The sequence below is a fragment of the Lithobates pipiens genome, unplaced genomic scaffold, assembly GCF_037356315.1.
Source record: "Lithobates pipiens isolate NorthernLeopardFrog02 unplaced genomic scaffold, aLitPip1_a1.2 Scaffold_44, whole genome shotgun sequence".
Lineage (NCBI taxonomy): Eukaryota > Metazoa > Chordata > Amphibia > Anura > Ranidae > Lithobates > Lithobates pipiens.
In genome coordinates this window covers 5,217,195-5,286,109 of record NW_027507870.1, presented here as the reverse complement: position 1 = coordinate 5,286,109, position 68,915 = coordinate 5,217,195, and the positions used below count along the sequence as shown (strand labels likewise).

The 68,915-nt window shown below is 45.7% G+C and overlaps 1 protein-coding gene across 2 annotated transcripts; it reads left to right on the top strand.

Annotated features, from left to right (window-relative positions):
• Positions 1 to 17,334: 17,334 nt before the first annotated feature.
• Positions 17,335 to 51,924, top strand: LOC143956907 (uncharacterized). 2 transcript variants are annotated; one of them, XM_077467077.1, is made up of 7 exons: positions 17,335 to 17,456; positions 25,554 to 25,661; positions 29,508 to 29,801; positions 33,554 to 33,664; positions 36,803 to 36,951; positions 41,877 to 41,977; positions 48,989 to 51,924. In XM_077467077.1, the coding sequence occupies exons 1-7, from the start codon at positions 17,411 to 17,413 to the stop codon at positions 49,092 to 49,094; spliced, it is 915 nt and encodes a 304-aa protein (XP_077323203.1). In that variant the 5' UTR covers positions 17,335 to 17,410; the 3' UTR covers positions 49,095 to 51,924. The 2 variants fall into 2 exon arrangements, with proteins under 2 accessions (XP_077323203.1, XP_077323204.1); XM_077467078.1 differs by lacking the exon at positions 25,554 to 25,661.
• Positions 51,925 to 68,915: the final 16,991 nt, after the last annotated feature.

Here is a 68,915-nt window from a genome sequence, read left to right as displayed (position 1 = left end):
CAGTGTCTACAGTGGGGTTGGAAATACTCCGGAATGTAGCCTACTACACACTGGGGTTGTTTTACTAAAGGCAAATAGACTGTGCACTTTGCAAAGTGCAGTTGCGCTCTGCAAGTGCAGCTGCTCCAGAGCTTAGTAAATGAGGTAAAGCTTCGCTCTGCAAAAAAGTACCCAATCACGTGCAAGGAAAAGAAAAAAAAACCTGAATTTTTGCTTGCGTGCGATTGGATGATGGAAATCCGCAGAGCTTTTGCTCATTTACTAAGCTCTGGAGCAACTGCTCTTGCAGAGTGCAACTGCACTTTGGAAAGTGCACAGTCTATTTGCCATTAGTAAAGCAACCCCAGTGTGCTACTTTCTAAGCCCTTGTACACACGGTCGGACATTCCGATGGAGAATAGCCGATTGGACCGTGTTGTCGGATAATCTGACAGTGTGTGGGCTCCATCGGACTGTTTCCGTCGGAATATGCGACCGACAAAGTTTTAGAGCTGGGCTATAAAATTTTCCCACAACATGATCCGATGGGACTTTGTCCGATCATTTGTAGAGAATTTCCGATCGGACAAAGTGCCACGCATGCTCAGATCAAATTCCTAGACCAAAGCTATTGGCTACTAGCCTAAACGTAGTCCCGTCGTAACGAAATAACGTCATCACGTTACGAACAATCGGATTTTCCGACTACTTTGTCCGACCGTGTGTATGCAACACAAGTTTCGGACAAAATCCGTCGGACAAAATCCAACGGATTTTGTTGTTGGAATGTCCGACCGTGTGTACAAGGGCTAAAGGACTGAGAGTTCCTAGTCCTTACAGGGCTTTCACATCTTTTATTATCGGAGACTGTCAGCACTGGTCAGGAGAAGGACAGTTCTGGAGAGTGTACAAAGGATGGAATTCTCCCTGTTTTGTTGCAAGTCAAGTTGGGCATCCCACCATTCCTATTCCCCCTCCACATTATTACCCCTAATAAAACAAAAAACACAAAGCTTAAAGACTGGCCCTTGTGTCTGGAGAAAGTATGGGAAATGCTTGTGATTATGGAAAAAAAAACAAGAAATGCTTGTTGCCTTGCTGTAAAGGAGTGGGAACCCAATCATCTGCAGCCCCTGCAGGGGTAGTGCTACATAGTATTAAAGTGGTTGTAAACCCTTACAACACACTTTGACCTACAGGTAAGCCTAGATTAAGGCTTACCTGTAGGTCTAAGAAATATCTCCTAAACCTATACGGTTTAGGAGATATTTACAAAAAGACAGCCACCGCTGTCTATTGGGCAGGCCGCAGATCGCGGCGATATGCCGCGAGTGTCGGCTCCCGTGTGCATGCGCGGTAGTGACAGCATCGCTGCTCCGGCGAATCACAGCGCCGGAGCAGTGAGACCCGGAAGTCACTCCGGGATCCATGGCAGCGGCAGATATGAAGACGGAGGACCAATTCGGGGGCTTCGTTCTCAGGTAAGTTATTCATAATGAGCTAGTATGCTATGCATACTAGCTCATTATGCCTTTGCCTTGCAGGTTGATTTTTTTTTCCAGATGGGTTTACAACCACTTTAAAGTGGTTGTAAACCCTTACAACACACTTTGACCCACAGGTAAGCCTAGATTAAGGCTTACCTGTAGGTCCAAGAAATATCTTCTAAACCTACACGGTTTAGGAGATATTTGCCGAAAGACAGGCACTGCTGTCTATGGCGCATGCGCTGTAGACAGCGGCGCGCAGGCGCACTGAGCGCGGCACCGTCAACTACGAAGATGCCGCGCGTGTCGGCTCCCGTGCGCATGCCCGCGAGTGACGTCATCGCGGCATCGTCGAATGACAGCGGCGGAGCAGCGAGACCCCATCGAGAAGATGGATGCGCTGGACTACAGGGGACAGCGGTGACATTGCTGGCTCCTGTGTCAGGTAAGTGACACATAATGGACTACTATACGATGCAATGCGATGCGATGCATAGTAGTCCATTATGCTTTACCTTTGCAGGGAATGAAAGAGGAAGTAAACCCATCATGGTTTAGTTCCTCTTTAATAGTGATAGGTTAGACTTGAAAGGAGCTCCTCGGAGGAGGGTGCAGGGTAGGGGAGAGCAGATGTGAGGAAGGGAAGGGAGGGGATAAAAAGAGAGACAAAGGAAGGGAGATGAGTGGATGGTGAGAAGTAAAGAGTTAAGGAGAGGAAGGGAGAGGAAGTTAGAAGAGAAAAAGGAAGAAGAGTGGAAAGATGTGAGGATGAGAAGAAAAAAGAGAGATGAGCTGAAAGAGGAGACCTGACACGTACCTTGGAGGTGAGCCTGAGGTGCAGCGGGAGACCTCTCCTGAGACTCCGGTTCCGGGATCACTGGGGCGGGAACAGTAACCCTCGGAGCACAGTGGGGAATGACAGCCTGCAGGGCTTGCTTGGCTGAAGATGATGTCCGCTTGGCAGAGACAGGAATAGGCTTGGTTGCTGTGGATGCAGGAACGCTGAGAAGCAGAAGCCAGATGGGCACAAGCGCAGGACAGCAGGCAGGAGCAGGGTCAGACAAGCCAGGTCACAACAGCGGATCAATCAGACAGAAGCGGCAGGCAGAGAATGGCCAAAGTTCAGGCAGGATCGACAACAGGAGGTCAGACAAACAGGTACACAGGGCAGGTCAAAGGCAAGCCAAGGGGTCTGGAGACAGCAGCGAGGTCAGGAGATCCGGGTAAACACTGGAGCAGATGCGGGTTCAGGATCGAGTTACGGGATGAGCTGCAGATCAGACAGGAAGAATACATTCTGAAGAAGCCCCTTTTAAAGATAACTGGGCGCCAAAGCTGTGTTATGCCCCATACATACACGGTCGGACATTCCGACCACAAAATCTCGTCTTGCATGCACACGGTCGCACAAAGTTGTCGGAAAATCCGATCGTTCGGAACGAGGTGACGTACAAAACGTATGTCAGGACTACGTAGAGGCCAGTAGCCAATAGCTTTCGTCTCCAAATTTTTTCTGAGCATGCATGCCACTTTGTGCGTCGGAATTCTCTACACATGATCGGGGAAAAAGTCCGATCGGATTTAGTTGTGGGAAAATTTTAGATCCAGCTCTCAAACTTTTTCCGTCGGAAATTCCGACAGAAAAAGTCCGCTGCAGCCCACACACGATCGGATTTTATGACAACATAATCCGATCTGACTTTTTCGGAACTGTGTATGGGGCATTACTGTGCGCACGTGCACGATCTCCGTGATCTGCGCACGCGCATGCACATTGGTGCACGTCTATTCACCGCCCGATGCCTGTGAACTGGAACACATGTCAATGGACCCGTGCGCCCGTGGCCAGTTGCAGCGCCATGCGCAGTGTGTACAAGGCAAGAACAGTGGAAGAGTGAGGGGGGGAAAGGAGAGAGGGTTGGGGGGGAAAAGTACAAAAAAGGGGAGGAGTGTATTGGAAGTGATGGCGAGAGAAAGTAAGGAGAAGGGAGAGGAAGGAAGGAAATAGAGGACGGAGGAGGGAAGGGAGATGGATAAGAGCAAAGAGGGTGGTTAGGATAGACGAGGGGTGGTGATTAAACAAAAAGGTACAGAGTCAGAAATGGGGGTTATGGATAAAAGGGTAGAAGTGAGAGGAAAGGGCCAAAAAAAGTAGGGAAGGGGAAAGTAGGGTTAGGGATAAGAAGTGAAGGTTACGGGATGGCAAAGTAGGGGAGGCTAGAGGAAGGGGGAGGAAAAGAGGAGAGGGATGGGGAACAGTGGGGAGAGAGGAACGGAGGGGAGGAGTGAGCAGTGGACAGTAGAGAAGAAGAGTGGAGGTAGATGTTGTATTTGCCTACGGATAATATTCCGCTATTCCAAATAGCGGATTTAATGCCGTCGGTAAATAATTCAGCTTCTTTTCACACTCTGATATATTCACAAAGTCATTAAACAAATTGCAGCTGGCTGATTTTGTAAAGCTGAACTATATATATATATATACACATCTTCACCAAGTCTTCTTCAAGAAGCAGGATTTATGACCACTTTGTTTGGCCGCGCCAGAGAGACGTAACTCCGGTGCATGCACACAGGAGTCCAATCACCCCAGCATTAGTGGAAGCCACAATTACACACAGACCTGTGCATGTGCAAATAAAACAAAATGCAAACAGGCAAATAATAATTATTTATTACGTTTTTTTTTTTTTTATTACAGAAGAAACACAGTCCTATATTTTCCCTAGTTTTCTGTTCACTATTTTATTTTTAAATTCTAGGCAAAGTTACACTTTAATCATGTCGTGGATATTCCACTACACTCTTGTGCTAATTAGCGCCCTTCCACCATAATGATATAATGTTGCCTTTTGATCCTTCCATTACCCTTGCATCCTCAAGAAAAACAGACATGACCATTATTCCTTACGTTCCCAGCTCCATCAGCATCTCTGACTTTGAGCAGTTGACTCGTTCATTTATTCAAAGACAACAAAAGAAATTACAAAGAGGGGGGGGGGGGGGTTGGCTCCAACAGCCAATCGCCTCCTACACAGATTGTGACCTCACAGCAAATGACCACATAAGAATGTAACAACACACAGGATGTGAATGACCAAATAAGGATGTAGCACAGGATAAATGAATACATACAATAACCAATGAACGATGACTACAATTCCTCTGATAGAAATCCTTATGCCGCGTACACACGACCGGACTTTACAGCTGACTAGGTCCGACGGTCTTCCCAACGGACTTTCGGCGGAGTTCCGACAGACTTCCGAATGAACAAACTTAGCCATACACGAACGGATTAAGTCCGTTCGAAAGTCTGTTAGTTTTGAACGTGATGACATAAGATGGGACTGAAAAAAGAAGTCCAATAGCCAGTAGCCAATAGCTTCCCTTGCGTCGTATTTGGTCCGTCAGACCAGCATACAGACTTTCGTCAGAGTTCCGACGGACTTTTGAACGAAAGGACTTGGCCACACACGAACGGGCTAAGTCCATTCAAAAGTCCGCTCTTTTTGAACGTGATGACGTAAAACGGGACTGAAAAAGGAAGTCCAATAGCCAGTAGCCAATAGCTTCCCTTGCGTCGTATTTGGTCCATCGGACCAGCATACAGACGAACGGTTTTCCCGATAAACTTTGAGTCCGTTGGACCTAGTCTTTATAATACAGTTCTTTGTGGATGGGAGGCTATCTTCAGGTGCACACTCATGGAGCCACAAATATGTTGATCAGGCACACAGGGGCGACACGAGCGAACACTCGTTAAACCGATAATGTATTTGCAGAGCAAACACACCCCCCACCAGACGATCGTTCTGTGCATCGCGCAGGGGCCCTTAGCTGGCGGACATGTCTCCACTCCACAAACACTTCTCTACATCTCCAAGGAGCTTTTCCACTACATAATGGATCTGAACCAGCATCAATCTGCCCCAGCCAGCTCTTTAGAGAAGCCTGCGGGATTGATAACATTGTGACACTCTTATGACAATAAATATTAAAATACATCTTTCCACAACAATTATCACGTTAAAAAAAAAAAAAATGACAACAGCCAATGTCTAGTTCTGTGTGCCTCCATCTTGCTGTCTGATGCCATGGCAGCAATAGTAGTGCAATGTGAGGGACAGTGAAAAGAAGTATATCCACCCCGCCATATACAAGTGTGTCTATTTGCATTCAGTGGTGCTAAGCTGTAGTCAGTTTAGCTGAACTAATAGTTTCTCCTAAGCTCTGGTTGCTGTTAGCTTCTGTCTGCAGCCAGTAGCAGGGTTATTGCTAGTGGTGCAGGCTGGGAGAGGGTATAAATATTAGGGGAGTGGCCTTGGGAAGTCAGTTCTCCCCTGGGCCTCCTGCCTAGGGGATGGGTGTGATTGGCTGTCAAATCCCCTTAGTCTTGCTACCTGTGAAGGTGACCATATGGTTATGAAAAGTCCTGGTTTTGAGGCCTAGCTTGTGTAACCTGGGGGATTGAGGAGCCAGGGAGAAGGGGGGAATGTGGGGCTGTGACCCTTAAATGGGACATCAGGACTAAGTGAAGTTAACCATTTAAATACCGGGCCTATTCTGGCACTTCAACGTCTAAAATCATAATTTTTTTGCTCAGAACTCAGAATTACTCAGAACCCCCAAACATTATATATGTTTCTTTAGCAGACACCCTAGGGAATAAAATGGCGGTCATTGCAATCTTGCACATTATTTGCACAATCATTTTCCAAACACCTTTAAAAAAAAAAAAAATGGTTTCATAAATTTAAAAATAACAAAACAGTAAAGTTAGCCCAATGTTTTTGTATAATGTGAAAGATGATGTTACGCCGAGTAAATAGATACCTAACATGTCATGCTTTAATATTGCGAAAACTCATGGAATGGCACCAAACTTCGGTACTTAAAAATCTCCATGGGCAAAGCTTTGAAATTTTTTACAGATTACCAGTTTAGAGTTACAGAGGAGGTCTACTGCAAGAATTGTTGCACACGCTCTAACGCACGCGGCGATACCTCACATGTGTGGTTTGAATGGCGTTTACATATGTGGGCGGGACTTATATGTGCGTTGGCTTCTGAATGTGTGCTACCGGGGACAGGGGCGTTTTACTTTTATTTTTTATTTTTTTTTTACTTAATTTTATTTATTTTTTGCACTTTTTTACATTTTTTTTTGAACACTTTTATTCCTATTACAAGTAATGTAAACATCCCTTGCATTAGGAATGATGTGTGACAGGTCCTCTTTGTGGAGAGATGCGGGGTCAATAAGACCCTACATCTCTCCTCCAGGCTGGAAAGCAGGAGATCAAGAAAAAAAATTCACCGATCTCATGCTGACAGCCGCGATCGCGACTTTGTTTACTTCCGGGAACCCTGGCGTGACATCATAACCTCGCTCCCGGGCCTCCAACGGTCATGGAGATGACTGGTGACCATCTGGTCACCGGAAATCTCTATGGTCATCATTCGGCGCAGGCCGATTCTTTCTCCGGGCCCTTGATGGCACGGGAGAGCCCGGAGAAGCACCAGATGGTGGCGGGAGGGGGTGGGACATCCCCTCCCGTCGCCTATAAGAATGATCAAGTGGTGGAACTGCCACTATGAGCGTTCTTATCGTGCACAGATTCGCCGGCTGGAAAGAACGATATCTGGTTGATGCCTGCAGCTGCAGGCATCATTCAGATATCCCCACTCAATGTCAAGGACGTCACATGACGCCCTAAGGTATTGAAGTGGTTTTAAGTGTCTAACCATACATACAATCTCAATTTTTCACTAATATTACATGTAGCACTACACCCGAAGGAGCTGCTGGTTAGATTTGGGCTTACCGTTACTTCTGTTCTCCTTGTTTCACGTCTAGGGGGTGTCCCGTGGTAAATGGCCCAGTAACTCGAGAGACTGACAACAGATCCACTTGAATGGATTTTATTTGCAAAACTTAGACAATGAACAGTCTGTTAAATTGGGATCAGAGGGTTGGAAAGGAAAGTTCAGGTACTCTTAGTGTCAAAGTCAAAATGTTGAAGAACTTGCTTACATTGACTGCATCCAGAGAATAGCCATTCGCAACTGGATGATCCCTCAGGTTGGACAGTCCCTCTCTCACAAGGCCTAGCAGCCAACAAGGTGCTTACTCAGGAACAAGTCTCTGCCACAGATGTTGTTGTAGAACACGTAGGGAAACTAAACTTGAAGAACACTTGTAGGATACATGGATCTTTCAGCCAGCTTGGCAATGTCCACAAGACCGGATTCTCTTGGGTACTTCAGCCCTTCCAGGCTCTTACTAAGAAATCAACCCGTATGTGGTCTTCTTCTGAAGAGTCCTCCCCTGAAATGCTTGAAGTCACTGGGTTTCTCCCAAACTGCCGAGACGGCACCCAACCACCTCAGAATCTTCCTTTAGTTTCCTTGCCTCGGGCTAGCCAGCCCCGAGACATCAAAATCGGGTTAATCCGCACTTCAGGCCATAGCCTTCCTGGGGGCTGGTCAGGAAGACCAGGACCATGAAGTCAGTACATCATTCTGGACCGGAACCCCGAACCACGTGACGTCCTAAATACCCTCTCCCAGAAAGCACAGTGAGAGCGCCACTCCCACTGGGCGGGCTCCGAGGGAGAGTAACTTAAGTACACAACCAGACCATAGTTCTACATAGATAAAGTGCGAGTTCTTTTGGAGAGATGGCAGAGAGGGTTCCACTCTTGGTTTGGGAGGTGTAATATTATTAAAATGAATATCCTGACGCAATTTCTGTATTTATTTCAAGCACTATCCATTGCTATACCTAAATATTATTTCAAACAGATACACTCCCTTCTTGCTAGATTTATTTGGGCAAATAAACACCCAAGGATTAGCAGAACCCTGTTGACTATACCCAAACAAAAAGGTGGACTAGCTGTACCAGACTTGTACAAATATTACCAAGTGGATTTCTTAAGCCGCCTGATTGATTGGAGTAGACAGGGGGATGGGAAGATACGGTCCAGTCTGGAGCAGCCTCAGAGCAGTGCTTTACTGCAACCAGCCGCTTGGCGTTATAAAGACCTTCAGACTACTACGAAGGCCCATCCCTTGATAGGACCCACCCTAAAGATGGGCTTTGAGCTCTTCTCTAAGGGTAAACTATCGGCAATAACCTCACCATTGTTTCCAATACTGGGGAATCCCCCGATTGACCCGGGTCTGAGGACGGGAAAATTCATGGTACTGATAGACCAAGGGATCTTCCAGGCCTCTAATTTTTTTAACAGGGGGAACATGGCCCACAATATTTTCATTGACAAAGGGACCTTTACCATATCATTTGGATTTTTGGTGGGCGGTACAACTGAGACACTTCTTAAATACTTTAATCCCACCAAGTAGGTATGAGCGCACTTTAACAATCTCTGAGGGATATTGCGGTGTACTGTATCAAACTCTCTCTAAAACGTACACATCAGGGCACATTATGGGGCACATCAGGGCACATTATGGGGCACATAGAACATTAGTTCATATAGCACATAAGGGCACGGGGCACATAAGGTCATTGGGAACATCAGGGCATGGGGCACCTCAGGGCATGGGGCAGATCAGGCCACATGGCACATTAGGGCACGGGGGACATGGCACATCAGGGCACATTGTGGCATATCAGGGCACATTATGAGGCACATAGCATATAAGGGCATGGGGCACATAAGGGCATGGGGCACATCAGGCCACATAGCACATCAGGGCACATTATGGGGCACATAGCACATTAGGTCACATAGCACATAAGGGCATGGGGCACATAAGATCATTGGGAACATCAGGGCATGGGGCACCTCAGGGCATGGGCACATCAGGCCACATGGCACATCAGGGCACGGGGCACATGGCACATCGGGGCACATTATGGCACATCAGGGCACATTATGAGGCACATAAGGACATGGGGCACATAAGGGCATGGGGCACATCAGGCCACATAGCACATCAGGGCACATGGCACATCAGGGCAGGGGGCACATCAGGGCTCGGGCACATCAGGGCATGGGGCACATAGCACATCAGGGCATGGGGCACATTAGGGCACATGACACATCAGGGCATGGGGCACATTATGGCACATCAGGGCACATCAGGGCACATTATGGGGCACATAGCACATCAGGGCACATAGCACATAAGGGCACAGGGCACATCAGGTCACATGGCACATCAGGGCACAGGGCCAGTATGCAGAGTAGCACAGGAAGCGTTTGTAGTAAGTTTTCTCTCATGTCATGCAGCGCTGCTCGCTCCCCGGCGTCCCCTCCTTTCTTCTCGTCTATCCCAGGTGATGTCACAAGCCAATGGGGATAGACAAGAAGAGAGGAGGGGCCGTCAGGGAGCGAGCATCGCTGAGTGACATGAAAGAGAACCTATTACAGACAGACGCTTCCTGCGCTACTCTGCATACATCTCATTCGGCTCGGGCGGCTCTAGTCCTGAAAAGGGAACGGCATTCCTGCTGTGAAAAAAGTGCAGGGACGCCGTTCCCACACGTTCCCGCAGGACTCCAGCCCTGCCCTTATAGATGTGAATCACAGTGACTGAAAATAAAAGATGCGGCTAGTAGATTCTTGGTAAGGGAGGAGTAGGCTGGACGGGGGAAGAGGAGGAGGAGGAGGAGGAGGAGGAAGAGGTGAGGTTTTAAAAAAAAAATATTTGCTTGTTTTTGGGTTTTTGTTTGTTTTTGTTTGTAAATATAGAGGTAAGAGAGAGCTATACACTTCAGGAATATATAGATAGAATCCCCCAGGATGGAGTCTGAGATATACTTTGATTAAGGGTGGGAAATGACTTCTGCCTTGATGTAATGGGGGGATTATAATTATAATAAGATTTGGTTGATTTTGTTGTATTTAGAGTGCATGGTCGTGGTTTTGGAAGAAAACGAATTTATATGAAGTTGTTTTTCCTCCATTTAGGAAGGAAGCCTTTTTGGAAGTGTGTAGGCAGGGGGTCACTTCCCCATTTAATGGTCATACATAACGGAAAAAATCACTGTACATAAGTAAAAATAAAATAAATCTGTTTGTGATACCAACACAGATAGATACTTAGGAAAAAACAGAAAGTTCAGCACTATATTAATGACATATGATATTACTATGTGTATGAATATGTCTATCACCTTTACACACGTTTGTTCTATTGTTTTTGAATTATTTTTCTGATATACAGTTTTGTATGAGCATTGGAAACTATTTCTATTTTTTTCATTTTCTTTTATTTATTATAGTGCTGCACTTTTTTGTTTTTTTTCTTAATTGTATGAGCCACCTTGCAGACAGGAAGAGCAGTGGCAGCCCATCCATTAGGGATGCACGGGCTCCGCCCCCCTATTCATGCATCCGGACCCCTGATCTACATACAGAGGGGCTGAATTCCGATGTGGGGGTGTGGTTTTTTTGAAGCACGTGATTAAAACCAGAGGCTCTAATAGGCTTCAAAAAAAGGGGAGGGCTCGGGGCACAGTGCTGTCCCACCCAGTTGTGTGGCAATAGCGAATGTATATTCGCTATTTTCAGACTAAATCTCCTCCCCGCCAATCAGGAAGCGTGTCGTTGGATGCCTAGCGCCTAGGAGGAGGAGAGAGGAAATGCACACCAGAAGCCGCTGGAGGACAGGATATCGGAGCCGCTTGCTCATAGCCTACGGCCCGCCGTCTGGCATGCTGGAGCACACTGGAGCCACAGCCCACCACGCTGGAACACACTGGAACCGCAGCCCGCCATGCTGGAGCACACTGGAGCCGCAGCCCATCACGCTGGAACACACTAGAGCCGCAGCCGGGAACCCAGGCGTGACATCATAACGTTGCGCCCGGGCCTCCATCGGTCAAAGAGATGACTGGTGACCATCTGGTCACCGGAAATCTCTGTGTTCATCATTTGGCGCTGCACGATTCTTTCTCCGGGCTCCCGGATGGCAGCGGGAGGGGGTGGCACATCCCCTCCCGTCGCCAATAAGAACGATCAAGTGGTGGAACTGCTGCCATGATCCTTCTTATCGTGCACAGAATCGCCGGCTGGAAAGAACTTACATTGACTGCATCCAGAGAATAGCCATTCGCAACTGGATGATCACCCTGCAGGCATCATTCAGATATCCCCACTCAATGTCAAGGACGTCACATGACGCCCTAAGATATTGAAGTGGTTTTAAGTATCTAACCATACATACAATCTCAATTTTCCACTAATATTACATAAAGTGCGAGTTCTTTTGGAGAGATGGCAGAGAGGGTTCCACTCCTGGTTTGGGAGGTGTAATATTATTAAAATGAATATCCTGACGAAATTTCTGTATTTATTTCAAGCACTATCCATTGCTATACCTAAATATTATTTCAAACAGATACACTCCCTTCTTGCTAGATTTATTTGGGCAAATAAACACCCAGGGATTAGCAGAACCCTGTTGACTATACCCAAACAAAAAGGTGGACTAGCTGTACCAGACTTGTACAAATATTACCAAGTGGATTTCTTAAGCCGCCTGATTGATTGGAGTAGACAGGGGGATGGGAAGATACGGCCCGGCCTGGAGCAGCCTCAGAGCAGTGCTTTACTGCAACCAGCCGCTTGGTGTTATAAAGACCTTCCGACTACTACAAAGGCCCATCCCTTGATAGGACCCACCCTAAAGATGGGCTTTGAGCTCTTCTCTAAGGGTAAACTATCGGCAATAACCTCACCATTGTTTCCAATACTGGGGAATCCCCCGATTGACCCGGGTCTGAGGAAGGGAAAATTCATGGTACTGATAGACCAAGGGATCTTCCAGGACTCTCATTTTTTTAACAGGGGGAACATGGCCCACGATATTTTCATTGACAAAGGGACCTTTACCATATCACTTGGATTTTTGGTGGGCGGTACAACTGAGACACTTCTTAAATACTTTAATCCCACCAAGTAGGTATGAGCGCACTTTAACAATCTCTGAGGGATATTGTAACGGAAGCGGTGTACTGTATCAAATGCTCTCTAAAACGTACACATCAGGGCACATTATGGGGCACATAGAACATTAGGTCAAATAGCACATAAGGGCACGGGGCACATAAAGTCATTGGGCACATCAGGGCATGGGGCACCTCAGGGCATGGGGCACATCAGGCCACATGGCACATCGGGGCACATTATGGCACATCAGGGCACATTATGAGGCACATAGCACATAAGGGCACGGGGCATATAAGGGCATGGGGCACATCAGGCCACATAGCACATCAGGGCACATGGCACATCAGGGCAGGGGGCACATAGCACATCAGGGCTCGGGCACATCAGGGCACGGGGCACATCGCACATCAGGGCATGGGGCACATTAGGGCACATGACACATCAGGGCATGGGGCACATGGGGGCACATCAGGGCACATTATGGGGCACATAGCACATTAGGTCACATAGCACATAAGGGCACGGGGCACATAAGGTCATTGGGAACATCAGGGCATGGGGCACATCAGGCCACATGGCACATCAGGGCACGGGGCACATGGCACATCGGGGCACATTATGGCACATCAGGGCACATTATGAGGCACGTAAGGGCATGGGGCACATAAGGGCATGGGGCACATCAGGCCACATAGCACATCAGGGCACATGGCACATGGCACATCAGAGCAGGGGGCACATAGCACATCAGGGCACATCAGGGCACATCAGAGCTCGGGCACATCAGGGCACGGGGCACATAGCACATCAGGGCATGTGGCACATTAGGGCACATGACACATCAGGGCATGGGACACATTATGGCACGTCGGGGCACATTATGGCATATCAGGGCACATTATGGGGCACATAGCACATCAGGGCACATAGCACATAAGGGCACAGGGCACATCAGGCCACATGGCACATCAGGGCACAGGGCCAGTATGCAGAGAAGCACAGGAAGCGTTTGTAGTAAGTTTTCTCTCATGTCATGCAGCGCTACTCGCTCCCCGGCGTCCCCTCCTTTCTTCTCGTCTATCCCAGATGATGTCACAAGCCAATGGGGAGCGAGCAGCACTGAGTGACATGAAAGAAAACCTATTACAGACAGATGCTTCCTGCGCCTCTCTGCATACTCATTCGGCTCGGGCGGCTCTGGTCCTGCAAAGGGAACGGCGTTCCTGCTGTGAAAAAAGTGCAGGGACGCCGTTCCCAAACGTTCCCGCAGGACTCGAGCCCTGCCCTTATAGAAGTGAATCCCAATGACTGAAAATAAAAGATACGGCTAGTAGATTCTTGGTAAGGGAGGAGTAGGCTGGACGGAGGAGGAGGATTTTTTTTTTGTTTTTGTTTATAAATATAGAGGTAAGAGAGAGCTATACACTTCAGGAATATATAGATAGAATCCCCCAGGATGGAGTCTGAGATATACTTTGATTAAGGGTGGGAAATGACTTCTGCCTTGATGTAATGGGGGGATTATAATTATAATAAGATTTGGTTGATTTTGTTGTATTTAGAGTGCATGGTCGTGGTTTTGGAAGAAAATGAATTTATATGAAGTTGTTTTTCCTCCATTTAGGAAGGAAGCCTTTTTGGAAGTGTGTAGGCAGGGGGTCACTTCCCCATTTAATGGTCATACATAACGGAAAAAATCACTGTACATAAGTAAAAATAAAATAAATCTGTTTGTGATACCAACACAGACAGATACTTAGGAAAAAACAGAAAGTGCAGCACTATATTAATGACATCTGATATTATTATGTGTATGAATATGTCTATCACCTTTACACACGTTTGTTCTATTGTTTTTGAATTATTTTTCTGATATACAGTTTTGTATGAGCATTGGAAACTTTTCTATTTTTTTTTTCATTTTCTTTTATTTATTATAGTGCTGCACTTTTTTGTTTTTTTCTTAATTGTATGAGCCACCTTGCAGACAGGAAGAGCAGTGGCAGCCCATCCATTAGGGGTGCCCGGGCTCCGCCCCCCTATCCATGCGTCCGGACCCCTGATCTACATACAGAGGCAACAGACTATGAATTCGGATGTGGGGGTGTGTTTTTTTGAAGCACGTGATTAAAACCAGAGGCTCTAATAGGCGTCAAAAAAGGGAGGGCTCGGGACGCACAGCACTGTGCCCCGATCCCACCCAGTTGTGTGGCGATAGGGAATGTATATTCTCTATTTTCAGACTAAATCTCCTCCCCGCCAATCAGGAAGTGGGTTGTTGGACGCCTAGCGCCTAGGAGGAGGAGAGAGGAAATGCACGCCAGAAGTCGCTGGAGGACAGGACATCGGGGCCGCTGCTCATAGCCTGCGGCCCGCCGTCTGGCATGCTGGAGCACACTGGAGCCACAGCCCACCACGCTGGAACACACTGGAGCCACAGCCCGCCATGCTGGAGCACACTGGAGCTGCAGCCCGCCATGCTGGAGCACACTCGAGTTGCAGCCCGCCATGCTGGAGCACACTGGAACCAATTCCCGCCATACTGGGGCCACAGCCCACCGCGCTGAAGCACACTGGAGCCACAGCCCACCATGCTGGAGCACACTGGAGCCACAGCCCACCATGCTGGAGCACACTGAAGCCGCAGCCCACCATACTGGAGCACACTGGAGCCGCAGCCCACCATGCTGGAGCACATTGGAGCCACAGCCCACCATGCTGGAGCACACTGGAGATGATGCCTGCCATGCTGGAGCACACTGGAGCCGATGCCTGCCATGCTGGAGCACACTAGAACCAATGCCCGCCATACTGGAGCCACAGCCCACCACGCTGGAGCACACTGGAGCCGCAGCCCACTGCGCTGGAGCACACTGGAGCCACAGCCCACCACACTGGAACACACTGGAGCCACAGCCCACCATGCTGGAGCACACTGGAGCCAGCCACAGCCCACCACACTGGAGCACACTGGAGCCGCAGCCCACCGCGCTGGAGCACACTGGAGCCACAGCCCACCATGCTGGAGCACACTGGAGCCACAGCCCACCACGCTGGAGCACACTGGAGCCACAGCCCACCGCGCTGGAGCACACTGGAGCCACAGCCCATCATGCTGGAGCACACTGGAGCCGCTGCCCACCATGCTGGAGCACACTGAAGCCGCAGCCCACCATACTGGAGCACACTGGAGCCGCAGCCCACCATGCTGGAGCACATTGGAGCCACAGCCCACCATACTGGAGCACACTGGAGATGATGCCTTCCATGCTGGAGCACACTGGAGCCGATGCCTGCCATGCTGGAGCACACTGGAGCCGCAGCCCACCACGCTGGAGCACACTGAAGCCGCAGCCCACCATGCTGGAGCACACTGGAGCTGCAGCCCGCCATGCTGGACCTCACTGGAACCAATGCCCGCCATACTGGAGCCACAGCCCACCACGCTGGAGCACACTGGAGCCGCAGCCCACTGCGCTGGAGCACACTGGAGCCGCAGCCCACCACACTGGAACACACTGGAGCCACAGCCCACCATGCTGGAGCACACTGGATCCACAGCCCACCACACTGGAGCACACTGGAGCCGCAGCCCACCGCGCTGGAGCACACTGGAGCCACAGCCCACCATGCTGGAGCACACTGGAGCCGCTGCCCACCATGCTGGAGTACACTGGAGCCGCAGCCCACCACGCTGGAGCACACTGGAGCCACAGCCCACCATGCTGGAGCACACTGAAGCCGCAGCCCACCATACTGGAGCACACTGGAGCCGCAGCCCACCAAGCTGGAGCACACTGGAGCCACAGCCTGCCATGCTGGAGCACACTGGAGCCGCAGCCCACCACGCTGGAGCACACTGGAGCCGCAGCCCGCCACGCTGGATCCCACTGGAGCCGCAGCCCGCCATGCTGGAGCACACTGGAGCCACAGCCCACCACGCTGGAGCACGCTGGAGCTGCAGCCCACCACGCTAGAGCACACTGGAGCAACAGCCCACCACGCTGGAGCACACTGGAGCCGCTGCCCACCATGCTGGAGCACACTGGAGCCGCAGCCAACCACGCTTGAGCACACTGGAGCCACAGCCCACCATGCTAGAGCACACTGAAGCCACAGCCCACCATACTGGAGCACACTGGAGCCGCAGCCCATCTCGCTGGAGCACACTGGAGCCACAGCCCACCATGCTGGAGCACACTGGTGTCGCAGCCCGCCACGCTGGAGCCCACTGGAGCCGCAGCCCGTCATGCTGGAGCACACTGGAGCCGCTGCCCGCAGCCCCTTGGGGGGGAGGGTGAGGGTAATGCTACACCACTGTTATACACCAAGGACCAGGCCTTGAGATTGTTAGCATGTCACACTACTTATGGGATTATTCCAGACCAAAAGGAGGACAAATCCATTCATACATTGATGGTTGGAATGGAGGCCCCAATGCTAAAGTCCGGCATTTTTATTCTATGGGTCTTTTTGACCTGTTTTTTTAATTTATGCATTTCATTTCTTAGTAAGCATGGCACTCATCACTTTTTTTGTATCTTTTTTGATCAGTGATTTTCAACCAGGGTTCCTCCAGAGGTTGTAGGGGTTTCTTCAGCATTGGGCAATTTCTGCCCCTCAGATAAGTTCCCACTCACACCAGTGATATTTTTAGCTATCTGTAAGAAGGTAATTCTTCCCAATGACCACAAGTGTAAGGACCATTCTTCCCACTGACCATCACACTAATGTATCATGAGTTGTAGATTTCACATTTTTAGCAGAGAGTTCCCTGAGACCGGATAACTATTTCAAGGGTTCCTCTGTGTTGAAAAGGTTGAGAAAGGCTGTTTTTGATCATCATGTAAAGTGTTGCCACGTTCTTTAGTTTCTATTGGACGTTACAGTCTTGTTCTTACTGTGCTCCTACACGGGGCTGACCACAGTTTGCAGACAGATAGGAGCTCTCAGCTCTCATTACCTCTTCCCTCTGGCTGGAGAGACCACAGAACATCATATGAGAGCAGAGACAACATGGAGGAGGACACTGAGACGGCCCAAAGGAGCGCCCAGAAAGCAGGTAACCCGGGGAGGGATGTGGGAATTTAAAGTGGACAACCTCTTTGGAAACTATCTTTTGGTTTGCAGCTTCTAATCGGTTTTTCCTTTTTTTAATTTAAGTTAAATTTAGCAAAAGATTGAATTTGTGTGAATTTTGTGTAATACGTTATCTGCTATGAAAATTAATATGTATATTTGACGGCATTTCAAAAGTGCCATCAAAACGAGGCAAGGATCTGGTGCAACCCAGAGCAAGCAACGGCAGATCAGCTTCTGGAAGGTTCATGTATCTGAAGTAATTAACGGACATAGACCCATTCTCCACTCCTTGTATTGAGCTATCACCAGAATTGCCCAGATGGTACAGATTATCAGAACGCTTCTCTGTGAGTGACATCATCTACAATGTCAATGCCACCCCCCTGATCACTTTCATCCCTTGGACTAGTTGGGTAAAATGTTAGTCCAATTTTTTGTAAAGAGTTAGGTTCAGCCATGTCCCCAGTCAGGTCTCACACAGCACCGATCCTTCTGGGGGGGGATTAGGCACAGGGTCGGTGCTGCCACTAGGCAAACTAGGCAGCCCCCTAGGGTGCAGTGCTGCCTAGGGGCGACTGGCCACTGATTTCCCTCCGCGTCTGCAGGCTGCAGCATGTAACTAACTCAGGCAGCTGCTCCGTCTGGCCGGTAGTGTAATTAGAGACGCAGCGCAGCACTGGAGCCAGCGCTAGAGGAAGCCGAACCTGTATAGCTCCGCCTCCTGTCACATGGGCAGGATAAAGTGGGTGGAGTCAAGGGTGGGGCCAACGGGGGCGGCAAAATGAGGTTTCGCCTAGGGTGTCAAAAATCCTTGCACCAGCCCTGATTTGGCACTATGTGTATTGAGGTTGAAGTGAGTCTGTAACTATATGTATCTATATACAGAATATTGGAATACCTCAAGAGGGTGGGATTTTAAAGGCAATGTCATTGGAAGTTATATAAAAACAATATATTTATTGATGCAAAACAAACCATTTTTTTTTCAAAATACATACAAAAATGATACATACATATTTAACACAATGCACCATACATTATGTACAAAAAATAGAACAACAAAGAGCGGCTTTTATCCAACGCTTTTCGATTGACACAAAAAATTATCTTCTTCAGGGAAGCCACTCTCTGGAAATACAAAATATCCAATCAAAAAAATATATATAAATGGAAGAAAGATCAAACCAAAACATACATAATGTCCATGCTTTACCACTCACAGCACCACCTTCTGGCTCCAGTTATACTTGTCTCTCAACCCAAGCGGACAGCCTTACATGGATCATTTGAATAATACATCGCAAAAAAGCCCACGAGTCAGATGAGACTCTTTGATAGATGTATACAACGCTCCAAAATTGATGTCACCAAACCCAGATATGTAATTGTATAACAGGGCAAAGAGGGCCCAGAGAATCTAAAAAAAAAAAAAAATCACAAATGAAAATTCAATTCAATTGATATGATATATGGGAAGGCCTGTGGCCTGTGGCCAATTATAGCGCAAGGGGTTTAGTACATGCCCCACACTATATAAGGCCTCCAGAGCGGCGGCCTTGTATAGTGTGTTCTGGCGTGCAGGGAAAGAGCAAGATAGGCAGGGACAGTGTGTTCTTTTCTCAGCCATCTGCAGGAGTTAGTGGGTGTTGTGTGCCTCCAGCACAGTATACACCTGTATCTAATCTTTATTGCTGTTTTTCTCTAATTAAGGCATCTGCAGGAGTTAGTGGGTGTTGTGTGCCTCCAGCACAGTATACACCTGTATCTACCCTTTATTGCTGGTGTTCTGTAATGCAGGCATCTGCAGGAGTTAAAGTGGGTGTTGTGTGCCTCCAGCACAGTATACACCTGAAGATACCCCTTACTAACGCTGGTGTTGTCTGTTGCATATCTTGCATGTTAGCCTTTAAAATTAGCACTTTTGATTTTGAACGTTCGAGTCCCATAGACTTTAATAGGGTTCTAAAGTTCGTACGAATTTTAGGTCCGTTCGAAGGTTCTGGTGTGAACCGAACCGGGGAGGTGTTCGGCTCATCCCTACTGCAGAGGTTGAAGGGGTGGGGGGGGTCAGCCTGTCAGTGCTCAGACCATACGCTGCACACTGCATCAAATTGGTCTGCATGGCTGTCGTCCCAGAAGGAAGCCTCTTCTAAAGATGATGCACAAGAAAGACTGCAAACAGTTTGCTGAAGACAAGCAGACTAAGGACATGGATTACTGGAACCATGTCCTGTGGTCTGATGAGACCAAGATAAACGTATTTGGTGTCAGATGGTGACAAGCGTGTGTGGGGGCAACCAGGGGAGGAGGACAAAGACAAGTGTGTCTTGTCTACAGTCAGGCATGGTGGTGGGAGTGTCATGGTCTGGGGCTGCCTGAGTGCTGCCGGCATTGGGGGCTACAGATCATTGAGGGAACCATGAATGCCAACATGTACTGTGACATACTGAAGCAGAGCATGATCCTCTCCCTTCAGAGACTGGACCGCAGGGCAGTATTCCAACATGATAACCACCCCAAACACACCTCCAACACCACCACTGCCTTGCTAAAGAAGCTGAGGGTAAAGTTAATGGACTGGCCAAGCATGTCTCCAGACCTAAACCCTATGGAGCATCTGTGGGACATCCCCAAACGGAAGGTGGAGGAGCGCAAGGTCTCCAACATCCACCAGCTCCATGATGTCGTCATGGAGGAGGGGAAGAGGACTCCAGTGACAACCTGTGAAGCTCTGGTGACCTCCATGCCCAAGAGGGTGAAGGCAGTGCTGGAAAATAATGGTGGCCACACAAAATATTGACACTTTGGGCCCAATTTGGACATTTTCACTTAGGGGTGTACTGACTTTTGTTGCCAGCGGTTTAGACATTAATGGCTGTGTGTTGAGTTATTTTGAGGGGACGACAAATTTACATTGTTATACAAGCTGTACACTCACTACTTTACATTGTAGACAAGTGTCATTTCTTCAGTGTTGTCACATGAAAAGAGAGAAGAAAAGATTTACACAAATGTGACTGAGGGGTGTACTTACTTTTGTGAGATACTGTATAGATGTAACCAATATCATTAATGGCCATCATTAATGAATGTATTGTTCAGTTGATCGCTCTTATTCAATTTCTGCAACTGTTAGAGACTTTTAAAATATAGGATTAGCAACAGGTCCTCCTCCTCCGGCACCATCACCACCCATTTCACACGATCAACTGTCCATGATGTCACACCTTTATTGGTCTTCATCACCAGAATACGGCAACAGCAGACACACTGTTAATTCCTATTATTTATTTCTGAACAATGTGACAGTGTGAGATTAAAGCGGAGGTCCACCCTAAAGTGGACCTTCTGCTCATTGGAACCCTCCCCCCCTCCGGCGCCACAATTGGCACCTTTCAGGGGGCAGGGGGGTGCAGGTACCTGTACAGTACAGGTATCTGCACCCACTTCCGGCGTAGATTCTGCAGAATCTACGCCCCTTTCCGCAGAATCTACGCCCCTTTCCGAAAGTCCCCCGCTGCCTGCTGGGAAACACATGGATCCCAGAGACAGCGGGGACCGTCCTTATTGCGCAGCGCGACTCGCGCATGCGCAGTAGGGAACCGGGAAATTAAGCCGAAAGGCTCCACTTCCTGATTCCCATACCCAAGATGGTGGCGGCAGCACCCGAGAGACGATCGAGAGATCGGCTTCAGGTGCCGACATCGCGGGCGCGCTGGGCGGGTAAGTGTCCTTATTTTAAAAGTCAGCAGCTGCAGTTTTTGTAGCGGCTGGCTTTTAAAAAAAAAAAACGGCGGAACTCCCGGCGGACTCCCGCTTTAAGAAATGGTTAGAAAAATGACATGGGGTTTTTAAAGGTGCATTTTATCCACTTAAGGACCGGGCCTATTTTTCAGACTTGGTGTTTACAAGTTAAAATCATTTTTTTATTTTTTTTGCTACAAAATTACTTAGAACCCCCAAACATTATATATTATTTTCAGACACCCTAGAGAATAAAATGGCGGTCGCTGCAATACTTTATGTCACACCGTATTTGCACAGAGGTCTTACAATTTTTTTGGAAAAAATTACAAATTTTGACTTAAAAAAAAAAAAAAAGACAACAGTGAAGTTATATCAATATTTATTTTGTGAAAGATAATGTTATGCCGAGTAAATTGATACCCAACAAATTGTCACACCTCGAAATTGCGCCCCGCTCGCGGAACGGCGACAAACTTTTACCCGTAAAAGTCTCCATAGGTGACATTTTAAAAATGTATACAGGTTACCACTTCTGAGTTACAGAGGAGGTCTAGATCTAGATTTTGGCTCTCCTCGCCTAGCACTGACAGAGTGTGAGGGCGAGGAGATCCGATCAGCGCCATATCCTGGCAGCAGAGGCTGTACAGGTAATCGGGGCACTGATCATCAATGTAGGCCCAGCAGTGCCCAGTGACACCAATCAGTGCCCATCAGTGACACCAATCAATGCCCATCAGTGATGCCAATCAGTACTGCCTTTCAGTGCCCATCAGTGCCTGCTCATCAGTGTTGTCCATCAGTACCGTCTATCCATGCCGCCCATCATTGGCCATAAGTGCCACCTATCAGTGCTCATCAGTGCCACCCATCAGCGCTCATCAGTGCCGCATATCAGTGCCCACCAATGTGGCATATTAGCGCCTCCTCATCAGTGCACTTTCTAGCAGCGCCTAGAGGCGATTCAGTTCGCATTGTGCGCTATACAAGTATTTCATTCATTCATTCATTCATTCACTTCAGTTCCGCCTCATCAGTGGCCATAAGTGCCACCTGATCAGTGCCCATAAGTGCTGCCTATTAGTGCCCATCAGTGCTGCCTCATCAGCATTCAGCGCACACAGTGAATACTTAAAGCAGGAGTAAACCCAGTTTCAAAAAACACTTACATTCCCGGTGTTCTGGCAGATAGTGTCCTGCCATAATATAGTGTCCGCCCCATACTGCGCATGAGCAGTACGGGGCAGAAAAAGCTTCAGAAAATCTCCGAAGTTGAACGGCGCCTGCGCCGTGAGTGGAGGTGGTAGCCCCCCCATCCAAGCGGACATAGGGTTCGGAAAATTAGAGGGCCCCTCGCGGGCAAGCTTCGCTTGCCACGCTTCGGGCTCGGCCTCGCTGCGCTCGGCTCTTTTTTATTTCTACTCTGTGTCCACTTGGATGGTGGGGCTAGAACCTGGACTCACGGCGCTATTTTCGGAATCTGTGTTGCTGTGCACTGCGCATGCGCAGTACACAGCGGACACTATCTGATGGGGGACCTTATATGATGGGACACCGGCGTGCCGGAAATGCTAACATTCACATTGATTGTGCTCTCAACCAAACTTTCAAACCATCCAATGGCTGGTTTCATAACTGATCACATGTGCAGCATTATGGCAGTTGGAGAATCATAAGAGGCCAAGATGGCGGCTTCCTTGACTTAAAACGATAGAAGGGTTTACTTCCAATTTAATTACAAAATTTACTGACAGAAACTAAGAAAAAAATTATTTTTTCTTCAAAATTTTCGGTCTTTCATCATTTTTTTTTCGCAAAAAATACCACCAAAAGAAAGCTATGTTTGTGGGACAAAATTGATAACAATTTTCATGAAGGTACAGTGTTGTATGACTGAGTAATTGTCATTCAAAGTATAACAGAGCTGAAAATTGGCTCCGGGCAGGAACGGGGTGAGCGCGCTCAGGTTAAAGAATGCTCACCACTTCTGAGCTACCAACTCCCATATTACAACAGATATATTGTACATTGTATGTATGGAAACCATGAGCTTAGAAAGAGATGTGAAAGTTTCAGATGTGCATTTGAAGGTATAAATAGACCAAAGAAGGTGGGAGGACATGGAAGGAAGGGAGGGGGTTTATCACAGAACAACAATTATTATTCTTCCCCTAAGAAGCCAACTAACACTTATCACTTATTCTAAACTCTTTACACCAGTGGCCATCAACCCTGTCCTCAGGGCCCACTAGCAGGCCAGGTTTGCAAGATAACTAAAATACATCACAGGTGATATCATTTGCTGCTCAGTGATTGCCGTATTCTAGTCTGCACCTCCCCAAGGTAATACATAAAACCTGGCCTGTTAGTGGGCCCTGAGGACAGGGTCGATGACCACTGCTTTACACAACCCAATCAACCCCACCCAGTCCATATATGGCCACTCAATCTAAACACTATTATTAGCCCCTACCTAATCAAAAGCTTACTTCCATTCCAAATTTGTCATCCAGCCAAGTTACCCCCTGCATTCTAAACCCTTCACTTAACCCAAATTCCCTCTCCAAACCAAAGTAACCTCATCCTTCATAAACAACCCCCCCCACCACCGGTTCCAGTCACCAATATTATGGTCCAACCTAGACACCATGATTACCCCTGTCAGGTCACCTTGAGGCGAGGTGACAGATGCACACCGTAGGGATCAGGAGTGCACTGCAAGGTTGTGGACCCTACGGCTGACTGCTGCGGACGGGAGACAGGTCCCACCGGGGTTAGAGCGTAAGATTCCCTGGGGCGCGGAGTCTAAGAGCCAGCAGGTGTTCACCAGAGCCTCGAGTGGTGAGGATGGACTTGGCTGCAACTGGCTCCAGGTCGCGACCCCCAGGGTCCCCCAGCTCACACCCACAGTAGGCAACAGGAGGATAGGGATGGTGAGGGACAAAGCCAAGGTCGGGGCTACAAGCAGACAGGAATAGTCAGGGACACGCCAAAAGGTCAGGATCACAGGCAAACAGGGATAGTCAAAGACACGCCAAAGTCGGTAACGGAATAACAGAAGAGCACACGGCAGGTAACAGGAAGCTAAACACACAATGAATACACAATGGTTGATCAGCAGGGATGGTCTGCAGTGCACAGGTTAATATAGAGTTCTCTGATAGGAGCTAGGGTGGAGTCATGCCAGAGGATGGATTACAAAAGCAGTCAGGTGAGGGTCGGCTGGTCTCTAGAGATGAACACATGGAAACAGGTAAGCAGACCAACTCTATTGCATAACCATGACAACCCCCTCACCAAACAAAAGTCTACTACTCAACCAAATCTTCCAAACATACCTATCCCTTCTCTTATTCTAAACCCCTCAACACACCAAACTCTTTCCTGCAACTTAATTACACTAATCTAACACCTATATCATAATCACACCCAACACTCTAACCCAACCCAACTATCCTCACCCAGCTCAAAAATTAATTACCCACTCATCCAACTAAAACCTGCTCCCAGTCTCCCATCCAAGCCAGTCTTCCCCAACCCAGATTTCTTATTTATTCTTAAACCCTTCTCCAGCCCAAATGTATTTTCGTATCCTAAAGACCTTTATCAAAGCCAATATCACTGTAAAGGGTCAGGCTCCGAGACCAGTAGCTATAGCAGCAGGAGGGCTCCCACTGACCAGCAAGGTAGGTATACAAGCTGGTCACCCTGATGGATGACACGGGCCCACCCAAGATGCTGGGTCTAAGTACTAACTAATATTCACCAGAGCTCCTGATGGTGGAGATGCATTTACTGCATGTTAGTACTATGTTTTGGTCCTCCCCACCAGGAGGTGAGCAAGCTGGGATCCAGTAGCATATATAGTGTAGTCAGTATAAAAGCCAAAGGTCAGTAACAAGTGTTTGCAAGTTGAGATTAAGCAGAAGAGTAGTCAAAGAACAAGGCAAAGGTTGGTAACAAGTGGTTGCAGGTTGGGATCAAATGGGAGGGTAGTCGAGGAACAAGCCAAAGGTGGGTAATGAGTAGTAGCAAAGATATGGACAGCAGCAGGAGTTACAAGAGCGAGATATTGGCTGGGGAGAGCACAATAATCTGGTAAATAGGAAATGCAAAGGTTTGGCTTAAAGTGGAAGTAAGCTTCATTTTTCAAAAATATGCTGAAAGGCAGAGAGTATTTATGACAGAAGAGGCCCTATTGGTCTCTTCTGGCATAAATGCATTCCCCTGCCTATCATCTGTCATGTATACTAAGGCACGCATGTGCAGCTCAGTGACCTTTTATGGCCCCAATTTGTGCCGTGATGATGTGACCCCCATTGTGAATGTGCAGGAGTGATGACATCGCAGCTTGATCCGAAGAAACAGAACCCAGAAGAAAGACTGGGCGAAGATGGAGGTGTCGGGAGTCTGCCGAGTGCTGGAGGGCACCGTTTGACCGGTAAGTCTGCCATAATGTACTAATATACTGTGCATAATAGCACATGATGACATAACCCATTGGGGGCCCCTAAAAAGCTAATTCATAGTTAGTAAGGTTGAATAAAGACACCTGTCCATCCAGTTCAACCTGAATGAGGTGTCTACAATTGTCCCTATCCCTGTACATTGCACACTCACATTGGCCCCTACCCTCAAGGAGCCCACAATCCAAGGTCCCCATTCAATTTTGGACAGAAGCCAGTTAACCTACCTGCATGTCTTTGGATTGTGGGAGGAAACCAGAGTACCTGGAGGAAACCCACGCAGGCACAGGGAGAACATGCAAACTCCAGGCAGGTAGTGTCTTGGTTGGGATTCGAAAGAGTGACCCTTCTTACTGCTAGGTGAGAGTGCTACCCACTACACCACTGTGCCGCCCTAATTATATAGCGGAATTAACTACAACTATAAGTCAGGAAGACCATGGGAGGGGCAAAGAGTTCAAGGTTCAAGAGCAACAAGACTCAAGGCAAGGTTGTCTAATGCTGCGTACACACGACCGGACTTTTCTACGGAATTTGTCTGGGCGGACAATCTGACGGACTATGCAGTTGAGGTCCGCCGGACTTACAAACAAACGGACTTGGACACACACGATAACTGCAAAAGTCTGACGGATTTGTTTCAAATTTCTCTTTATTTATTTATATTATAAAACATCCATTCAATCTTACATTCAAATTTCACATCATTATAAAACATTCCCCATACCCAATAAAAAAAAAAAAAAAAAAAAAAAAACACAACTTATTAATACTATTCCAATCAATCGCCCACCCTCACATAAATTCCCACACTTTTCCTGAGGTACTCAATTCCTCCCATTTCTTCCAATAATCCGAAATCTGTTTTTCTACATATCCCTCTTGTCTAATCTGTTTTTCCATGAAGCACACCTCGCTCATCTCATAATTCCAATCTTCTATTGTTGGGGCTAGTCTGACGGATTTGAACGTGATGACGTAGACTAAGGAAGTTCATAGTCAGTAGCCAATAGCTGCCCTAGTGTCGGTTTTAGTCCGTCCGACTAGCACACAGACAAACCGATTGTCCGTTAAAAGCCGAGTCCGGTGGACAAATTTGAAGCCAGTCTTATTTCTTGGTCCGCTCGGACTTTTGGGAAGAAAAAGTCCACTGGAGCCCACACATGATCGAATTGTCCGATGGACTCTGGTCCACCGGAAAGTCCGATTGTGTGTACACGGCAGGGAGCTGTCCGTCATCTCCGCTGATTTAGCAATAAGAGATACTGCAAGACACAGCAGAGGTAACAGGTTTAGATCCGGGTCCTGACAGCCAAACATCTTCACCAAACCCAGAAGAACTTACTCAACTTAACCACTTGCCGACCGCCGCACGACGAAGTACGTCCTATTTTTTGAAGAGGGATATCTCGGTAATGGCAGCAGCTGCTGCCACAACCGAGATATCCATCTCTTCAGGCGGCGGTCGGCTGTACGATAACGGTGGTCTCCGCGGCGAGATCACCGCTATCGGCCGCGGGAGAGGTGCCACCCCCCTCCCGCCGCCCTCCCGCACCTTCCGCCGCTTACTGGAGCCGTCGGTAGCGGCGGAGGCGATTGGGTCCTCTTCCTAGCTGGGCATAGAGACAAGTGAGGCTAAGATGGCCCCCCCACTCATCTCTATACCATAGGAGGGCGGAAGCGACGTCAAAACGTCACTTCCGCCCATACCTCTTAAAGGTATATTTTTTTTTAAATGTCAGATTTTCTTTTTTTTTTTTTGCATTTTAGCCCAAATATGAGATCTGAGGACTTTTTGACCCCCCAGATCTCATATTTAAGAGGCCCTGTCATGCTTTTTTCTATTACAAGGGATGTTTACATTTTTTTTTTTTTTAAAAACAGTGTAAAAATAAATAAAATCCATTAAAATAAATAAGAAAACATTTTTTTTTTTTTTAAAACCCCCCCATCACGACGAGCTTGCGCACAGAAGCGGGCGCATATGTGAGTAGCGCCCGCATATGAAAACGGTGGTCAAACCACACATGTGAGGTATCGCCGCGATCGGTAGAGCGAGAGCAATAATTCTAGCCCTAGACCTCCTCTGTAGCGCAAAAAATGCAACCTGTAGAATTTTTTAAATGTCGCTTATGGAGATTTTTGAGGCTAAAAGTTTGACGCCATTCCACGAGCGGGCGCAATTTTGAAGCGTGACATGTTGGGTATCAATTTACTTGGCGTACCATTATCTTTCACAATATAAAAAAAAATTGGGCTAATTTTACTGTTGTCTTATTTTTTTATTCAAAAAGTGAATTTTTTCCAAAAAAAGTGCGCTTGTAAGACCGCTGCGCAAATACGGTGTGAAAAATAAGTATTTCAATGACCGCCATTTTATTCTCTAGGGTGTTAGAAAAAAAAACAATATAAAATGTTTGGGGGTTCTAAGTAATTTTCTAGCAAAAAAAACAGTTTTAACCACTTCCCGACCAGCGCACGACGATGTACGTCGACAGCATGGCACGGGCAGGCATATTGGCGTACATGTACGTCCAATATTCGTTGCCGCCGTGCCATCGGGAGCGCGCCGCCGGCGGCGCGCTCCCACGCTGGTCGGGACCCCCGCGAGTCCGGTCGCGGGACCCGCGGACTCGATCGCCGCGGGCATCCCCGCGATCGTCTCACGGAGCGGCCGAATGGAGGAAATGCTGTATAAACAACATTTTCCCATTCTGCCTAGCAACTAGTGACGCTGATCTCTGCTCCATGTGATTGGAGCAGAGATCAGTGTACACTAAATGAAAGCCCAACCCCCCCCACAGTTAGTAACACACCCCTAGGAACACTTAACCCCTACACTGCCACCCACTGGTTAACCCTTTCACTGCCAGTGTCATTTACACAGGAATCACTGCATTTATATAGCAGTGATTACTGTATAAATGACAATGGTCCCAAAAATGTGTCAAAAATGTCCGATGGGTCCCCCACAATGTCGCAGTCACAATAAAAATCGCAGATCGCCGCCATTACTAGTAAAAAAAAAAATAATAAAAAATAATTAATAAAAATGCTATAAAACTATCCCTATTTTGTAAACGCTATAACTTTTGCGCAAGCCAATCAATAATCGCTTATTGCGATTTTTTTTACCAAAAATATGTAGAAGAATACGTATCGGCCTAAATTGAGGGAAAAAAAATGTTTTTTTATATATTTTTGGGGGATATTTATTATAACAAAAAGTAAAAAATAATGCGTTTTTTTCAAAATTGTCACTCTATTTTTGTTTATAGCGCAAAAAATAAAAACCGCAGGGGTGATCAAATACCACCAAAAGAAAGCTCTATTTGTGGGAAAAAAAAGGACGTCAATTTTGTTTGGGAGCCACGTCGCACGACCGCGCAATTGTCAGTTAAAGCGACGCAGTGCCGAATCGCAAAAAGTGGTCTGGTCTTTGACCAGCAAATTGGTCCGGTCTGAAAGTGGTTAAACATGAAAACACCAAGTCTGAAAAAGAGGCCTGGTCCTTAAGTGGTTAAACACCTTCATTGCAACCAAATCTTCTCATCCAACCTACATATGCTCACTCATGTCACTCTGTAATAAGCACGGCATTGGAAAAAAAATTAGTTGTGGAGCTCTGTGATGGTGGGAATTTAGCATCCAATACTATTTGTTTCCTCTTTGACATATACAATATAAGAAAGGATTTTTGCCTAGTAGTTTCAGGCAACAAGTGCTAAATACCTGTTGGCATGCTCTGTTCCCTTGTACTAATAGATTTCCTACAAACACCATTCTCATGTATTCGTTTTATGTTCTTTGTGTGTTCCCAGATCGTGATAGCAATGGTGTGGTCTACGAATACAGCTATGGCAGTGTGGTCCCTACAGCATCTATAATGGAGCATAAGGTCCAGGAATGTTCTGTGTATGACAATTTCGTCCCGGCATCATCCAGCAATACTCTTACAACATTCCCCTCTCAGCATTTGGCCTTCACATCATCAAAAGATAAGAACGAGGCCCCTGGGCCATCCTGCTATGGTTGTCTGGTCCTGGCACTTCTCATAGCATTGCTGTCGACCTGCGCCATTCTACAGTTAGTGCTAATAATTCTCGGAGCATCAGGTAAAAGACTCCTCAGGGGCGGGGTTAGTTGTACATACTAAATACACTGAGAGCGGAGCTTCTGAGTTGTAAAAATCAACCTCTACCCCAGAAGACAGATTGATTCTGGGTATTTATGGCTATTAATCGCTTCTGATCAGTATCGGCAATTATAGGAATGGCCAAATTTAACCAAATCCTGCCGTGCACCACTTTATACTACCAGAAGTTAAAGCATTCTTTCGAAAAGTTCTTTAGAAATCATAATACATGGGTGTTACTAGTAAGAGGCTGCACCCTGTCTGCATATAGTTGCTTAATAAAGTGGATATAAAAAGTCTACACACTCTAATTAAAATGTCAGGTATCTGTGATGTAAAAAAAATGAGACAAAGATAAATCATTTCAGAACTTTTTTCACTTTTAACCACTTAAGGACCGCCTCACGCCGATATATGTCGGCAGAATGGCATTGCTGGGCACAATCATGTACCTGGACGTGGCTCTTTAAGTGCCCAGCTGTTGGTCGGGGGCGCGCCGGCGGCGGCGCGCTCCCGACCCGGTCCTGAGATCCGTGACTGTGGCAGCGGGACCAGTGGACCCGATCGTCGCTGGTGTCACAGAGCTGAAGAACGAGGAGAGGTCTGTGTAAACAAACCTCTCCCCGTGCTCACAGGGCGGCTGAACGGAGAGATGCCGTTGTAAACAGCATTTCCCCGTTCTGCCTAGCAACTAGTGACGCTGATCTTTGCTCCATGTGATTGGAGCAGAGATCAGTGTTCACTAAATTAAAGCCCAACCCCCCCAACAGTTAGTAACAGCTCCCTAGGAACACTTAACCCCTACACTGCCACCCACTGGTTAACCCCTTCACTGCCAGTGTCATTTACACAGGAATCAGTGCATTTAAATAGCACTGATTGCTGTATAAATGACAAAGGTCCCAAAAATGTGTAAAAAATGTCCGATGTGTCTGCCATAATGTCGCAGTTACAATAAAAATCGCTGATCGCCACCATTACTAGTAAAAAAAAAAATATTAATAAAAATGCTATAAAACTATCCCCTATTTTGTAAAGGCTATAACATTTGCGCAAACCAATCAATAATCGCTAATTGCGATTTTTTTTTTACCAAAAATATGTAGAAGAATACGTATCGGCCTAAACTGAGGAAAAAAACATTTTTTTTAGATATTTTTTATAGCAAAAAGTAAAAAATATTACATTTTTTTCAAAATTGTCGCTCTATTTTTGTTTATAGAGCAAAAAATAAAAACCGCAGAGGTTATAAAATACCACCAAAAGAAAGCTCTATAATGTGGGGAAAAAAGGACGCCAATTTTGTTTGGGAGCCACGTCGCACGACCGCGCAATTGTCAGTTAAAGGGACACAGTGCCGAACCGCAAAAAAGGGCCCTGGTCCTTTGGCTGCAAATTGGTCCGGGGCTTAAGTGGTTAATGTATAAACTGTACAACTCAGTTGAACAACAAACTGAAATCTTTTAGGTGGAGGGAAGTAAAACTAAAAAAATTAAATAATGTGGTTGTATAAGTGTGCACGCCCTTACACTAACTTTTTTGATGCTCCTTTTGATTTTATTTCAGCACTCTTTTTCGGGATGAATCTATTAGCATGGCACATCTTGACTATTTGCCCACTTTTCTTTGCAAAAACACTCCAAATCAGATTGCGAGGGCATCTCCTGTGCACAGCCCTCTTCAGATCACCCCACAGATTTTCAGTCGGATTCAGGTCTGGGCTTTGGCTGGGCCATTCCACGGCTTTACTCTTCTTCTGGTGAAGCCATTCCTTTGTTGATTTGGATGGATGCTTTGGGTCGTTGTCATGCTGAAAGATGAAGTTCCTCTTCATGTTCAGCTTTCTAGCAGAAGCCTGAAGGTTTTGTGCCGATATTGACTGGTCTACCTTGACTAAGGCCCCTGTTCCAGCTGAAGAAAAACAGCCCCAAAGCATGATGCTGGCACCACCATGCTTCACTGTGGGTACAGTGTTCTTTTGGTGATGTGCAGTGTTATATAGTTACATAGTCAGATAGTTAGTAAGGTTGAATAAAGACATCAGTCCATCCAATTCAACCTGAGTGAGTGTCTACAGTTGTCCCTATCCCTGTACATTGCACACTCACGTCGGTCCCTACCCTCAAGGAGCCCACAAACCAAGGTCCCCATTCATATACTAGGGCCAATTTTGGACAATTAACCTACCTGCATGTCTTTGGAGTGTGGGAGGAAACCAAAGTACCTGGAGGAAACCCAAGCTGGCACAGGGAGAACATGCAAACTCCAGGCAGGTAGTGTCTTGGTGTTGTTTTTGTGCCAAACATGGCCAAAAATGTTCAACCTTGGTTTCATCAGACCATAACACATTTTCCCACATGCTTTTGAGAGACTTCAGATGTGTTTTTGCAAAATTTAGCCAGACTTGGATGTTTTTCTTGGTAAGAAAAGTCTTCTGTCTTGCCATTCTATCCCATAGCCCGGACATATGAAGAATACGGGAGATTGTTGTCACCACACAGCCAATACTTGCCAGATATTCCTGCAGCTCCTTTAAAGCGGGAGTCCACCGGGACTCCTTGTTTTTTTTTTTTTTTTTTTAAAAGCCAGCAGCTACAAATACTGCAGCTGCTGACTTTTAAATAGTGACACTTACCTGTCCAGCGCGCCCGCGATGTCGGCACCCGAAGCCGATCGCTCGCTCGTCTATCGGGTCCTGCCGCCGCCATCTTGGGTATGGGAATCAGGAAATGGAGCCTTTCGGCTTCATTTCCCGGTTCCCTACTGCGCATGCGCGAGCCGCGCGGCGCAATCCGGACGGTCCCCGCTGCCTCTGGGAGCTGTGTGTTTCCCAGCAGGCAGCGGGGCACTTGCTGAAGGGGGCAGGCGCTTGCGGAAAGGGGCGTAACGTACGCCCCTTTCCGCAGAGAGCTAGCCCGGAAGTGGGTGCAGTTACCTGGATTATCCAGGTAACTGCACCCCCCTCCCCCCTGAAAGGTGCCGATTGTGGCGCCGGAGGGGGGGGGATTCTGATGAGCGGAGGTCCATTTTAGGGTGGACCTCCGCTTTAATGTTGCTGTAGGCCTCTTGGCAGCCTCCCTGATCAGTTTTCCTCTTGACTTTTCATCAATTTTGGAGGGACGTCCAGTTCTTGGCAATGGCATTGTGCCATATTTTCTCCACTTGATGATGACCGTCCCTCACTGTCTTCCATGGTATATCTAATGCCTTGGAAAACATTTTTGTATCTTCTCCTGACTGATACTTTTTTTTAACAATGAGATCCCTCTGATGCTTTGGAAGCTCTCTGTAGACCATGGCTTTTGCTGTAGGATGCGACTAAGAAAATGTCAGGAAAGACCAACTAGAACAGCTGAATTTCATTTGGGGTTAATCAGAGGCACTTTAAATGGTGGCCGGTGTGTACTGACTCCTATTTAACATGAGCTTGAATGTTATTGGTTAATTCTGAATATGGCTATATCCCCAGTTATAAGAGGGTGTGCACCATTATGAAACCACATTATTTTTTTTTTACTTACGCCCTAAAAGATTTCAGTTCATTTTTCAGTTGAGTTGTACAGTTTATAGGTCACATTAAAGGTGGAAAAAGTTCTAAGATGATTTATTTTTGTCTCATTTTTTTTACATCACAGAAACCTGACATTTTAACAGGGGTGTGTAGACTTTTTATATCCACTGTACCTTCATTACTTGTCAGAAACTTCTCTTAAAGATGAATGTGTATCACAGGAACAGCAAGAGTGCAAAAGGACGAACTGATAACAGACCCACCAAGGAACAGAAGCCAACAAGACAACCAGTGTGCCCGATTCTACCTCCGGAGAAATCAGACTCAACAAGGTAATACAGCTGTCTCTCTGTCATCACTGACTGTCTCCATTATTCCATATGACGGGGTGGTCTTTGCTTTGCCTGGCTTGTAGGCTTGTAGCGCCCCCTTCCCCCAAGGGCAGTTAATAGGTGAGTTCCTGCACTTCGAGGCCTACATAAGTAACTTCTGTGTTGGAGAACTATTAGCCCTTGTACACACGGTCGGAGATTCCGTCGGAATGTGTCCTATCGGACCGTTTTGTCGGATGTTCTGACTGTGTGTGGTCTCCATCGGACTGTTTCCGTCAAGAATATCCGACGGACCAACTTTTCCAACTTGCCGGTAAAATTTTCCGACAAAATGCTCCGATCGGACATACTCCGATCATGTGTAGCCTACTCCGACGGACAAAGTGCCACGCATGCTCAAATCAAATTCCTAGACCAAAGCTATTGGCTACTAGCCTGAACGTAGTCCCTTCGTAACGAAATAACGGCATCACTTTATGTACAATCGGATTTTCCGACAACTTAGTCCGACCGTGTGTGTGCAACATCACTTCCGGACCTCTTCCGGAATTAATCCGTTGGAATTACTCCTACAGATTTGGTTGCCGGAATCTCCGACCGTGTGTACAAGGGCTGAGACTGTCAGGATCTGGATCACCAGCTGGTGGCATTGTGCTTCCCAGTACAGAAGTATGCAGTTGCGGTGTCCACCAGCAGGTGTCTTCCAGCAGATCTTTGTAACCAGTCAACACCTGATGTTAGCTGTTGGAAGGGTATTTAGGTCTTCCTCTGCTATTACCTGGCCTCAAGGCCACTGGGCTACTAGATTCACGGTGCAGATGGGAAACTTCACCAGGACACCACCACCTCTCACTAAGCCATGTTCCACATGAAGTTCCCCAGGTATAGGCCACCCATTTTAAATGGCAAGGAAGGGACCCCATTTACTCAACGTGAACTAGTATAAAAAAAAGCTTTATTGATCAAGCAGAAAATGCTTCACAGTTAAATGAAGGGTGCAGCATATAGTACCTTAGTTGCATAAAGTTCTATCCCCTGCCCATTTGGCAACAGCCTTTAAATAATAGTCCTCCAGCTACCCTGGTCTGGCTTATTCAGAGGTAGGGAGGATTGAGGATTCAGGCGTTTCCCAGAGGATAAAGCACAGCGGTGTAGTGGTTAGCGCTTTCACCTAGCAGTAAGAGGGTCACTGGTTCAAATCCTGACCATCAACACCATCTGCCTGGAGTTTGCATGTTCTCCCTGTGCCTGCTTGGGTTTCCTCTGGGTACTCTGGTTTCCCCCCACACTCCAAAGACATGCTGGTAGGTTAATTAGATCCTGTCGAAAAAAAATTGGTCAAATATGTGTATGTTTGTAAGTGTGTCGGGACCCCATGGGGCAAAGGACCCTGCTATACCACAGATGGACACTGGTAGCAAAAAGCACCCTGAGGCAATTCAGTTTGCATAGGTAGTGCTATACAAGTCACTCATAAAGCCAGGGACTGAGAGTGACCTGCTGAATGTTTTTTTCTTCTCTTTGAAAGCTAAGCCAATCCACCTAGTCTGGACAGTTGTTGTCCTATATTTAGGTGCCCTCTTGTGTTCACTCTGCATATTGCTCTTCAACCTGGTCATTGTGTGTCCTCTATGGTGGAGAGTTTGTGATAGTTGAAGAACCTACTATTTAGTCTAATGCCACGTACACACGACCGGACTTTCTGGCAGACTAGGTCAGACGGAATCGTTCCGTCGGGCAATCCGATCGTGTGAGGGCTAATCCGATTGTTTTTTCGTTTTAAAAATCTGACAGACCTAGAAATAGAACATGTTTCAAATCTGTCCGACGGACTCAATTCCTATCAGGAAAACCGTTCGTTTGTGTGCTGGTCCGACGGAGCAAATACGATGCAAAGGAAGGTATTGGCTACTGGTTATTGACTTCCTTCTTAAGTCCCGTCTTACGCCATCACATTCAAAACAAACGGACTTAGTCCGTTTGTAGTGGCCAAGTCCGAAAGTCCATCGGAACTACGCTGAAAGGCCGTCGGGAAGACCGTCAGACCTAGTCTGCCAGAAAGTCCGGTCGAGTGTACGGGGAATTAGTGTGTGTCCTCTATGGTCGCATGGTGCCTCCTCTCTTCGGTGGTGCTGTTCCTAGTGGTGACCGCCTGGGGGCTTGTCGGGTTTCCCATGTCTTCCGGCGGTTTCTTAAATCCTCTGACGAAGCCAACACTGGCGAAACATGTCGGGATAACATATGAACCTATAGCCACCATATAACCGGAATTTCATTTGCCCGACCACCAAAATGGAGATGTACAATTGAGTTTTATTTGATCATATTTTATCTATGTCTACAATAAATGTGATATTTTAGATACTTCTTGTTTCTATTATTATATGTTGGCACAGTTATAATCCCACCCCAATCCTCTTCTAATATATAAAGCTATAGTTTGTTGTACTATATGGTCTCAGCTGTTGACGGTCTTGGATTGCCATTAGGTCTAAATTATGAACACTCTTTGGCCGCGTACACACGGGCGGACTGTTCGCCCAACTTTGTTCGTCAAACAGTACGACAAACAGTCCGCTCAAAATTTGCATGAACGGACTTGACCACACACGATGAACGAACAGTCTGCTGAAAGCGTGCGCGATGACATGAACGGCACGTACGACGGGACTAGAAAAACGACGTCCTATACACTGCAATGCAACCTTCGCCGTGTAAATTCTTTCTGAGCATGCGCGAGACTTAGTTTGTCGAACAAGCCTACACACGCGGGGACTGTCCGCTCAAACCAAGTTTCAGCGGACTGTCTTACGGGAATTCCGAAAAACTTTGTTCGTCAGACTGTCCGCTGAAACTGTCCGCTGAAGCCCACACACGAGCGGACTGTCCGCTGAAACACTGTTCAGCGGACAAAGTTGGGCGCACAGTCCGCCCGTGTGTACGCGGCCTTTCTCTCTGTCTGCCCCCTTCTACTCCAGCAACAACTAACTCCTCCCAATGCTCCTTTGTACTGACTACCGAAACAGGAAAAACCATAGAGATCAAACTAACCGCTCAACCCAAACAGAAGAGCTACAGCAGGGTCCTACGGGCTGTGTCTCTATCATTGCTGATTATGTCTATTATTCCATATTGCAGGACAGTTTTCTGAATGTCCAACTTTTTGGATTGGCATCAATGATAAATGTTATTTCTTCTCTGAGGAGAAGAAGCCCCGTAAAAACGTTGATGAAGATTGTACAAACCGCAACTCCAGACTGGCCCAGGTGAAGGAGGAGACCATACAGGTCAGTACTGGGATCGCTCTGTATTGTTAGGGGACAGATCACTGCTAGGGGTGAGGAAACCTGCATGTTTTGGGTTCATACATTTTTCTTGAGGCTTAAAGTTTGCAAAGTCTATTGGAGGCGAATCATGCTCTTCAATTCTGACCATTTGTAGGGCCCTCACTGAGGGTGGTGAGGGAGTAGGATCAGTCCACTGATGGTGGTGGTAAGGGGGGGGTGGGATCAGTCCATTGATGGTGTGGGGAGGGGGGATTGGATCAGTCAATTGATGGTGGTGGTGGTGGGGAGGGGAGATGAGATCAGTCAACTGATGGTGGTGGGTGGTGGGACCATTGGGTTTGGTCATGAATGTTGCTTGAGGCTTAAAGTCTACAAAGTCTATGGGAGGTGAATCATGCTTTTCAATTCTGACCATTTGTAGGGCCCTACCTAAGGGTGATGAGGGAGTAGGATCAGTCCACTGATGGTGGTGGTAAGGGGGGGTGGGATCAGTCCAATGATGGTGGGGAGGGGGGATGGGATCAGTCAATTGATGGTGGTGGTGGGGAGGGGAGATGAGATCAGTCAACTGATGGTGGTGGGATCATTGGGTTTGGTCATGAATGTTGCTTGAGGCTTAAAGTCTACAAAGTCTACGGGAGGCAAATCGTGCTTTTCAATTCTGACCATTTGTAGGGCCCTACCTGAGGATGATGAGGGAGTAGGATCAGTCCACTGATGGTGGTGGTAAGGGGGGGGGGGGGGGTGGGATCAGTCCATTGATGGTGGGGAGGGGGGATGGGATCAGTCAATTGATGGTGGTGGTGCTGGTGGGGAGGGGAGATGAGATCAGTCAACTGATGGTGGTGGGACCATTGGCTTTGGTCATGAATGTTGCTTGAGGCTTAAAGTCTACAAAGTCTATGGGAGGCGAATCATGCTTTTCAATTCTGACCATTTGTAGGGCCCTACCTGAGGGTGATGAGGGAGTAGGATCAGTCCACTGATGGTGGTGGTAAGGGGGAGGTGCAATCAGTCCATTGATGGTGGGGAGGGGGGATGGGATCAGTCAATTGATGGTGGTGGTGGTGGTGGGGAGGGGAGATGAGATCAGTCAACTGATGGTGGTGGGACCATTGGGTTTGGTCATGAATGTTGCTTGAGGCTTAAAGTCTACAAAGTCTATGGGAGGCGAATCGTGCTTTTCAATTCTGATCATTTGTAGGGCCCTACCTGAGGGTGATGAGGGAGTAGGATCAGTCCACTGATGGTGGTGGTGGTAAGGGGGGGTGAATGGGATCAGTCCATTGATGGTGGTGGTAAGGGCGGGTGGGTGGCTTCAGTCCACTGGTGGTTGAGAGGGAGGATGGGATCAATGAATTAATGTCTGTGGTGGTGGTGATGGGAGGGAAGATGGGATCAGTCAGCTGATGGTGGTGGGTGGTGGGATCAGTGGGTTTGGTCATGAATGTTATTGGAGGCTTAAAGTCTACAAAGTCTATGGGAGGCCAATCACGCTTTTCAATTCTGACCATTTGTAGGACTAAAATGCAATATTGTAAAAAGGCAAGGTTAGCCTTGACCTGCCATAGGGGGAAATCACGTCAATGCAAAAAAAATAAGAAATAAACTCAACAGATTTTTTTTTTCCCTTACATGGAATTGTCAGCTTTCCCCAACTAGACAAGTGCAGAACAAAAAAAAAAAATTGTTCTGATTCGTTATTTACATAAATTTGTTTAGTTAAATTTGTTGAGTCCTTTTAATTTGTTTTCAGAATTCTTTCAGTTTATCCGTATTCTAATCAATTCAAATTCTCCGAATTCGAATTTGAATGGTTTTTCGATTTGTTTTCCAATTTTCAAAGAGAATAAAATGGAAAAGAAGTTAAAGGAATAGAGTAGAAAAACAATAGAATAGAATAGAAAAGAATATAACTGAAAATAAAGAATATAATAAAACATAAAGAATACAACCATCTTATGAAATCTGAACTAAAAGAATAGAATACAAAAGGATTGAATAAAAAAAAAGAATAGAATAGAATTGAAAGAATATAACCATTTCCAAAAAATTCAAAATAGAATCAATTCGACTATGAATAGAATAAAAAAAACATCAAAATAGAATTGAATAGAATGAATATAAGCATCTTCCTATTCTAATCTATTGTTTTATATTCTATTAAAATTTGAATTGATTCTATTTGAATTTTGGAAAATGGTTGTCCATTCTATTATATTATATTTTATAGTTTTTTTTTTTATTATATTATTTTTCTATTTGGTTTTTCTATTCTTGTCTATTTTATTCTTTTCTATTCAAAATTCGAATTTTGGAATATGCTTATATTCTATTTTATTCTATTTCTTTTTTTTATTCTGTTCTATTTTTTCTACTCTATTATATATGTATTTTTCTATTCTATTCCCTTATTTTCTATTCTATTGTATTCTCTTCGGAAATTGGAAAACAAATTGAAAACTATCCGAATTTGAAAAGTATTCGAAATTGATTTGAAATCTATTTGAATCGATTCAAATTTTGTCCGAATTTATTTTTGTTGTTATTTCGGATTTGTTTAAATTCAGTACTATTGTAATTCGAAAGTTCAGATTCATCCGGACTTCCGAAAACAGAAAATTTGTCTGAATTTCAATTCAGAAAGAAAACTGCACATGTCCCTCCCCAATAGCGCCGACACATGTTAACAATATGGTTGCTGTAAACAAAACCTTTTATAGGAAAAGGGGGTTGGCTATCCGTTCCTTAAAAATTTGAGAGCATTAAGTCCGTGGGATGAACGTATGCTCTGCATTATAAGTTACTTGTTATTTATGGTGGTAAATCTGCAAAGCTTTTGTCCAAAAGTTCCAGATTCATGAAGGTCGAGAATTTTAGCAATTTGTGGGAAGCCAATAGTGGTGGCAAACCCGAAACCCATTCCAGATGACCTGTACTAGTACAATGACTAGGGAACTCAGTGATCCCCAAAACCCATTCCAGATGACCAGTACTGGTACAATGACTGGGGAACTCAGTGTTCCCCGAAACCCATTCCAGATGACCTTTACTGGTGCAATGACTAGGGAACTCAGCTATCCTAAAATCCATCCAGATGACCTATATTGGTACAATGACTAGGGAACTCGGTGATCCCCAAAACCCATCCAGATGACCTGTACTGGTACAATGACTAGGGAACGCAGTGATCCCCAAAACCCATTCCAGATGACCTGTACTGGTGTGATAACTAGAGAACTCAGTGATCCCCAAAACCCATTCCAGATGACCTGTACTGGTACAATGACTAGGAAACTCAGTGATCCCCAAAACCCATTCCACATGACCTTTACTGGTGCAATGACTAGGTAACTCAGCGATCCTCGAAACTCATCCAGATGACCTGTACTAGTACAATCACTAGGGAACTCAGTGATCCCCAAAACCCATTCCAGATGACCTGTACTAGTGGAATGACTAAGGAACTTAGTGATCCCCAAAACCCATTCCAGATGATTAGTACTGGTATAATGACTAGGGAACTCAGTGATCCCAAAATCCATCCAGATGACCTGTACTGGTTTAATGACTAGGGAACTCAGTGGTCTGAATTCACATAAAGTGGAGTTCTGTGATAAGAGATGCGGAGTGCTAAATCTTCTGCCTGATGTGCCTGGGAAGTGGGCCTGATACCCGTCACCCAATTGGCTGAAAGTACAGGCAATCCTATTGGACGCCTAGGGGGAGGGGAGAAAACGCATGGCGGAAGCGTGGAGAAGTCACAGGAGCTGCTGCCAATGCCCACTGCAGCCTGATGTCTGCCGATGCCCTCCCTGATGTGCCCACCAATGCCAGATTCCCACCGCTGCCCGTTGTGCCCCCGGGATGCCCCGATCCCTGCCACTGCCTTTCTGGCTCCGCTCCTTAACAACCAGCTTTTACTGTGCCCCGATTGAGCAAAGCTTTGCTCAATCAGGGCATAGAATTCACAGTGAAGTGAACAACCCGCCAAATGCCCTGCAAATTCAGATGTTCGCTGAACGGCTGAAGAGGCGATGTTCATGCCGAACGTTTGCTCGGCCCGAACCGTTCGCCCAACTCTAATGATGTGTAATCCCCACAGGGGCAGATAGAGGGACGTGGTGCCTGGCAGGAACATTAGTTCATTCCTCTGATTATTCAGACAGGAGACTGGGAGATATAAAGTCACATTGTTACTTTTCTATTTACTCGTTTCATTCATCTACAGTACAAAAGAGTTGAGCTTCCATCTGCCCATGGTGTCAATTAAAGGAACAACACCAGTAACTCTTTAAAATAACATAAGTAAAATTTAAACCCCTTATTAACTCTTATGCCGCGTACACACGACCGGACTTAAGTCCGGCAGACTTTCGACTGAGTTCTGACAGAGTTCTGACGGACTTTCCGAATAAAGGGACTTGGCCACACACAATCACACCAAAGTCCGACGGATTCGAACGTGATGATGTACGACCGGACTAGGATAAGGAAGTTCATAGCCAGTAGCCAATAGCTGCCCTAGCATCGGTTTTTGTCCGTCAGACTAGCACACACACGAGCGGATTTCTCGGTAGGAACTGGGTCCGGCGGAGTTCTGGCAGAAAAATTTGAAACATGTTCTATTTCTAAAGTCTGTCAGACTTTTGTAAATCAAAAGTCCGCTGCAGCCCACACACGATCGAATAGTCTGCCGGAATCATTCCGTCGGACCTTTGATGTTGAAAATTCCGGTCGTGTGTACGCGGCATAAGTCTACCAGCCAAAATTAATTATTTTTTCCCCTTGGCTATAATTTTCCAGCTGATTATTTTTTTTTTTATATATATAATGTCTTTTTTTGTAACCACTATCAATTTGTATATAACAATTTTCTGTTTGGAAACAATCTATGATATTTATTGGCATTCCACAATTTCCAGGCACTGGTGACCCTGACAGGACAGGCATTTTGGGTTGGAATAACATATTACAACAGCTATGGAGGCGTGTGGACCGGAGGATGGGCTGACGGCAGCATGGTGTACGTATTGCACATTGTTAAAGTGAACCAGGACAGAAAAAATATATTCACACAGCTTTACGTCAATAAAAAGCTAAAAGATAAAAACATAATTTTTGTTATTATTATTATTATTATAGTACTGCTATATTGTTCTAATGCTACTGCTACGACTACTAATACTACTACTAAGAATAAGGATAATTATTATTATTATCACAAATTAAAAATATAAAAATAACAATAGAAAAAAAAAACAATTATAAAACATAATAATAATAATAATAATAATAATAATAATAATGTAGTACTGCTACTAAAATGTTCATACAGCTTTAGATTAACAAAAAGCAAGATAAAACAATAATAAAAATAATAATAATATTTATAGTACTGTTACTACTATATTATTCTAATGCTTCTACTATAACTACTAATTATTATTATTATTATTATTATTATTATTATTATTATTATTATTATTATTATCATTATTATTATTGTTTTATCTTGCTTTATATTAATCTAATCTAATAATAATAATAATATTTATAGTACTGTTACTACTATATTATTCTAATGCTTCTACTATGACTACTAATTATTATTATTATTATTAGATTAATATAAAGCAAGATAAAACAATAATAACAATGTTAATTATTATTATTATTATTATTATTATTAGATTTGTTTAATAAAAAGCAAGATAAAACAATAATAATAATAATATTTATAGTCCTGTTACTACTATATTATTCTAATGCTTCTACTATGACTACTAATTATTATTATTATTATTATTGTTTTATCTTGCATTTTATTAATCAAATCTAATAATAATAATATTTATAGTACTGTTACTACTATATTATTCTAATGCTTCTACTATGACTACTAATTATTATTATTATTATTATTGTTTTATCTTGCATTTTATTAATCAAATCTAATAATAATAATATTTATAGTACTGTTACTACTATATTATTCTAATGCTTCTACTATGACTACTAATTATTATTATTATTATCACAAATTAAAAAGATAAAAATAACAATAGAAATAAAAACAATTATAAAACATAATAATAGTAATAATGTAGTAGCAAGATAAGACAATAATAATAATAATAATAATATTATTATTATTATTTATAGTACTGTTACTACTATATTATTCTAATGGTTCTACTATGACTACTAATTATTATTATTGTTATTATTATTATTATCACAATTTAAAAAGATAAAAATAACAATAGAAATAAAAACCATTATAAAACATAATAATAATAATAATAATAGTAATAATAATGTAGTACTGCTCCTAAAATGTTCATACAGCTTTAGATTAATAAAAAGCAAGATAAAACAATAATAATAATATTTATAGTACTGTTACTACTATATTATTCTAATGCTACTACTATGACTACTAATTATTATTATTATTATTATTATTATCACAAATTAAAAAGATAAAAATAGCAATAGAAATAAAAAATAAAATATAAATATAAAAGCAAGATAACACAAGAGAAAAAAGTAAGGGCTGTAATATGTAATACAATTAAAATGTGGTTGTAAGACCAGACCTAGATGTGCCTTGCCTGTTATATAACCTATAAGAACAATACAAACCCCACTACAGACTAGAGTCTTCAACCACTACAAAGCTGGAAAAGAGAAGACGAGTGTCATTCCGGGGGGTGTCATTCCGGGGGGTGTCATTCCGGGGGGTGTCATTCCAGGGGGGGGCAGGAGTTTGGAGTCACTCTGAGAAACAGTATTCCAGCTCAATCGGGGTGTCAGTCTATCATTTTGCAAATATCAACCATGAACTTTTGCCATCTGCTGGTCATTACAGAGCACTGCAGCTCAGATCTCTACCCACCTGTTCAAATTAAAAGTTCTTAAAGCGGGATTGCACTGTGGAAAAAAATATTACAAGCCAGCAGCTACAAATACTGCAGCTGCTGACTCTTAATAAATGGACACTCACCTGTCCCGGGGTCGCTCGGCTCTCGGCTGCTGCCGCCACCATTCTAGGTGAGGGAATCAGGAAGTGAAGCGCTGCGGCTTCACTTCCCAGTTCCCTGCTGCACATGTGCGAGTCGCGCAGCGTGATAGGAATTGTCCGCACTGTCTCTGGGACCCGTGTGTGTCCCAGCAGACAGCGCTCAGGGACAGGAAGAGACATAGACTCCCGTAGGAGTCTATGCCCGGAAGTGGGTGTAAATACCTGTCTTTGACAGGTATCTGCACCCCCTCCCCCCTGAAAGGTGCCAATTGTGACACCGGAGGGGGGGAGGGTTCCGATCAGTGGAAGTTCCACTTTAGGGTGGAACCCCGCTTTAACCACTTGACCACTGGGCACTTAAACCCCCTTAATAACCAGACCAATTTTCAGCTTTTGAAGGACAATTACTCAGTCATGCAACACTGTACCCAAATGAAATTTTTGTCCTTTTTTTCACACAAATGGAGCTTTCTTTTGGTGGTATTTAATCACCGCTGGGTTTTTTAATTTTTTGTGCTATAAAAGAAAAAAGACCGAAAATTCTGTAAAAAAAAAAAGAATTTTTCTTTGTTTGTGTTATAAAATTTAGCAGATTAGTAATTTTTCTTCATACATTTTGGCCAAAATTTATACTGCTGCATATCTTTGGTAAAAATAAGTACAAATTGGTGGATATTATTTGGTCTTTGTGAAAGTTATAGAGTCCACAAGCTATGGTTCCTATATCTGAAAATTGATCACACCTGAAGTACTGACGGCCTATTTCAATTCTTGAGACCCTAACATGCCAGAAAAGTACAAATACCCCCCAAATGACCCCTTTTTGGAAATAAAACATTCCAAGGTATTTAGTAAGAGACATGGTGAGGTTTTTAAAGTTGTTATTTTTTCCCACAATTCTTTGCAATATCAAGATTTTTTTTTCCTTTTTTTTCTTCACAAAATTGTCATATTATCAGGTTATTTCTCAAAACACAGCATATGCATACCACAAATTACACCCCAAAACACATTCTGCTATTACTCCCGAAATTACACCCCAAAACACATGGCAATACCCCATGTGTGAGACTTTTACACAGTGTGGCCACATACAGAGGCCCAACATGCAGGGAGCGCCATCAGGCGTTCTGGAGCACCCAGGCCAATTCTGACATTTCTCTCCTACATGTAAAAATCATCATTTATTTGCTAGAAAATTACAGAGAACCCCAAAAACATTATATATTTTTTTATCAAAGTCCCTGGAGAATACAATGGTGGTCGTTGCAACTTTTTATCCCGCACGGTATTTGCGCAGCAATTTTTCTAACGTGTTTTTATTTGAAAAAAAAACAGTTTTGTGCTTTAAAAAAAAAAAACAGTAAAATTAGCCCAATGTTTTTGCATAATGTGAAAGATGAAGTTACGCTGAGTAAATCGATACCTAACATGTCACCCTTCAAAATTGCACACGCTCGTGGAATGGTGCCAAACGTCGCTACTTAAAAATCCCCATAGGCCACGTTTTACATTTTTTTACTGGTTACATGTTTTGAGTTACAGAGGAGGTCTAGGGCCAAAATTATTGCTCTCACTCTAACGTTCGCAGCGATACCTCACATGTGTGGTTTGAACACCGTTTTCATATGTGGGTGGGACTTACGTATGTGTTCACTTCTGCATGCAAGCACATGGGGACAGGGGCGCTTTAAAAATATATATATATTTTTTTATTGTTCATTTTACTTTATTTATTTTAGTTTGACACTTTTTTCCCCCCCAAAATTTTTTTTGATCACTTTTATTCCTATTACAAGGAATGTAAACATCCCTTGTAATAGGAATATGGCATGACAGGTCCTCTTTACAGTGAGATATGGGGTCAATAAGACCCCACATCTCACCTCTAGACTAGGAAGCCTGAAATAAAAAAAAAAAAATTATTCTGGCTTCGATCGTATTGGCGAGTCGGTAGAAGCACCGGAGGGCGGCGGGAGGGGGGGGGCGTCCCCTCTCGCCTCCTGTAAGAACGATCAAGCAGTGGAACAGCCACTATGATCATTCTTATGGTGTAGGGAATCGCCAGCTGAAAAAGCTGGTATCTGAATGATGCCTGTAGCTACACCCATCATTCAGATATTCCCGCACAAAGTCATGAACGTCATATGATGGCCGGCGGGCGGGAAGTGGTTAAAATAAAAACATTTTTTAACACAAACTTGTCCATTTATACAATATTTATAACACATAGCATGTACACACCAAAAATGACACCCCAAAATAGTTTCTCCTACTCCTCCTGAGTACGGCGATACCACATGTGTGAGACTTCCACAGCCTGGCCACATACAGAGGCCGAGTACAGCCAAGCATGGCTGAGCATGGCTGGGTATCACCGAGTATGGCTGGGTATTGCAGGGTATCACCGAGTATAGCTGGGTATTGTAGGGTATAACCGAGTATGGCTGGGTATTACAGGGTATCACCAAGTATGGCTGGGTATTACAGGGTATCACTGATGGCTGAGCATGGCTGAGTATGGCTGGGTATTGCAGAGTATGGCTGGGTATTGCAGAGTATGGCTGGGTATGGCTGGGTATTGCAGGGTATCACCGAGTATGGCTGGGTATTGCAGAGTATGGCTGGGTATTGCAGGGTATCACAGAATATGGATGGGTATTGCAGAGTATGGCTGGGTATTGCAGGGTATCACAGAATATGGATGGGTATTGCAGAGTATGGCTGGGTATTGCAGGGTATCACAGAATATGGATGGGTATTGCAGAGTATGGCTGGGTATTGCAGGTTATCACCGAGTATGGCTGGGTATTGCAGGGCATTGCAGAGTATTGCCAGGGCATTGCAGGGTATTGCAGATTATTGGCAGAGTATTGGCAGGGCATTGCAGAGTATTGGCAGGGAATTTCAGAGTATTGGCAGGGCATTGCAGAGTATTGGCAGGGCATTGCTTGGTATTGCAGAGTATTAGCAAGGCATTGCTGGGTATTGCAGAGTATTGGCAGGGAATTGCAGGGTTAATTGCCAGTGAGCAGCGCTGTGGGCACTGCAGATCCAGCCAACAGCGCTGCTGGCACCGATCTCTCCCCTCTCACTGTACCGATCGGTACAGAGAGGGGAGGGAGGAACCGGCATCATAACAAGACGCCGGTTTGTTAACAAGTGATCGCCCTGTCATTTGATGGAGCGATCACGTGGTAAATGGTCGCGATGAGTCGGCGGTCACGGATGCTCTCGAGTGCGCTCCCCGGGGACACGAGAGCGGAATTCTGGGAGGACATCATAGTACGTCCTCTCAGAGTTAAGCAACCGCCCTGTAGCCATCATTCGGCTATGGGCTGGTTGTTAAGTGGTTAAATAGCCTACTGGGAATTCACACTTTGCTTGATTTATGGGTTGTTCTGACTGGTCATGGATTACTCATTTATGTGGACTGCATTTGTCCAGCTTATCCTGTTCTCTCTGCTGTTGTGAGTCTGTGCTCTCTCCACCATTCTGCAACTTGGACTCTGTTAAAGTAGTTGTAAAGGCTCAAGGATCTTTTCCTTCTGTGTTCACCAGTGTCCCAACCCCCCCCCCCCCAAAACCCCATTCAGATCCAGCATGAGTGCCTTGCCTTTTCCGGGTCTCTCCCTCCTCGTTGGCTGAGACAGCAGCGGTAACCATTGGTTCCTTTTGCTGTCAATCACAGCCAGTGAGCCAATGAGAAGAAAGCATGGGATGGGGCTGAGCTGTGCTGTGTGTGTGAATGGACACACAGAGCAGTGACTCAGGAGTGAGTTGCCCCCCATAGCAAGCTGCTTGCTGTGGGGGCATTCGGCAGGATCCAGGAGAGCCGATGGGGGACCTCGAGAAGAGGAGGATCCAGGAGAGTGGGTGGGGGAACCTGAGAAGAGGAGGATCCAGAAGAGTGGGTGGGGAACCTGAGAAGAGGAGGATCCAGAAGAGTGGGTGGGGAACCTGAGAAGAGGAGGATCCAGGAGAGTGGGTGGGGGAACCAGAGAAGAGGAGGATCCAGGAGAGCCAATGGGGGAACCCAAGAAGAGGAGGATCCAAGAGAGCCAGAGGGGAAACCCAAGAAGAGGAGAATCCAGGAGAGTGGGTGGGGGAACCCGAGAAGAGGAGGGTCCAGGAGAGTGGGTGGGGGAACCAGAGAAGAGGAGGATCCAGGAGAGCCAACAGGGAAACCCAAGAAGAGGAGGATCCAGGAGAGCCGGCGGGGGAACTCAAGAAGAGGAGGATCCAGGAGAGTGGGTGGGGGAACCTGAGAAGAGGAGGATCCAGAAGAGTGGGTGGGGAACCTGAGAAGAGGAGGATCCAGGAGAGTGGGTGGGGGAACCAGAGAAGAGGAGGATCCAGGAGAGCCAATGGGGGAACCCAAGAAGAGGAGGATCCAAGAGAGCCAGAGGGGAAACCCAAGAAGAGGAGAATCCAGGAGAGTGGGTGGGGGAACCCGAGAAGAGGAGGGTCCAGGAGAGTGGGTGGGGGAACCAGAGAAGAGGAGGATCCAGGAGAGCCAACAGGGAAACCCAAGAAGAGGAGGATCCAGGAGAGCCGGCGGGGGAACTCAAGAAGAGGAGGATCCAGGAGAGCCGGCAGGGGACCTCAAGAAGAAGAAAATCCAGGAGAGCCAGGAGGGGAACCTGAAAAGAGGAGGATCCAGGAGAGCCAGGAGGGGAACCTGAAAAGAGGAGGATCCAGGAGAGCTGGCGGGGGAACCCGAGAAGAAGAGGATCCAGGAGAGACAGCGGGGGAACCCAAGAAGAGGAGGATCCAGGAGAGCCAGCAGGGGAACCCGAGAAGGGGAGGATGGGGCTTCTTTGTGCAAAACCATTACAGAGCAGGTTTATTATTAACAAATAAAACAAGCCCATAACATCACTTTTGATGCTCTATCATCTGTCCAGCCTATAAATTGTCCCTGGTGACACCGTGGTTCCACTAAGCTTCGTATAACACTGAATACAATGAATGTGGAAATGATCTAGCCCAATTGTTTCTCCTATCTAGGAATGTCACCGAAGGGATTGGAAGCTGCGCCAAGCTCGGACCTCATTTGATGTTGGAAAACTGTTACATCCCTCTGCGCTGGATCTGTGAGAGAGACGCTGTGTGACTGCACTGATGTGTGGGAGGACGATGGAAGTCTCTGGGGATCCTTCATCACCCCTGCTTTATTTTTCCTCCCTTTTTCTCTTGAATTAAGTACAGTGAGGATTGTTACATCCCCACCACGGAGAGCGCTACCCACAGATTTACTGTTCAGCACTCTACGGCGATTTGCTGGTTACCATGTCACTTGGGCCCATTCTTCAATATCTGACATTGTATCTGTGTGCTTTTGGATTGTAAGAAAGAAATATTTTGTTTCTTTGGACTCATATTCATAAATCTGAAAATCTGACTTTCTGAAATTCTCTGCAGGTGAATCTTCCAGGTCCATGTGTTTTATATGACTGTGATTCTTCATCAGTGAATGTTTGGTGAAAGTCACATTCTCAGCCTTATAAATGGATGTAACCCAGATATTTCGGGCATTCGAGCACCTGACAAGGAGTATAAGTACGCAGCCTATGCGGACGATATACTGCTATTTCTAACGAACCCAGTGACCTCTCTACCAACTTTACTGGCGGAATTCCATAATTTTAGCCTCCTGTCCAATTTTTCAAAGTCCTTCGCCCTCAACATCTCCTTGCCCCCAACTATAGTCTCCCAATGCAAAGATAACTTTCCATTCCAGTGGAAACGGGATTCTATCACGTATCCAGGAATACAGTTGCCATCCAAGCTTTCGGATCTATACATGTTGAACCACCTTCCCCCTTCTGAATAAATTATCATCTGACCTCACTTCATGGAATAAATCTTTATTTTCCTGGTTCGGTAGGGCGGCGATCCTAAAAATGAACGCTCTACCACGAATGCTCTATATATTGCAAACGATACCTATACTACTCCCATCCGTATTTTTCAAAGCATACAGAAGCATTTGCTCCAAATTCCTATGGGGGAACCGCAAACCCAGAATTAGCTTCTCCCAACTTTCCCGCCCAAAGAGACTAGGAGGAATAGGTCTCCCAGACCTCCTGAATTACCACATGGCCATACACCTTACAAGAATAGTAGATTGGAACGTGCACTCGGCCCATAAGGATTGGGTTTCACTGGAAGCATCCTTCACAAACATGCATCTGGCATCCCTTCCTTGGATTCTCCCTAAACATATTCCCCAAAGTTTAAAACAACACCCCCTAATAGGATCCACGCTAGAATGTTTTCGGAAATTATGCCACAAAACCCCAATGTCCTCCATTCCGGGCCCACTAACACCGGTCAAACTAAACCCTGATTTTCCGCCGGGCTTGCATAGTAGATTCCTCACAGAATTCTGGCCGCATGATCAGATGAGGGCCCATCAATTCTTTCACCAACATAAACTACTCACAGCCTCCCAGCTATCTACCCAAGGAGATGAACCACCCATCCCCCCCTGGACATACCTACTGCTGACGCACTTTCTAAAAGCCCTTAACAAGGACATGCACTGCTCTAGACAGCTCACACCTTTCGAACGGTTATGCACCCAATATTCACCACAAGCCCACCTAATAGCTGTCACACATGAGCTCCTCTTCGCTAATATACCAGCCAATGATAGCCTGTCGTGCAAAGCATGGGAGAATGACCTTGCCATATCGCTCTCAGAGGAGCAATGGGAAACAATCTACCTAAACATCCATAAAGGTTCTGTTAATGTTAATACCCAAGAAAACGGATATAAAATCCTAACCAGATGGTACCGTACACCTTCCCTTTTACACAAAATGAACCCAGCCATATCAGACGCCTGCTGGAGGTGTCACCAAGAGAAAGGCTCCCTACTCCACATCTGGTGGTCCTGCGCTACCCTTCAGACGTTTTGGAAAGAAGTTTGCCGGATAACGTCCCAGGTCACCTCATACACTCTTGATTTTACCCCAGCCCAATTTCTTCTACACTACACATCCTTATCACATCATTCATATCATAAGTCATTGGCAATGCATATGATTAATGCAGCAAAACAATGCGTCCCCTTATATTGGAATTCCAATTGCGCACCTTCACTCAAGGACTGGTTTCTCAGACTTAATAAAGTGGCTGAAATGGAAAGACTCATCCACATTGCACGGGATACCCCCACAAAATACAGCACTAAATGGGCCTGCTGGTCTCACTTTCAGTCGACACCAGAATATAGGGATATAATGGCTTCACCCTCGTAGCAGAGAAATTAACAAAAGCCCACTATTAGATATTCCACCCGGAACTCCATTATAACCTCCCTCCCTGCCCTCCCCCCTTATAACTTGCAGGACCTGCCATACAGAAGATCATCCCTACCCCTGGCACTCCGGTCCACTATTGGACCCTAGAGGATTGGGGGAAGCCAGAGACGTCCCCCCCCCAACATCCTCCCTTGACCCCGTCTTTGTCCCTTTATACCCCCCCCTCCCATTTAGTACCTGGTCCCCAATACACTCCCCCGTCACCCCTATCTAGGCACTTTCCTTAATCGGCACCCTTCATATGCAGGACACATACCTAGTTCAACTCTTCCTATTTACAAGGCCCAAGAATGAGGAGCAAATGTCCATTACATGATTGGAAAAACCTCAGACCTTCTTCCCATTCGCGGGGTCCCATATAGTCAAAATTCTTTTAAGCCCCCTGGATTAAGCCCCCAAGACCCAGTCACAACACACCTTCCTATCATTATGCCCCTCCCGCTCTAATGTCTCATACCCCCTTCGCACTCTCTGCCTATCCACCAGGCATCCTACTCTGAACAGCAGGGAAGGTCACGACTCCTGTCTCCCATTCTCATTTGTTACTGTATGTCTTGGTACCATAAGTTTTGTAATAAGATGAAAATGCTTTGGGCTTTGTATCCGCTTTTTGTGTGTGTTCATTCCTACTTTTCAAGACTTCTGTAAGTTCTTTTTTCATTTTTCTCAATAAAAAACTTTTTGAAAAAAAATAAATAAATGGATGTTTTTTCGATCCCCTCTGTTGGATGTCTTCTGGATTTTAAGTCTCTCTGATAAAAACTGGCATAAACAAAAAATGTCTTTAAAAATGGCAGCAATCGTGTAGTATTTATTAAAAGTATGGACAAGTACAAAAAATATATACAGCTGAACGATATTATAAATAAATAGACATGGAAAAATATATGGTGGATCATTATTATTTGCCCATATTGATTGTTTAGGCTGTGTATTATTGAAGCCACGTTTGGGGGAATTCAGACCGACTTGTATTACATCAATTCAAATGTCTGTGGTCCCAGGGGGAGTATTTATCGCCCCCTTTCAATTTAGGAGCTCTGTTGGATTAATATTTCTTACAAATTGGCAAAATCCATCTGTTGACTCCTTGAGACGTACTTTGTGTTCCTTCCTGCTGGAAAAATTCAGAGGACTGTTTCCCCGAGCGACAAGGGATATCGCGTTCTTTGGAAGTAAGGCGCGATTACCGCACATATTTTTCTAACATAACTATTTGGGCTCCCCCGTAAAAACTCCTATGTAATTATTACAGTGCAAGTTGCAGGTTGAAACAAAAAAAAACAAAATATATACTCTATATTTCACAGCTATGGGCAATCGAAAGTGCTTATGTGCTTTTAGTGCAAAATACGTGCATGTGAAGCTTATGAAACTTATATCATTTTCACACAATAAAGTCCATTATAAAACAATAAAGTCCATTATAAAACAATAAAGTCCATAAAAAAAAAAAATGACTTCAAAAAGTTCCACAGAAATTCAATCAAAGTGACTTGTGCTCAGTGTCTGGTATATCCTGAATTGCAACCGGTGCGTTTTCTGTGCATAAGAGAAATTGCCGCACTCACCAGCTCCCCCGCCCCTGCAGGGGTTAACTCGCCTCCACAGTGTGAGCCCCCTGTGTCGCTATGTAAAGCTGGTCCGGTTAATATTCAGTTACTCCTCGTTTCCTCGTGTAGTATAAGAAAATAAAACATCCATAGTGTAGTGTTGTTTGAGACTATTACCTTTATTGCAATTCAAAAGTGGCTACTCACATAGATTAGAGGTAAAAGAACGCTTGTAAAATACAATCACCGCCGCCGCCTTGTGAGAGAGAGTGTGTACACGTTAGGCCACGCCCTACGTGTTTTTTTTTTTTGATTTATAGTGCCTCTTTTAATATTCATTTTCTAAAAAGTTGTTCTGTCCCCACCTTACCCCCCCCCTCCTCTTTGATGTTTTGATAATGTGTGTGTGTGTGTGTGTGAAATATCAATCACCAGAAATTCCAGTTCTGTTTGAAATTGTATAACTATACTCATTGATTAATAAAGTCAAATGATTTACTTATTAATTTTATTGGGAGATATTTATTCATCGGTAAGAAATCCCCATACATTAAAGTGGTTGTAAACCCTTACAAACCACTTTGACCTACAGGTAAGCCTAGATTAAGGCTTACCTGTAGGTCCAAGAAATATCTCCCAAACCTATATGGTTTAGGAGATATTTGCCCGAAGACGGGCACCGCTGTCTACGGCGCATGCGCGGGTGACAGCGGCGCGCAGGCGCACTGAGCGCGGCATCCTCGATAACGAAGATGCCACGCAATGCCGCGCGTCTCGGCTCGCATGCGCGGGAGTGACGTCATCTCGGCTTCGCCGAATGACATTGGCGGAGCTGCAAGACCCACGAGAAGATGGATGCGCCGGACTACAGGGGACAGCGGTGACTTTGCTGGATCCTGTGTCAGGTAAGTGACACATAATGGGCTACTATGCGATGCGATGCGATGCATAGTAATCCATTATGCTTTGCCTTTGCAGGGAATGAAAGAGGAAGTAAACTCATCAGGGTTTACTTCCTCTTTAACAAACTTAGGAAAGGATTGTGGTATGTACTGATTATCTGAACTAAGTTCACAAATTTACCGTAAGGTTGGAGTCACTGAAAAACAAAACACTGAGGAGATCTTAATTAAGATTCCATACCACTCACAACAATATATAGATAGATAAATAGATAGATAGATAGATAGATAGATAGATAGATAGATAGATAGATAGATAGATAGAATCAATATAACCCCCCCCCCCCCCATTCAATGTGCTAAGATTAGAGCCTGAGAATATTCAGTTGGGCCCCATTCAGTACTTAACCCCCCTTCCCTCTGATGTCATCCTGAAATATGTACTGTCTGAGCCTTCTCTATAGGATAAATATATATGTCACAGCACTGAGCCCCTCCCCATTTGGGGTCGTTGTCCTGCTGCAGAATAAATTTGGGGCCAATCACATGCCTCCCTGATGGTATGGAATTAAGGAGAAGTATCTGCCTGTGTTTCTCAGCATTGAGGACACCATTGATCCTGACAAAATCTCCAGCTCCATTTGCAGAAATGCAGCTCCAAACTTGCAAGGTACCTCCACCATGCTTCACAGTCAATCTCCAGGCCTTTGCCAAGAAACTGCCTCCTGCTACAGCCTAATATTTCACATTTTGACTCCTCAGTCCAGAGCACCTGCTGACACTTTTCTGCACTCCAGTTCCTATGTTTTCCTAGATAATTGAGTAACTTAGCCTTGTTTCTATATTGGAGGCGTTTTGGCCCCCATTCCTCCATGGAGACCACATCTAGCCAGACTTCTCTGGACAGAAGATAGGGATACCTGGGTCCCACTGGTTTCCACCAGTTCTGTGCTGATGGCACTCCTGGACATCTTCTGATGTGGAAGGTAAGTAAGCATGATGTGTATTTCATCTGCTGCACTCAGTTTCTTTGGCCGACCACTGCGTCTACGATTCTCAGCGCTACCCAATCAATGGTGTCCTCAATACTGAGAAATACAGGCAGATACTTCTCCATCGTGCCATACCATCAGGGAGGAGTGTGATTGGCCCCAAATTAATTCTGCAGCAGGACAACCACCCCAAACATCCAGCCAATGTCATTAAAGTGGTTGCAAACCCTTACAAACCCCTTTGACCTACAGGTAAGCCTAGATTAAGGCTTACCTGTAGGTTCAAGAAATATCTTCTAAACCTGCACAGTTTAGGAGATATTTACCCGAAGACATCGGCGTGCAGGTGCACTGGGCAGGCCACAGATCACGGAAATATGCCGCGAGTGTAGGCTCCCGCGCACATGCGCTGGAGTGACGTCCTCACTGCTCTGGCGAATCACAGCGCTGGAGCAGCGAGACCCACCAAGAAGATGGACGCTCGGAACTACAAGGGACAGCGGTGACTTCGCTGGCTCCTGTGTCAGGTAAGTGACACATAATGGACTACTATGCAGTGCATAGTAGTCCATTATGCTTTACCTTTGCAGGGAATCAAAGAGGAAGTAAACCCATCAGGGTTTACTTCCTCTTTAAGAACTATCTACTGTGTAAATAAATATAAGGAGCCCTGAAAGTGATGATTTGACCCCCACAGAGCCTTGATCTCACCATTATGGAGTCTGTCTGAGATGACATGAAGAGACAGAAGGATTTGAGGCAGCCGACATCCACAGAAGATCTGTTCTCCAAGATGAACATAGAACAACCTACCTGCCGAGTTCCTTTAAAAACTGTGTGCTGTCTACCTGGAAGAACTGATGCTGGTTTGAAGGCAAAGAGGGGTCACACCAAATATTGATTGGAGTTCTTCTGTTCATTTAATTTCCATCTTGTTAATTGATAAAACATAAACTATTAACACTTCTATTTCTAAAAGCATTCTTCAATTACTGCATTTTGTACAAAGCCTTCTAAAAAGCAAAAAGCCACAATGTAACTCATTAGAAGCCAGATTATCACAATCAAGATATGATGAAAGCCAGAATGAGATCCAACATCAAAACTTCCGACCACCGACCACAAGTTTTTCTCCGAGTCTTCACCATCCAGCATGAAGAGTCTCTGCAGCTCTGAGCTCCTCTTATTATTGCTGTCAGCGGTTTCTTACCTCCCCACTTCCTAAATTTGTACTTTTTTTTTTACTATCAGACTTTCTCTTCCTCTTTTCCTTTATTTGGATATCTTACAAAGCTTCTCTCTGTCCTTCTGATCATGTGTTTCCCATATTGGGGAAAGCAGGGCTTTCTTTCTCAGGAACTCACCCTCCCCGGCTAACCAACTGCCCCCAACCCGGCCTTTCCTCAGGGGAAGAAAGTAAAGAAGGAAAGAGGCACCAAATAGTTTACATCGGTGGCGACTCTAGGAACAATATATAGGGGGCACGTAAGATAACACAGTCAACCCTGAAATAATTTTCACCAATAAATCATTCCGCTGAAAAAACGAAATAAGTATATATCCTGTATATACACTCACTGGCCACTTTATTAACCACCTCAGTACAGTGCAGTTACACCCCCTTCCTGACCAGACCAATTTTCAGCTTTCAGCGCTCTCACACTTTGAATGACAATTACTCAGTCATCCAACACAGTATCCATATGAAACTTGCGTCCTTTTTTCCACACAAATAGAGCTTTCTTTTAGTGGTATTTAATCACTAGTGGGTTTTTTATTTTTTGTGCTATAAATAAAATAAAACATAAATTTTGTGAAAAAAATGCCTTTTTCTTCGTTTCTGTCATAAATTTTTGCTAATTAGTAATTTTTCTTCATAAATTTTCGCCAAAATTTATACTGCTACATATCTTTGGTAAAAATAACCCACATTAGTATATATTATTTGGTCTTTGTGAAAGTTATAGAGTCTACAATCTATGGTGCCAATCACTAAAAATTCATCACTTCTGATCAGGCCTTCAGTACATCAGGTGTACCTCAGTTCTTGAGACTCTAACTAGTCAGGAAAGTACAAATACCCCCCAAATGACCCCTTTTTACAAAGTAGACATCCCAAGGTATTAAGTAAGTAGCATGGTGAGTTTTTTTAAGTTGTCATTTTTTCCCACAATTCTTTGCAAAATGAAGATTTTTTATTTTTTTTTATTTTTTTTTACTAAATTGTCATATTATCAGGTTATTTCTCACACACAGCATATGTATACAACAAATTACCCCCCAAAATACATTCTGCTACTCTTCCCGAGTACGGCGATACCACATGTGTGAGACTTTTACACAGCCTGGCCACATACAGAGCACCAACATCGATGTAGTACCTTCAGACGTTCTACGAGCAAAAATGACGCATCTCATTTCTCAACCACCTATTACACTTTTGAAGGCCCTGGAGTACCAGGACAATGGAATTTCCCATAAAATCACCCCATTTTGGAAAGCTAACACCCCAACGTATAATCTGTGAGGCATAATGAGTCTTTTGAATGGTTAATTTTTTTCCAGAAGTTTTTGGAATATGTGGAAAAAAATTAAAACGCATTTTTTTTTACACAAAATTGTCAATTTATAAGATATTTCTAACACATTACATGTATATAGCAAAAATTACACCCCAAAATACATTCTGCTACTCCTCCCGAGTATGGCGATACCACATGTGTAGGACTTTTACACAGCCTGGCCACATAGATGGGCCAAACATTGAAGTAGTACGTTCAGGCGTTCTAGGAGCATAAATGACACATCTCATTTCATTCCTACCCATCACACTTTTGAAGGTCCTGGACCACCAGGACAGTGAAATTACCCACAAAATTACCCCATTTTGGAAAGCAAACACCCCAACGTATATTCTATGAGACATGGGCTGCAAATAGGTACTCGGGTACTCTGATGGGCTGGAGATAGGTACTCGGGTACTCAGATGGACTGTGACAGGTACTCGGGTACTCAGATGGACTGGAACAGGTACTCGGGTACTCTGATGGCCTGGTGACAGGTACTCGGGTACTCTGATGGCCTGGTGACAGGTACTCGGGTACTCTAATGGCCTGGTGACAGGTACTCGGGTACTCTGATGGCCTGGTGACAGGTACTCGGGTACTCTGATGGCCTGGTGACAGGTACTCGGGTACCCTGATGGCCTGGTGACAGGTACTCGGGTACTCTGATGGCCTGGTGACAAGTACTCAGGTACTCTGATGGCCTGGTGACAGGTACTCTGATGGTTTGGTGACTGGTATTTGGGTACTCTGAAGGGCGGTGACAGGTACTCAGATGAACTGTGACAGGTACTCGGGTACTCAGATGGGCTGTGACAGGTACTCGGTACTCTAATGGACTGTGACAGGTACTCGGTACTCTAATGGACTGTGACAGGTACTCGGTACTCTAATGGACTGTGACAGGTACTCGGTACTCTAATGGACTGTGACAGGTACTCGGTACTCTAATGGACTGTGACAGGTACTCGGGTACCCTGATGGGCCGTGACAGGTACTCGGGTACCCTGATGGGCCGTGACAGGTACTCGGGTACCCTGATGGGCCGTGACAGGTACTCGGGTACCCTGATGGGCCGTGACAGGTACTCGGGTACTCTGATGTGCCGTGACAAGTACTCGGGTACTCTGATGTGCCGTGACAGGTACTCGGGTACTCTGATGTGCCGTGACAGGTACTCGGGTACTCTGATGTGCCGTGACAGGTACTCGGGTACTCTGATGGGCCGGGACAGGTACTCGGGTACTCTGATGGGCCGGGACAGGTACTCGGGTACTCAGATGAACTGTGACAGGTACTCGGGTACTCAGATGGGCTGGGACAGGTACTCGGGTACTCAGATGGGCTGGGACAGGTACTCGGGTACTCTGATGGGCTGGGACAGGTACTCAGGTACTCTGATGGGCTGGGACAGGTACTCGGGTACTCTGATGGGCTGAGACAGGTACTCGGGTACTCTGATGGGCTGGGACAGGTACTCGGGTACTCTGATGGGCTGGGACAGGTACTCGGGTACTCTGATGGGCTGGGACAGGTACTCGGGTACTCTGATGGGCTGGGACAGGTGCTCAAATGCTCTGATGGACTGTGACAGGTACTCTGATGGACTGTGATTGACAGGTACTATGAGGGGTGGTGACAGGTCCTCTTTATTGGGGGGGGTCAATCAGTATGTTTGGTGTACACTGTATGCGGTAACGAGATGTTACCGCAATCTCCTCCTCACACACGATCGGTGTGTGAGGAGGAGAACCCGGTAACATCCCGTTACCGCGGTTTGTTTACATTTTAGTGATCGGCTGTGAAAGGATCACAGCCGATCACGTGGGTAAACAGCCAGCCAATGGCTGTTTACCAGTGTCGGTGACGAGCAGTGTTCCCGGGGAACACGCCGTCACCGACGTGCACGCGCAGCGCGCTTGCGATTGCGCGCATGCGCCGTGCACGTAGGGGGTGTGACCATCTGTGATCGGCCGTGACTTCATCAGCAGATTTGTCGGCTGCAGACTCATGATGCCATCTCTGTGGGGTCTGGTGTAAGGGGAAAACTCTGATGTAAGGGAGTCTCTGGTCACCACAGCCCCCTCCTTACATAAGAGTCCACAGAGCTCCTCCTTACATCACAGTCCGCAGAGACAGCAGACCTAGGTGACCCTGAGGAGGCACTGGTGGGCACAGATTGACAGCACTGGTGGACATAGATTGGCACCACTGGTGGACGCTAGTGGGACTGCACTGATAATCGGATCACGTTCAAGACCCTTTGCCTCACCCACAAATGCGTGCATAGAGAAGCTCCGCAATACCTAATGGAGAAAATAAATCATTACACACCAAACCGCAGTCTTCCATCAGCCAACAAAAACCTCCTCCTCGTGCCCAAAGCCCGGTATAAATCCAAGGGTGATCGGAGATTCGCTGTCCAAGGGCCTCGGCTATGGAATGCTCTACCAATCAACATCCGCCTGGAAGAAAATCACCTGGCTTTTAGGAAAAAACTCAAGACCTTCCTCTTGTAGCAGATGATCAAAGCTCGCCACAGCGCCTAGAGGCGATTCAGTTCGCATTGTGCGCTATATAAGTATTTCATTCATTCATTCATTCAAATAGGACACTGACAATCAGTGTCCTGATTATCAGTGTACATGTCCCTTTTAGAGATGCCGGTTAGCTCTCCTCTCTGATTCTCATGCTATCAGTTTGAGGAAATGAGTGCTGATCAACGGCATCTGTTTACTTCCACAATCAGCTGTGATTGGAAACAGCTGATCACATGGTAAAGAGCTGTTGATTGGCTCTTTACCTCAATCTGTGATCAGCACTGTCCGGAGCACACTGCCATTGCAGAGCATTGCGCCTGCACCTAGCAGTAGGTGCGCAGCGGATGCGATCACGGTACGCCATCATATGACACCGTCCCAGAACTAGAAGACCGCTCTGTAGCCATCATTCGGCTATAGCGCGGTCGACAAGTGGTTAACACATGAATATAACCAATAGGTACCTATGTCCCGGGATGTAAAAAATAAAATAAAAACATAACCGAAGTTCTGTAAACAGAGGTGAAAGAAGTGACTGTGGGGGAGGGGAAGAAGTAGAAAGTAGAGATAAGATTAATATACAGTATCTGTTCCTCCTGGTGCCTCCAGTGCCGCACCCCCCCCCCCCCCCCCTTTTACTACTGCCTTAGATAGATACCTACAGTGCCTTGAAAAAGTATTCATACCCCTTGAAATGTTCCAAATTTTGTCATGTTACAAAGAAAAGCGTGAATGTATTTTATTGGGATTTTATGTGATAGACCAACACAAAGTGGCTCATAATTGTGAAGTGGAAGGAACATGATATTTTTTTTCAAAATGTATTACAAATAAATATGTGAAAAGTGTGGGGGGGGGGGCATTTGTATGGCGCCCCCCGGAGTCAATACTTTGTAGGACCGCCTTTCTCTGCAAGTCTTTTTTGGGGTGTCTCTACCAGCTTTTTAGAGAGGGACATTTCTGCCCATTCTTCTTTGCAGAATATCTCAAGCTCTGTCAGATTGGATGGAGAGTGTCTGTGATCAGCAATTTTCAAGTCTGGCCAACAGATTCTCAATGGGATTTAGGTCTGGACTGTGACTGGGCCTTTCTAACACATGAATATGCTTTGATCTAAATCATTCCATTGTAGCTCTGGCTGGATGTTTCGGGTCGTTGTCCTGCTGGAAGGTGAACCTCCGCCCCGGTCTCAAGTCTTTTGCAGACTCTTATGCCGCGTACACACAGCCGGAAATTTCCGATGGGAGCTTTTCATCGGATTTTCCGACCGTGTGTATGCCCATCGGTCTTTTTTTCTGTCGGCATTTCCAACGGTCTTTAGATTGAGAGCCTGTTCTTAATTTTTCAGACGGAAAACCTTTCTATCGGATTTTTCGATCGTGCATATCCAAATCCGACGCGCAAAATTCCGACGCATGCTCGGAAGCATTAAACTTCTCTTTTATAGTGCCGTCAAATGTGTTGTGTGTCACATGCGTTATTGACTGTCAGAATTTGGTGTGACCGTGTGTAGGCAAGACAGTTTGAGCGAAATTCCATCAGAATTCCGACGGGAAAACCATCAGAGCTCTTTCCGACGAGAATTCCGTTCGTGTGTACGCTAAATAAGAGGTTTTCTTCTAAGATTGCCCTGTATTTGTCTCCATCCATCTTCCCATCAGATCTGACCAGCTCCCCTGTCCCTGCTGAAGAAAAGCATCCCCACCACATGATGCTGCCACCACCATGTTTCACGGTGGGGATGGTGTGTTCAGGGTGATGTTCAGGGTACCTGACTGTGAGATTGTGTGTAACTGCGGCTCGGCATCGGCGATATTGACCCTCCGTGACCCCCGTCGCGAGAGCCAGTGCCGAGCTCTGTCACTCCTCCAACTCGCCGCCCCCAATACATTCCTATGGATACGCTGCATCCCGTGGGGGCGGCGAGCGCGAGAAGCACAGCCTCGCAGCTCTGATTTCCAGAGCGATACGATCGCGCTGGAAACACAATCTCGCGGTCAGGTACTGTAGCATTTTGCTTTTAGGTCAAAAAGTTAAATTTTGGTCTAATCTGACCAGATCACCTTCTTCCACATGTTTGCTGCCCCCCTCCCCCACATGGCTTCTCATGAACTACAAACAGGACTTCTTATGACTTTCTTTCTCCAATGTCTTTCTTCTTGTCACTCTTCCATAAAGGGCAGATTTGTGGAGAGACGACTAATAGTTGTCCTGTGGACAGATTCTCCCCCCTGAGCTGTGGATCTCTGCAGCTCCTCCAGAGTTACCATGGGCCTCTTGGCTCTTCTCTGATGAATGCTCTCCTTGCCCGGCCCGGTCAGTTTAGGTGGACGGCCATGTCTTGGTAGGTTTGCAGTTGTGCCCATACTCTTTCCATTTTCCGATGATGGATTGAACAGAGTTCCGTGAGATGTTCAAAGCTTGGGAGATTTTTTTTTTATAACCCAACCCTGCTTTATACTTCTCCACAACTTTATCCCTGACCTGTCTGGTCTGTTCCTTGGCCTTCATGATGCTGTTGGTTCACCAAGGTTCTCTAACAAACCTCTGAGGGCTTCACAGAACAACCATATTTATATTGAGATTAAATGACACACAGGTGGACTCTATTTACTAATTATGTGACTTCTGAAGGCAATTGGTTCCACTAGATTTGAGTTAGGGGTATCAGAGTAAAGGGGGCTGAATACAAATGCCCCTCCCCCCACACTTTTCACATATTTATTAATATCATTTATCGTTTTCCTTCCACTTCACAATTATGTGCCACTTTGTGTTGGTCTATCACAGGGATCTCCAAACTACGGCCCTCCAGCTGTTGCAGAACTACACATCCCATGAGGCATTGTAAAACATTGACATTCACAGACATGACTGGGCATGATGGAATTGTAGTTCCTGAAAAACTGGAGGGCCATAGTTTGGAGACCCCTGGTCTATCACATAAAATCACGATAAAATACATTTACGTTTTTTGGTTGTAACATGACAAAATATGGAAAATTTCAAGGGGTATGAATACTATTTTAAGGCACTGTACATACATAAATACATTATATTGTCAAATGTATTGGGACGCCTGCCTTTACATGCACATGAATTTTAATGGCATCCCAGTCTTAGCCCGTAGGGTTCAATATTGAGTTGGCCCACCCTTTGCAGCTATAACAACTTCAAATCTTCTGGGAAGACCGTCCACAAGGTTTAGGATTCTGTCTATTGACCATTCTTCCAGAAGAGCATTTGTGAGGTCAGACAATGATGTTGTACGAGAAGGCCTGGCTTGCAGTCTCCGCTTTAATTCATCCCAAAGGCGTTCTATCGAGTTGAGGTCAAGACTCTGTGCAGGCCAGTCAAGTTCCTCCACCCCAAACTCACTCATCCATGTCTTTAAGGGCCTGGTCAATGCGTTTTGCAGTTTTAATAGCTTCCTCAAGACATACTGGGTAGATGCTGATAAACCTTGGGACCAGGTATGGGGGGACACCACATAAGACAGATTATTGATCAAGATCAGTTCTTCCCATAGATAGAGTTCGCAGAGGTAGAAAATGAACCAAATATTTTTGTGTCACTTAGGTCAGCGGTCATCAACCCTGTCCTCAGGGCCCACCAACAGGCCAGGTTTACAAGATAACTGAAATACATCACAGGTGATATCATTTGCTGCTCAGTGATTGCCGTATTCTAGTCTGAATCTCCCCCAAGGTAATACATAAAACCTGACCTGTTAGTGGGCCCTGAGGACAGGGCTAATGACCACTGACTTAGGTGATGAATATGTCCTGAGGAAGCTAGTGAAACACGTTGACAAGAAGGCACGGAAAAGTCTATGGATCCAATTTTTGATATCTTTATACAGTTTGTCTGTATCCATCACAGATTATATGTACTAGATTTTTAGATCCATACTTCCATGTCCATTCTATTGGATCTGTATCTGTTGACCTTGTCAGTTATTAAGGTGTCTTTGTCTGTCTAATGTTTTTTTTATTATTTTTGCAATAAAGTTATTATAGTTTAGAAATCTCTGACTCGTGATATGCACATAGAGTCCGCCTTGCTTTAATAAGTGTTTTTTTTTTAACTCATTTGATCCTTTTTATACAATTATTGGATGTTGGCATAGTGGGGGTCCTCCCTCTCTATGGGTTTATAAAGAGTTCATAAAAAACCTCATAGGAAGGGTGCTATACTTCAGTCAGCAGCTCCACCTGAGACAGGAACGAATCCCTCAAATTACAAAAAGGAACACAAGGGGGTGCCAGCTAAGTGCAGCATCAATGGGTTTATTGTGATCTGCAGCCATGTCACATTGGATGGAAGCCATTGTTAGTGAGGAAACCAAGTCCAGTGTTCCAAGAAGTGAGGAGAACCACTGTGAGACATGGTGGTGGGCTAATTGCTATGGCAAGGCTATGGAAACACATTTCAGAACTCCTATTGAATGTCCACCCCACTCCTGTTAAATAGAGCTTGCCTGTCTATGATTTTTCAGCGGTTGGAGAAAGGAGCCAATAGGAGTTCCGAAAAACACATTACCGTAGCAACCGTCGCTCCCCCCAGGTGTAACATCACATACTGCCTTGTGTCCCACTTCCTGGAACATTGGACTTGGTTTCCTCACTGACGATATATGCTACAAGTGGCTGCCCTTTCCGATGGAAGGCTTTCATCCAGTGTGGCATGGTTTCAGATGAGCTCTCATGCCGCGTACACACGAGCGGACTTTTTCGAGGGACTAGGTCCAACGGTCTTCCTGACGGGCTTTCAGCGGAGTTCCAATGGACTTTCCAAATGAACGGACTTGGCCACACACAATCACACCAAAGTCTGACAGATTCGAACGGGGTGACGTGGTGGTCAGCCCTGCCTGAGGACTGACCACCACGTCCACCTTTTCCTGTGGACACATTTGTTGCCGGTCCCCTTACAGTTCCAATGGAACTTCTGTTTCTCCTTGTTGTCCTCCCAGACTTCATTGGGAGGGAGCGGTGCTTATAAGCAAGTGTAAATAAGAAGTTGAAATCTGTACACAGATGCACTTTAATCAATGTAAAGAGGTGTTCGGTGCACTTTAATTTGAGTACTCACACTACACAGACACACTACACGGATACACTATAATATACTGCAAAAAAAAGAAAAGTACAGTGATGCACAGAACTATATGGCGCTAAACTGGCAGTAATGCACACAAAACGATATGGCGTTAAACTGGCAGTAACGCACACAGAACTATGTGGCGTTAAGCTGGCAGTAACGCATGCAAAACTATATGAGGTTAAACTGGAAGTAACGCACACAAAACGATACAGCGTTAAACTGGCAGTAACACACACAGAAGTAAATGGCGTTAAACTGGCAGTAACGCACACAGAAGTAAATGGCGTTAAACTGGCAGTAACGCACACAGAAGTAAATGGCGTTAAACTGGCAGTAACGCACACAGAAGTAAATGGCGTTAAACTGGCAGTAACGCACACAGAAGTAAATGGTGTTAAACTGGCAGTAATGCAATCAAATAGATGGTGTTTAACAATCACTACACTGACGCTATCTGAACTGTCCCTACTCTAGCTATACACCAATGTATGAATGACACGGTCTCACTACACTACGGTGATACAATCTGAGCTGTCCCTACTCTAGCTGCACACTATACAAAGCTGAATGATGGTCCTCCTCACTACACTCACACTATCCCTAGACTGACACTAAACTAATATTCTACACTGACAATTGAAGCAAAATAACACAGTATAGCACACTAACTAATAGCACTGAACAGAGCCCTGTTTTATCTCTCTCCACGCCAAAATCACACTGAAAATGGCTGCCATTGAAAGAATACTTTTATACTGTGGGACGGGAATGAGCCATGATTGGATAAAGTCACAATGACAGTGTCCAATCGTGACTCTGACATTGCTCTGTGCCCTGATTGGCTGAAGCTTTCACTGCTTCAGCCAATCAGGGCTTGCAATGCACTGTTCAGCGCCGCATGACCTGTTTGTTCGGCTGTTCGTTGAATATCCAAACAGTGAAAGTTCGGCCCGAACTTATGCTCGGGCCAAACCGTTCACCGATCCCTTATCACAACCTTTGCCTGGCAGGTTTTGGGGTCTGCGGGCAAGGAGTTTATTGAAAGCTTGAAGCCCCCCTTGATTTTAATAAGTAAGGGGTACATATTCATTCACAAAAAATATTGTGACCTAGAAATGAAGACACCCAAATGTGTAAAAAGTCCTTGTCAAGAATGAAAATCCCCACAAAGGTGCTTTGTAAATCCATTGTCAATCCCAATTCCCTTCCACCTGCTGACTTAGTAACCTGACGGTGTACACAACTGGTCCTGATGGTACCGATCGCTGAATGGCAGCTCCCCGACCTCTCTACAGCCATATGAGGGAAAGGGGTGAGGATGGTGGTGACATCACTGACCAAACACGGCCAAGAGCTGTATTTCTGACCATGAATAGCCTACATCTGTCTGTTCATGGACAGCAGTACAGTGTATATGTGGGAATGACTAAGAAGCCAAAAGCCACAACGTAACTCATTAGAGCTCAGATTATCACAACCAAGATATGATGAAACCCAGAATGAGATCATCTTACATCAAAACTTCCGACCACCGACCACAAGACGAGTCTTCTCCGAGTCTTCACCATCCAGCATGAAGAGTATCTGCCGCTCTGAGCTCTTCCACTTCTTATCATTGCCAGCGGTTTGTTGCCTCCCCACTTCCTGATTTTTACTTTTTTACTATAAGACTTTCTCTTCCTCTTTTTTCTTTAACCACTTGCCTACTGAGCACTTTTACCACTTTTACCCCCTTCCTGCCCAGGCCAATTTTCAGCTTTCACACTTTGAATGACAATTGCGTGGTCATATGACATTTCTTTTGGTGGTATCTAATCACTTCTGGCATTTTTTCATATTTTGTTATAACATTTTGTACACAGGTAATTTTTCTCCTTTACTGATATGCTCTGATGTGGCTGCACTGATGGGCACTAATAGGCTGCACTGATAAGCAGCACTGATGGGCACTGATAGGTTGCACTTATGGGTACTGATCAGGAGGCACTGCTGAGGCTGCACTAATGGGTGTCACTGATGGTCACTGGTAGGCGGCACTGATAGGTGGCACAGAGAGGCGGCACTGACAGGTGGCACTGATGGGCACTATTAGGTGGCACTGATGGGCATGGATAGGCACTGGTAGGCGACACTGATGATGAGGCACTAATTGGCGGCACTGATGGGCACTGATATGTGGCACTGATATGTGACCCTGGTGGGCACTGATATGTGGCACTGGTGGGCACTGATAGGTGGCGCTGATGGGCACTGATAGATGGCACTGATTAGCAGCACATGTGGGTGCTAAGGGGACCAATGTCCCTCTAATCCCTCTAACAGAAGCTGAAACTTTTTTTCCTTCCCCCTTACAGTGTGAACAAAAAAAAATGATACCCAGCATCTGTTTATTTACATGATCAGCTGTCATTGGTTGATAGCTAATCATGTGGAAAAGGACCTGCTGTGATTGGCCATTTGCCCGATCTTTGATCAGCTGAGTCTCATGGACTTGGCAATCACAGAGCGCACCGCCCGTATGCACCAGGGGGTGCGCGGGAAGAGCGAGAACAGCAGGACATCCATGGACGCTATCACAGAAATTTAGCCTTCTTTCTGCAAGTTGTATGATATCTTACAAAACTTCACTATGCCCTTCTGACACTGAGAAAGTGAAGATGTATAATTAAATTAATTTACCCAGGACATTCCCTGAGGACCCCAACTATCAGTCCCCTGAGGATTTCAACTATCAGTCCCCTGAGGAGTCCAACTAACAGTCTCCAGAGGACCCCAACTATCAATCCCCTGAGTATTACAACTATCAGTCCCCTGAGGATTCAAACTATCAGTCCCCTGAGGATTCCAACTATCAGTCCCCTGAGGAGTCCAACTAACAGTCTCCAGAGGACCCTAACTATCAGTCCCCTGAGGAGTCCAACTATCAGTCCCCTGAGGAGTCCAACTATCAGTTCCCTGAGGATTCAAACTATCAGTCCCCTGAGGGTTCGAACTATCAGTCCCCTGAGGATTCAAACTATCCGTCCCCTGAGGATTCGAACTATCAGTCCCCTGAGGAGTCCAACTATCTGTCCCCTGAGGATTCGAACTATCAGTCCCCTGAGGAGTCCAACTTATGCCTCGTACACATGATCAAACAATCTGGTGGACAATCCGCCCCTTTGTAGGCTTCGGCGGACTTTTTTTTACCCAAAAGTCCGGCGAACTAAGAAAGTAATTTTGCACTCCAATCTGTCCACCGGACTCGCATTTCGGCGGACGGTACGGCCGTGTGTGTGCCAGTCTGCCTTACTTTTGAAATTAATGGACTTTTCCCGCCCGGAGAAAATTCCGCTCATTTTGAGCGCGTCTCCAGGTATTTGGGGCCAGCGAAGGAGGCGTCGCTGGCCCCATCACCTGGTATGGACTTAAAGGGGAATCTCTATGCCTCTGTGACTGTGACATCATAATGGGCGGGGACATCATCCGATGATGTCCCTATATAAGTCGCCGTGTGCCACGTCCCTGCCATTGTGACCGGAGACAGCGACGAGGCAACATCTCCAGAAGAGAAGAAGAGAAGAACAGAAGATGGCGGCAGCGGCGACAGAAGACCGGGCCACCGCTTGTAAAAGAGCTAGAAGAAGGCGCGGTGGCCCAGCAAGAAGAACTGAAGAGGGGGACAAGACCCCCGGAGTCGGAAGAAGAGGGCGGCGGCGAAGAAGAAAGCCGGGCTCCTCTGCTAGTGAAAGAGCTAGCAAAAGAGCAGAAGATAGCGGAGGAGTCCGGCGAGAAGACCCCCGAAGACGGAAGTAGACCCCCGGAGCTGTTCAATAAACTATTTTAACCCTTGTGTGTTGTGTTTTTTTACTTTTTTTCACAGGTGAATGGGTAGGGGTACATTGTACCCCATACTCATTCACATAGAGTGGGGGGCCAGTGCATTATTAAAGGAGGCTCGCGGATTCTG

Coding starts and splice junctions, on each gene's coding strand:
- LOC143956907 (XM_077467077.1), top strand. CDS start 17,411: ATGGAGGAGGACACTGAGACGGCCCAAAGGAGCGCCCAGAAAGCAG. Junction 17,457..25,553: donor AAGGAGCGCCCAGAAAGCAG/GTAACCCGGGGA, acceptor GTGAATGTGCAG/GAGTGATGACATCGCAGCTT. Junction 41,978..48,988: donor TGGGCTGACGGCAGCATGGT/GTACGTATTGCA, acceptor TCTCCTATCTAG/GAATGTCACCGAAGGGATTG.